The 60,948-nt window shown below is 46.2% G+C and overlaps 1 protein-coding gene across 4 annotated transcripts; it reads left to right on the top strand.

Annotated features, from left to right (window-relative positions):
• Positions 1-1,801: 1,801 nt before the first annotated feature.
• IST1 (IST1 factor associated with ESCRT-III) lies at positions 1,802-60,060 on the top strand. 4 transcript variants are annotated; one of them, XM_030192783.1, is made up of 10 exons: positions 1,802-1,902; positions 28,753-28,875; positions 31,894-32,074; positions 32,159-32,246; positions 40,359-40,442; positions 44,592-44,702; positions 44,937-45,137; positions 47,734-47,847; positions 59,094-59,139; positions 59,323-60,060. In XM_030192783.1, exons 2-10 carry the CDS (start codon positions 28,788-28,790, stop codon positions 59,523-59,525), a joined length of 1,116 nt encoding a protein of 371 aa, XP_030048643.1. In that variant the 5' UTR covers positions 1,802-1,902; positions 28,753-28,787; the 3' UTR covers positions 59,526-60,060. The 4 variants fall into 4 exon arrangements, with proteins under 4 accessions (XP_030048643.1, XP_030048642.1, XP_030048645.1 ...); XM_030192782.1 differs by lacking the exon at positions 1,802-1,902 and adding an exon at positions 24,459-24,500; XM_030192785.1 differs by lacking the exon at positions 1,802-1,902 and adding an exon at positions 24,459-24,500 and having other exon boundaries at positions 59,326-60,060.
• Positions 60,061-60,948: the final 888 nt, after the last annotated feature.

The following is a 60,948-nucleotide window of genomic DNA, read 5'->3' on the forward strand; positions in this document are numbered from 1 at the left end:
GTTACCGTAATCCGGCGAAAAACCACCTGTATTGGCGAGGAACTACCTGTATGTGCCGTGTGGGGGCTCGCTCGGCCCTTTTACCACGCCCCCTATGACGTCAAGTTACCGTCCTCCGGCGAGGAACCAGTCACATTTACCTTTTAAGGTGGACGAGATTGTGCGCAAATGGGAGGGTCAGGGAGAATAATGATTAATGTCCTGAGTTAAACACAGAGAAAACAAAAAAAAACATTAGGAGGTTACATGTAAAATGTTCATATGAAAAATAACGTTTTAAAATCCTGAGGATCCCGCTGTATCCGGTTTTTACACCGTCCCGCATTGGGTCGTTAGCGCATGCCGAGTCCAGGAAGTTGTAACGGGGCAGCGCATCCCCTCACTTCCGGCTTCTAGTCTCCGCTTTTCTCACTTTGCTTCCGGGTTCCAGCCCCCCCCCCCCCCCCCCGGCTCCTTTCCCTTACTTCCGGGTTTCAGCCCTGCGCCTCACAGTCGCCCCGCTCCATCACTTCCGGGTTCAGCCCCCCACTCCTTTTCCTTACTTCCGGGTTTCAGCCTCACAGTCACCCCGCTCCATCACTTCCGGGTTCAGCCCCCCACTCCTTTTCCTTACTTCCGGGTTTCAGCCTCACAGTCGCCCCGCTCCATCACTTCCGGGTTCAGACCCGCACTCCTTTTCCTTACTTCCGGGTTTCAGCCTCACAGTCACCCCGCTCCATCACTTCCGGGTTCAGCCCCCCACTCCTTTTCCTTACTTCCGGGTTTCAGCCTCACAGTCACCCCGCTCCATCACTTCCGGGTTCAGCCCCCCCACTCCTTTTCCTTACTTCCGGGTTTCAGCCTCACAGTCGCCCCGCTCCATCACTTCCGGGTTCAGACCCGCACTCCTTTTCCTTACTTCCGGGTTTCAGCCTCACAGTCACCCCGCTCCATCACTTCCGGGTTCAGCCCCCCCACTCCTTTTCCTTACTTCCGGGTTTCAGCCTCACAGTCGCCCCGCTCCATCACTTCCGGGTTCAGCCCCCCCACTCCTTTTCCTTACTTCCGGGTTTCAGCCTCACAGTCGCCCCGCTCCATCACTTCCGGGTTCAGCCCCCCCACTCCTTTTCCTTACTTCCGGGTTTCAGCCTCACAGTCGCCCCGCTCCATCACTTCCGGGTTCAGCCCCCCACTCCTTTTCCTTACTTCCGGGTTTCAGCCTCACAGTCACCCCGCTCCATCACTTCCGGGTTCAGCCCCCCCACTCCTTTTCCTTACTTCCGGGTTTCAGCCTCACAGTCACCCCGCTCCATCACTTCCGGGTTCAGCCCCCCACTCCTTTTCCTTACTTCCGGGTTTCAGCCTCACAGTCACCCCGCTCCATCACTTCCGGGTTCAGCCCCCCCACTCCTTTTCCTTACTTCCGGGTTTCAGCCTCACAGTCACCCCGCTCCATCACTTCCGGGTTCAGACCCGCACTCCTTTTCCTTACTTCCGGGTTTCAGCCTCACAGTCACCCCGCTCCATCACTTCCGGGTTCAGACCCGCACTCCTTTTCCTTACTTCCGGGTTTCAGCCTCACAGTCGCCCCGCTCCATCACTTCTGGGTTCAGACCCGCACTCCTTTTCCTTACTTCCGGGTTTCAGCCTCACAGTCACCCCGCTCCATCACTTCCGGGTTCAGCCCCCCACTCCTTTTCCTTACTTCCGGGTTTCAGCCTCACAGTCGCCCCGCTCCATCACTTCCGGGTTCAGCCCCCCACTCCTTTCACCCTGGGCTGATCACAGCTCTGGTTGGTTGTTTTCTGGTTGTAAATAGAGGCTGCTGACGTCGTTTGGTCCTGTGTTTTGCTCTTGGCTCTTCCGCTTTCTGTCACCTGATCGCATTGGCCCAGTTTCGCTGAGAAGTGGACGCCGCTCTGGGTAAGTCAATTCCTATTATAAGGCTCCTTTCTTAATTCTCACTGTTGGTGGCATTAGCTATCTTTAGCCCTCAAAGTTAGAAATTCCTTCTATGCTGATAAAGTGTGGCTGCCTTTAGCAACCTGTCTCTCTTTAAACAAGAGTTCTCCATAGTACTCGAGTGTAAAGTGCAGGTTTTGCTTTGAATGAATTCACAAATTGCTTCCTCCTGCCTCCCTCTGTTACCTGGCCACTGATATTCTTCGGTGTGATTACCTGATTACTTCTTATCAATAGAAATCAAACAAAATAAAACATGGAAAAGAAAATAAGATGATACCTTTTTTATTGGACATAACTTAATACATTTCTTTTTTTGTTTGTTTTTTGAAAATATTTTTATTACATGAGGAGTCAGTCACCATACAGCTTATATCTCCGTCCAAACCGTTCTATACAAATATATATAATGAAACTTTGTATACATCAACATGTAATAACTCTTTATCCATCTGATCTCCACATCATTTATTTCTTATCCCTTTCCACCCTGCTTCCCCCCTCCCCTCTCCTCCCCCCTCCCTTGTGTGTTTCCCAAACGACACATATTTTCTACTGCCCAGGCTTAGAGCAATGTTGTGAGAACAGAGTCTGAGTTCTTCCCCACAGATCTCGGTATTGACGAAGTCCGAGAGCATTAGCAGATTTATATGTCATGCTTACCCAGCTACCCATCTCTATCATATATGACTTCCATAGTTCCAGGTCCGGGGGGTTTTCATCAACCCACATCCTTAATATGCACTTCTTCAGAATTATCATTGCTAGTAATAAAAATTTGGACTGGGCCGCCCCCAGTCCTTGCTTTTGGAGTGACTCCCCACACCCCATCAGGGTGACAGAGTACTGCCATTCCACTGTGCACTGCAATATCTCTTCCAGCAGCTGCAGCGCCTCTGTCCAGAACTCATGCAGTGAGGGACACTCCATAAAGGAATGTAAGAATGTGCCCACATTTCTCTTACATTTGTTGCATTTGTCCTCTTCCCACATCCCCAGTAATTTTCCTCTTGCCTTGGTAATATGTACCCTGTATAGTATCCTGTACTGAATGTCTTGTAATGATGCATTCGGTGTTATCTTCCCCAGGTTCCGAAATACTGCCCCCAAACGTTCTACTGTGACCTCTTCTACTGTGTCTCTGCTCCATTCCTCTGCTAAGTGTGACATATGAGGCGCTTTTTTATGGTCTCTGATCACCTGATGCCACCTTGACAGCCCATTACTGAGTGGGCTAGTCTGCATAAACAAGAGGTCTAATTTAGTGAAGCGAGCTATTGACCGAGTCCTACGTTCTTCACTTAACACATAGTCTCGTGCTTGCAGATAGGCGAAAAATTGTGAGCCAGTTAACTGCAATTCATGTTTTACCGTATCAAAAGTTGGAAAGGTGTCATCTCCCTCCTTCCGGAACTGTCCTATAAATCTACATCCCTTTTCCCGCCAGCTCCCAAATATCGACACGCCCTGTCCTGCTGGAAAAGCCATGTTTCCCACTAATGGCATGAATGGGCTAACCCCCTTGCCCGCCTCTCCGTGTCCTCTCCACCACCTCCATGCCCTTTGTAATGCAGCCACGTAGGGGTTCCCCACTATTTTCCTAGCTCCCCGCACAGCCCAGGATTCTAGTATTGTGAGCGCATAATGCCACATTGTATCTCCTCAAATCCGGTAGTCGCAACCCTCCCTGTGCTTTACCTTGTGCCAGTTTAGCGAATGCTATCCTTGGGCGTTTTGAATGCCAGATGAAGGCGCTCACTATGCTTTTATATTGTTTCTCCTCTTCTCTGTTCACCCATAATGGCAACATTTGCATGGGGTACAATAACTTAGGCAGTAGCACCATCTTTGTGAGTGCAATCCTACCCATAAAATTTACTGGGAATTCCTTCCATTTTTTGCACAGTTGTTTTACCTCTTCTATGCGGTCAGTTAAATTCCTTTTATATACCCAGGCCTTGTCCGCGCTGAGGTATACCCCAAGATATTTAATACCTGTTTGTGCCCGCCGTAGTGGGAAGTTCCGCGATTCAAAACATTGACACTTATCATTAACCGCCAATGCCTCTGACTTTTCAAAGTTTATTCTAAGACCTGAGAAGGTCCCGAACTCACGAATAATCTGCATTACTAACGGTAAAGCTTCAGTTGCATCATCTATCATTAGAAGCATATCATCTATGAACAGATTTATTTTATGTTCTTCTCCCCCCACTCTTATTCCTTTCAAACTTGCTTCCTGTCTTATTTTAGCTGCCAGTGGTTCTAAAGTTAGTATAAATAATAAAGGCGACAGAGGGCACCCCTGTCGAGTCCCCCTTCCCAAAGCGATTCCTCCCGATAAAGAATCATTTATTAATATTTGAGCCGTCGGGGAGCTATATAGCGCCTTAATCCACTTCATGAAGTCCCCCTGGATGCCGAAACGCCCCAAGATCCAAAACATATATTTCCAGATCACCTTATCAAAGGCTTTCTCGGCATCCAGACTGGCCAACATGGCATCTCCTCTCCTTCCCTTCCCCTCCATCAAAACTCTGCATACTTTTAAGATGTTAGCCGACGCATACCTTCCCTTAACAAATCCAACCTGGTCCGAGTGCACCAAACAGGGCACCACACTCCCCAGACGCCCTGCAAGGACTGCCGCCAGTATCTTCACATCCTGGTTCAGCAATGAAATTGGCCTGTAAGAACTCACCAGTTCTCCATCTCTTCCTGGCTTGGGGATTACCACTATATGTGCATGGTTTAACACCGATCCCATGTTGCCCGTTTCCCTAATATCCTCGCACATTGCAATGAACGGTTCCACTATCATATCTTTAAGAATTTTGTAATATTCCCCTCCCAGGCCATCCGGGCCCGGTGCTTTTGCTAGGGTTAATCGTTTAATAATATTTTGTACCTCCTTCCCCTGAATTGGGGCATTTAGCATCTGCTGCTGCTCTTCCGACATCTTGGCCAACCCCACCCCCTCAAGGAAATCTCTGCATTTATCCTCTGGGAAGGATCCCTCTTCGTACAAAGACGTGAAAAACTGTTCAAATTCCCCTTGAATTTCTGCTGCTGTGTCACATATTTTTCCCTGCCCGTTTTTTATTTTACTTATGTATTTCCTTGATGACCTCTGATTTACAAGAGACGCCAGCATTTTACCTGTTCTATTACCCCATTGATGTAATTTATATTTGTACAGTTTGACGTTATACATCGCACCTTCATCCAGCATAGCCTGTATGTTTTTCCTGCACTCCATATATGTTTGTCTATTATCTTCAGTTGTGCAACCTATTAACGCCCTTCGCGCTTCCCGTAATTGCATAGTGAGCTCCTTCATTTTTTCCCCCCTATTTTTATTCGTGGTCGCAACATATGAAATGATCTTCCCTCTTAACACTGCCTTGGCAGCTTCCCAGAAGATTCTTGGGCTCACCTCCTTTGTGTCATTATCTCCTATAAATTCCAGCCAGCTCCTTCTCAGATATGTGCAGAAATCTCTGCTTTTATATAATGCTGGATTCATCCTCCACCTAACTCGTCCATCCCTCTTTCCCCAGGATATCTCCACCCACACCAGAGCGTGGTCCGATACCGCTGGCTCTTCAATTCCCGAACGAGTCGCTGCGACGCTAATTATGTGTGATACCAATAGGTAGTCCAGGCGAGAATGTGCCCCATGGGGGTGGGAAAAAAAGGTGTAATCGTGATCTTCTAAGTGTTGCTGCCTCCATATGTCCACTAATGCTAAATCTTTCAATAGCAAGTTAACTCCCTTATCCTCATGATCTTTACCCGCCCTCCTCGCTGGCTTACAATCTATTGATGGATCGCTTGTTATATTGAAGTCCCCTCCAACTATAAGCTGATAGTTATCTAAGGCCATCAGCTTGGCTATTAATGTACTAAAAAATTTCTGATTATAAATATTGGGAGCATAAACACTGCATAGCCCCACCCTTTTCCCCTGCAGTTCACCTGTCACTATTAGGAAGCGACCTTCAGGGTCTTGATACATGTTATGCAAATCAAAAATCATATTTTTCCTTATCAATATTGCCACTCCTCTTTGTCTTCCGTTATAAGCTGCATAGAATACCTCCCCTACCCAATCTTTCTTTAGTTTAAGATGCTCTAATTTGTTTAGATGGGTTTCCTGCAGCATAGCCACATCCGCTTTTTGGCGCTTTAGGGCCTGTAGAATCTTTGTTCTCTTTACTGGGGAGTGCACTCCATCCACATTCAGTGACACAATCTTAAGACTAGCCATTAAGGGCGGCGCTTTTCTTTTCAACTCGTGCTCTAGTCTCCAACACAATCTGCGGGCCTCCCAGCTGAGCCCCCAGATTTAAGCTACCTTGTACTTGACTCTGTTGGTTCTCACACTTCTCTTTCATTTTATTCCCTCGCCTGCTCATCTTCCACTTAGATATTCTTTGAGAAACTTCTACTCCCTCCCTCCCTCCTCTCCCCTCCCTCCTCTGCTTCCCTCCCCCCCCATTTTCCCCCTGCTATTCTTACCCCTTAAACACACGTACCCCTTATGCGTACCAATGCACAACATATTCACTCCCCTTCACATCACCAACTCTCCCGAGTTCCGTCCTCATTACCCTTGTCCCCCCCCCTCCCCCCGGGATATCTCACACTTCATGCAGTACCGATATTTCTTAATCATTCCATTATATTCCTGTAACCAGATACTTGTGCCCTCTAGTGAAGAAGAAACATGGATATTAACAAGAACTTGTGCATACGTAAAGAGTCAACTTGCACACTACATAACTTAACTGAGCCTCTCATGGCACTAACTTTTCTTTCATATCTGTGGTTGCGCTTACATACTGTTCTAGTCCATTGCATGTTCGTTGTCTTCTGTGAGCGCCTTGCATCTTTGCCAGCTCCGCAGCCCTTACATTCCAGTGAGAAAAAAAAAAAGGTTTTCCCAACACATTTTAACTGTTCCTTCTCATTGTAAGGTGGTCACAAATTTTTCCAGCTCTGCTGCTTCGCTGAAGAACAAAGTTTTGTTTTCGTGCAACACCCGCACCTTTGCCGGGTATAGTAAGGCGAATCGGACTCCCTTGTCATACAGTCTTTTGCAATGCCGGCCCATAGCTTTCCGCTGGTCCGCGACTGTAGCCGAGTAGTCCTGAAAAAGCAAGATTTTCTCCCCTTCATATGTAAGACCCGATTTATTCCTGTATGCTTGTAGCAGTGCTTCCTTGTCCATATAATTCAGCAATTTTGCAAGCACTTGCCTTGGCCTGCTCTCGTTCTCTCTTATCGGTCCAACTCTATGTACTCTTTCCACTTGCAAGGGAATTTTATTGGCGTCCAGGCCCAGCTCTTTAGGCAGCCATTGTTCCACCATCTTCCTGAGTTCCATTGCTTTCACTGACTCTGGTATGCCCACAAGCCGTAAATTATTTCTTCTGCTGCGATTTTCCAGATCGTCAGCTTTCTGAGTCAGCTGCTCACATCTTCTTTCCAGCGCCTCTACTCGTTCGTTCGTGTTCGCCGCTGTGTCTTCACAAGTCGAGACCCTGTCCTCCACGTGCTGTAGTCTAGCGCTCTGGCGCTCCAGCGCCTCGCGGATTTGATCAACCGACGTTTGCAATTTGGTCAACTTGTCTTCTAGCATTGTGGATATTTGTTGCACCATGTCTCTCACCATTTCAGCAGGTAATGGGCCCACCGTTTCTACCTGCGGAGTCGCCGCCATCTTGCTTTGTGCCGCGTTAGGAATTTGCTTTCCCCGCGGGGTCTTGGCGGGCATAACCTCCTGTACTCTCAGCGCAACGCTTCCGCGACTCGCTTTCGTTGTGCCTCTCACTTTCCACCGTCTGTAGCTGCGGATTTTAAGTTAATCCCGGGGGGAGAACGGTGTTAAATAGCTGATTCTTAAGCGGTCAAGTCGGAGCCCGTTTCAGAGGCCTCCGCTCAGCTCCACGTCATCACGTGACCCCCCTTAATACATTTCTTGATTAGCTTTCGAAGGTTGCCCTTCTTCCTCAGATCGGAAATAAGCAAATGTGCTAGCTGACAGTGTATATAAGTGAAAACATTCAAGCATTACTATGACAGTCTGACAGGGTGGGAGGATGGGGGTGGGTCGGAGGTATGCATGGGGACATCAAAGCATATCATTGATATTTTAACAGGATGGGTGTGGATAGGTGAGGGGTGGGGTGATCAACAGAGACATACAGCTTTATGGTTTATAATGGGCTGGGAACCCCGGATCCTTGTTAAGTCCTTTCTGTTGGGTGTTAAAATATTCAATCATTCTGACTTCAAAGGTCTTACGTTCTTGTATGGTTTTAAAGTTACCTTTCAGGATTCTCACTGTGAAATCACTGGTACAGTGTCCTGGTTCTGTGAAGTGCTGTCCCACCGGGGTGGGGGCCCTACTGGCTGTATTGCTCATATGATGTCTATGTAAATTGAATCTTGTCTTAAGCAGCTGGCTTGTTTCTCCAATATAGCATCCTTCGTTACATTTATTACACTGAATGATATATACCACATTGGAAGATGAGCAAGTGAAAGATCCCTTTATGTTGAATATCTTTCCATTGTGGATGACTTTGGGGTCCTGTGAAATATTTTGGCATAGTTTGCAACTGGATAAATTACAGGGAAGTGTGCTCTTCTGTTCCTTTTCAGTCTGTGAAGGAAGTTTACTTCTGATTAGCTTGTGTTTTAAATTGGGTGGCTGTCGGAAGGCCAGTACTGGTGGGGATGGAAATATCTCTTTCAGTAATTCATCCTCCTGGAGTATAGGTTGTAGATCTCTTATGATTTTCCTCAGTTTTTCCAGCTCTGGATTGTATGTCACTACAAGCGGGATTCTGTCTGTGGATTTTTTCTTTTTGTACTGTAGCAGATTCTCCCTGGGTGTTTTGAGGGAGGAGGCAATATTCTTGGAGATTATTTTGGGGTTGTAGCCCTTCTGTTTGAAGGATTCAGTCAGGCTTTTAAGGTGTCTGTCTCTGTCCCCTGGGTCAGAGCAGATACGGTGGTATCTTGTGGCTTGGCTGTAAATGATGGATCTTTTTGTATGTGAAGGATGGAAGCTGGAGTTGTGGAGGTAGCTGCATCTGTCTGTGAGTTTCTTGTATATAGATGTTTGTATACAGCCATCACTGATTGAGACCGTGGTGTCCAAAAAATTGACTTTTTCTGAGGAGTACTTCTTGTAATTTGTATTTCCTACCCCTGTTATTAAAATTTAATAAAACATTTCTAAAAATGAAAAAAAAGGAACATTATAAGGCACTGGGCTTTGCTGACTTTCAGGTTAATTCACCAAAAAGCAAACTTTATTAACTTCTTAGATTAGAAGGGTTGAAAACTCTTTTACATTAGTAATAGGTTTGATTTTTATAATAAAGTATAACCAAGCATTGATGAAATCAGAATGTCCAGTGACAAATAATTGTACAATCGTGTGTATACCTTTATGTAAAAGTAAACATAGATATTTTGATTTAAAAAACAAAACACCATATAACTTAACAGGTAACCTACTAACAAGAGCTACTAGTAAAAATCTGCCCAAGATGAGATATTTGAGGGTATTGCATTGCTTTCAAGATTCTGTTTCAAATAATAATCAATAGAAATAAAACATGGAAAAGAAAATAAGATATCTTTTTTATTGGACATATCTTATTTTCTTTTCCATGTTTTATTTTGTTTTATTTCTATTGATTACCTTTAAAACTGGACTAACACGGCTACCACATCTCTCTACTGAAATAACAGAGCTATAGTAAGAAGTCATCAAAGCAAAAGTAAACTATTGATGTAACAGAATGGGAGGTAAAGTTCATGTTTTAAAATTTTAATGTCAGTTTTCAGTATAATTTTTACTCTTACAAATTATGAAAGATAATTTTGAATAAAAGGCTTCCATACTTCTTGAAACTTTTTGGTGTTCTCTTTCAAGGAATATATCAGGTTTTTTTCCATTTTAACTGTATCCCACACTTGTTGTAACCATTCATTCTGAGTCACAGTCCATCCCTGTTTCCAGTGTTTTGCTGTTACACTTCTTGTTGACAAATAAAGGGCCTGAATTGATAAACTGTTTTCAGTGGAAACACAATGGATTGGGCCCCATCCTAATATTGTCATCGGAAATTTTGTGTTTATGGTTTTTAATATTGCTGTGTGAACTGAGTAACAAAAGTTTATAATGACTACACAGTCCCACAACATGTGATTAAAAGTTCCTTCACACTGAAAACCTTTCCAACATAAACAGGATGATTCAGGTAGTTGTTTATAGTTGCATTAAGATTTTTAGTTGAGTAATTATTCTACTCAAATCAATATATTGTTAATAAAACTTGTAATACCTTGCGGAAATTAAGAAGGAGCTTATAGGCTACTGGTACAGTCTTTAGTTTTGTCTTATTTGGACTACTGCAATGTTCTATATGTGGGATTAAATGTGGGTCTTCTTAGAGGACTTCAAATATATAGAACACAGCAGCACGCCTAATTTATCGATCATTTTAGGTATGTGTCAGCTTTTCTACTCTTGAGAAAGCTTCACTGGCTTCCAGTAAGGTCTCGTATATTGATTAAGCTGTGTTCTATGACTTTTTAAATAATTTATATATAGGAAAGTTAGTCCATCTTTCAGTCAGAAACTGGATGCAGATTATCTTTGCTGTTATAATGCCCTTGTCCAAGGGGGTATGAAATACAAAACCCTGTTTAATGGAACATTCTTTTGTCAGTTACCACACTGGTGGAATTCATTTCCCCTGAATATTCAACAAATTTCTCAGTATTCAGCTTTTAAGAAAGCTATTAAAACCCATTTTTATTACCTACCTGAAAAATCGTTTTTGATTGCTCTCTGTTTGGATGTTTTAAATTGATGTGCATTCAGGAGTTTGTCCTGCCTCTGCTGACTTTGTTCACTGCATAGAGCTCTCGCAAAATGTAATGGTAATATGAAACATTTGAAAGAATATAGCCATACTGTCATGTCCCCTACCTCAACGCAAGCGTTGACACGCTGTAAGGAGTATGAAGGAAGGAAAAGGGTGGAGAGGAACCCCAGCTTCCTACAGGGGAAAAGAGAGCTGGAGGGTAGGAGGGAAGACCCTAGGGGGGCTCCTGTTTTGCCTAAGAGGGTCATACCAATAAGAAACTACAACTCCCAGAAAGCCCCAGGAGAACCCCGGGTAAGGAGAAATAGGGTGCAGAACCAAGAAGCTCCAGAAGAGGGCGGCCAGAAAAGGGAAAAAGCTGAGTCACCACCCTGGTGGAGGAGGTGGCTGAACCGGTGGGGAGGAAAGGAAAAGCAGCCAAGCCCGGTTAATGAGGAAAAGAGAGATCAGCTGGAAAAGGGGTGGGGAGAGGAGAAAATGGACTGGGCTCCAGAGAGACAGGAGGAGGAGGAACAGGAGGCCATGGAGCAAGAGGAGCCAGAGAATGTCTCAGAAGAACCGATGGAACTCTTGGCGCTGAGGCAGCCAGAGCAGGAGGTATAGTGGGAATGCCCGGGTCAAGCGGGAGGAGGTCAGGAGAGTAAGGCTGACCAAGAGGGTGGGACCTGAGGCTTTGAGCCCGCGCAAAGCCTGACTTAATTGAACTGTGCTAAGAGAAGCCTGGCTGTACTTGGACTGTGTTTAAAACAGCCTGACTTAATTGAACTGTGCTGAGAGAAGCCTGGCTGTACTGGGACTGTGTTTAAAACAGCCTGACTTAATTGAACTGTGCTGAGAGAAGTCTGGCTGTACTGGGACTGTGTTTAAAACAGCCTGACTTAATTGAACTGTGCTGAGAGAAGCCTGGCTGTACTTGGACTGTGTTGAAAACAGCCTGACTTAATTGAACTGTGCTGAGAGAAGCCTGGCTGTACTGGGACTGTGTTTAAAACAGCCTGACTTTATTGAACTGTGCTAAGAGAAGCCTGGCGGTACTTGGACTGAGTTTAGCACAGCCTGGCTATATTGAACTGTGCTAAGAGAAGCCTGGCGGTACTTGGACTGAGTTTAGCACAGCCTGGCTATATTGAACTGAGTGGAGAAAAGCCTGGCTGTATTTTGGACTGTGTCTAGCACAGCCTGGCTATATTGAACTGAGTTGAGAAAAGCCTGGCGGTAATTGGGACTGTGTTTTGAACAGGCGGGCTATATTGAACGGAGTGGAGGAAAGCCTGGCTGTATTGTGGACTGTGGTTAGCACAGCCTGGCTATATTGAACGGAGTTGAGAAAAGCCTGGCTGTAATTGGGACTGTGTTTTAAACAGCCTGGCTATATTGAACTGAGTGGAGGAAAGCCTGGCTGTATTTTGGACTGTGTTTAGCACAGCCTGGCTATATTGAACTGAGTTGAGAAAAGGTCTGCTGAATAAAGAAAAGTAAAGGAGGAAACGAAAGCTCTGGGCCGGTGGTGTGGTAAGGCCTTCCCGGACTGGGCCAGACGGAGACCTTTTACAAGTGGTGGCAGTGGTGGGATCATCTGCAGGACCTGTCGCTGGAGGAGGCCGCGACCGGCCTAGACGAAAAGCCCCCGAGAGGGCCAACGCTGAGAAAGGCGCAGACCCGTCTTGGGTTCCGGTAAGCGGGCCCAACTTGGGGGAGGGGTAGAGGGAGCAGAGAAAGAGTCCAACATAAGTGGGGTAATCGCACTTGGATGTGGTTCTCTGTTGTTTTTTTTCCCAGGTGACAATTCCCGTGCCAGGATGGACCCCAAGGAGATCTTCGGGTGGATGACTCTGCAGTTCCAAAAACAGCAGGAGCTGACAGCAAAGATAGTCGAGGACGCATTGATGGCGGCCAGGGATCAGCAGCAACCAGTACTAAACATGCTACAAGACTTTTTCCAGAGAGGGGCTAGTGCTCCACGAGAGGGGGACACAGGAGCGAATGGACTGGGGCCCGGAGGAAGCGGTGCGGTAGGACAAGCCTCCATGCATGCACTTAACTGGGGAAAGTTGTCCGAGCAGGATAATGTGGACGATTTTTTGACTGCATTTGAGAGGGTGGCTGGGGCGGCTGGGTGGCCACAAGAGCAGTGGGCCATGAGATTGGTGCCGTCTTTGTCAGGGGAGGCGCTGGCAGCCTTTAGGGATTTGTCTCCTGGTGAGGCTGCCAACTATGGAAGGTTGAAAGAGGCTATTAAGGACAGATATGGACTCAGTACACAAGCTTACAGGCGTAAGTTTAGAGCCACTAAATGGGAAAAGGGGACCCCCCCTAAAGCGGTAGCAAATAAACTAATGGATTTAGTGAAAAAATGGGTGGAGCCCGAGCAACACACCCTGCACGAGGTACTACAAGAACTGGTAGTGGAGCAATTCCTCCAGGGTCTGCCAGCCGAGATTAGGGCAGAATTAATAAAGAGGGGATGTAAGACGGTAGAGGGAGTGACCTCGGGGTTGGAGTGTTACCTAGAAGCCCAGCAGTGGGGTGGACCAGAGCGGGAGGGAGGCAAGGCTCGGGTGTTAGAAAAAGGGGAGCAAAAAGTTTCCCTAGTTAAGCCGGAGACCCCCGCAGGGAGTAAAAAGACAGGGCTAGACACCGGCCAGAGTAGAAAGGCTACTCCTTTTGGGAGCAAGGTGTGCTTTAAGTGTGGTAAGGCTGGACACTTCAAAAAAGATTGCCAGTGGCGGGAGGGGTGGATCTCTCAGGTGGCCCAAGTGTTTAGGCCCCGATACCTAACTCAGGTTAAGGTGGAGGGAATGCCCATCACAGCCATGTTAGACTCTGGGGCGGACCAATCCATGATCTCTAGGAGGTTGTGGCAACAAATACGAAAGAGGAGGACCCCGGGTAGGGATACCTATGATGGAGGGGTGTCCATACAATGTATTCATGGGGCCAAGACACGTTATGCGCTCCAACGGGTCAACTTACAGGGGCCTACCGGGGAGATAGAGCTGGCCATGGCCATTCTACCCCGATTGCCCCAGGACATGATTTTGGGGAGGGATTGGCCACCGTTTATAGAGTGTATGGGCGAGAAAAAAGTGTTGGTCACTACCAGAGCTCAGTCTCTCCGCGAGGCGGACGGGGAAGAGGAAGGCATAGGGGCAGTTTTTCCTTTTCAGGGGGAGGTCTTGGGCGAGCCGGGCCGAAAAAAAGAGAGAAAAGCAGTGAAAAAAAAAGAACAGAAAGATCGAAGGGAGGCTTTTCAGCGGGTACAGAGGGAGAGTTACCTGCCGGTGGCTCCGGAAGAATTAAGAGAACAGTTTCCCCAATTTCATAGGGAGCAGGCCACTGACCCTACTTTAGAGTATGCCTGGGAAAGGGCGCGCCAGGGAGAAGGTCAGGTAGCTCCGGGGTTCATGATAGAAGGGAACATATTATATCGAAGGGTGCCAAGCTGGGAAAACTCGGGAGGAGGGAGACAGCTAGTGGTCCCCCGGGCTTTTCGTCCTTTGGTGGTAAGGCTGGCCCATGATCATCCGCTGGGCGGACATAAGGGCTCCCAGGCTACCCTGACTCAAGTATTGGCGAGGTTTTATTGGCCAGGTGTTTATGGGGAGGTGGAGAAGTACTGCAAGTCCTGCACCAACTGTCAAAAGGTATCAGACAGATTCCCTCCTAAAGCACCGTTAAAGCCTCTTCCGAGGGTAGAGCAACCGGGGAGGAGGATAGCCATGGATATTGTGGGGCCTGTAACTAGGTCACAGAGAGGGTTCCTCTATGTCTTAGTAGTTATGGACATGGCCACCAGGTATCCATGGGCCCTGCCATTAAGGAACATTTCAGCGAAGGGTATTGCCAGGGAACTCATAAAAAATTTTTGTGAGGTAGGTTTTCCCCAAGAAGTCTTGACCGACAGGGGGTCCAATTTTATGTCACATACCTTAAGGCAAGTATGGGAGGCGTTTGGGATAAAACATATACGCACGGCAGCTTACCATCCGCAAACCAATGGGATGGTGGAACGCTTTAACAGGACCTTAAAGGGTATGCTGAAAAAAGCCTTAGGAGAGGATAGGACCGGGTGGGACCAGCTTTTACCATTTGTGCTATATGCATACCGGGAGAAGGTGCAAGACTCTTTAGGAGTTTCACCTTATGAGTTAATGTTTGGTAGGAGACCCAGGGGTATGTTAGATATCGTACAGGAGCATTGGGTGCCGCCCAAAACCACCGATCAGTCTGTGGTTGAATATTTACAGGATCTGAGGGGCCGATTGGATAGGATACAGGAATATGCCCGGGACCGGCTGGAACAGAGCCAAGAACAACAAAAGGGGTATTACGATAGAGGGACTCGGGAAAGGGAGTTTGCATCCGGGGATAGGGTCCTTATCCTGATATCGGAAGATCCACATAGGTTCGCCTCTAGGTGGAAAGGACCCTGGGTGGTGAGGAGGAGACTCGGCCCCCTCACGTATGAGGTGGCAAATGAGAGGGGTAGGGTTCAGACTTTTCACGTTAATCTTATGAAACCTTGGGTAGCTAGGGTAGGGTTTCAATCTCGGGGGGAAGAGAAGGAAGGAGAGGAGTTAGGGCCTCAAATACGGGAGATTTTCAAACCCGGTGAGCCCGGAGTTAACCCCCGGCTACCCCAGGGGCAGCAAAAGGAGATAAGAAGGCTTTTAGAGCGCTTTAAAGATGTTTTGACGGCATGCCCGGGGAATACCCACCTAGTAGAGCATGATATTGTAACGGAACGGGGTAAAATAGTACGGCAAAGGCCCTATAGACTCTCCCCAATGAAAAGGAGGGAAGTCATTAAACAAGTGCAGGAGATGTTAGATTTTGGGGTAATTGAGGAGTCCCATAGTCCCTGGTCAAGCCCCGTGGTATTAGTCCCAAAACCTGAAGGGGAGTGGAGATTTTGTATTGATTTCCGCCAACTTAATACTATCTCTCGGACGGATGCCTATCCTATGCCTTATATTGAGGAGCTGGTGGACCGGTTGGGGTCAGCACAGTATCTTACGACTCTAGATTTAACAAAAGGATACTGGCAGATTCCCCTGTCTCCGGGAGCTCAAGCCAAGACAGCTTTTAGTACCCCCATAGGCTTGTACCAATTCAAAAGGCTCCCCTTTGGCCTTAATTCGGCGGCGGCGAGCTGCCAAAGATTGCTTGACCGGGTCCTCAGACCACATCAGACATATGCTGCGGCATATATGGATGATGTGGTAATACACAGTGAGGACTGGAACACCCATTTGAAACACGTCGGGGCGGTGATGCAATCTTTTAGGGAGGCCGGACTTACCTTGAACCCTAAGAAATGTTACTTTGCCCAGTATAGGGTGAAGTATTTAGGGTATAACGTAGGCCGGGGGGAGGTGCGACCCTTACTGAATAAAGTTAAAAGCATCCAAGAATTTCCCAGGCCCAACAGGAAAAAACAATTGCGTAGTTTTCTGGGTATGGTGGTGTATTACAGGAGGTTCATCCCTCACTTTTCCGAAATGGCCACTCCATTAACGGACATGTTGAAGGGTAAGAGTCCGGATCATCTGAGGTGGGGGGAGGAGGAGTTAAGGGCCTTAGAGCAGATGCAGAAGGCCTTGTGCCAGGAACCAGTGTTGAAAGCAGTAGATTTCGAAAAACCCTTTATTCTGCAAACCGATGCTTCGGGGAGGGGGCTAGGGGCAGTGCTGTCTCAGGAACATGAAGGGGCAGAACATCCGGTACTGTATCTAAGCCGTAAACTCCTACCTCATGAGAACCATTACTCCACCATAGAGAAGGAATGTTTAGCAATAAGATGGGCGGTACAAGAATGTACGGTCTATCTCAAAGGGAGGCCTTTTAAGCTCGTAACGGACCATGCTCCATTGAAGTGGCTGAATTTAATGAAAAATAATAACGGAAGGCTAATGCGCTGGTACTTGGCATTGCAACCCTTCCAGTACACAGTGGAGCATCGTCCGGGGAGATGTTTGGGAAATGTAGATGCCCTATCCCGGGTAGGGGAGGATAAGGAGGAAAAGGGAAAAGAGTTGGGGAGTGAAATCTTAAGGGGGGGGGTATGTAAGGAGTATGAAGGAAGGAAAAGGGTGGAGAGGAACCCCAGTTTCCTACAGGGGAAAAGAGAGCTGGAGGGTAGGAGGGAAGACCCTAGGGGGGCTCCTGTTTTGCCTAAGAGGGTCATACCAATAAGAAACTACAACTCCCAGAAAGCCCCAGGAGAACCCCGGGTAAGGAGAAATAGGGTGCAGAACCAAGAAGCTCCAGAAGAGGGCGGCCAGAAAAGGGAAAAAGCTGAGTCACCACCCTGGTGGAGGAGGTGGCTGAACCGGTGGGGGGGGAAAGGAAAAGCAGCCAAGCCCGGTTAATGAGGAAAAGAGAGATCAGCTGGAAAAGGGGTGGGGAGAGGAGAAAATGGACTGGGCTCCAGAGAGAGAGGAGGAGGAGGAACAGGAGGCCATGGAGCAAGAGGAGCCAGAGAATGTCTCAGAAGAACCGATGGAACTCTTGGCGCTGAGGCAGCCAGAGCAGGAGGTATAGTGGGAATGCCCGGGTCAAGCGGGAGGAGGTCAGGAGAGTAAGGCTGACCAAGAGGGTGGGACCTGAGGCTTTGAGCCCGCGCAAAGCCTGACTTAATTGAACTGTGCTAAGAGAAGCCTGGCTGTACTTGGACTGTGTTTAAAACAGCCTGACTTAATTGAACTGTGCTGTGAGAAGCCTGGCTGTACTGGGACTGTGTTTAAAACAGCCTGACTTAATTGAACTGTGCTGAGAGAAGCCTGGCTGTACTGGGACTGTGTTTAAAACAGCCTGACTTAATTGAACTGTGCTGAGAGAAGCCTGGCTGTACTGGGACTGTGTTTAAAACAGCCTGACTTTATTGAACTGTGCTAAGAGAAGCCTGGCGGTACTTGGACTGAGTTTAGCACAGCCTGGCTATATTGAACTGTGCTAAGAGAAGCCTGGCGGTACTTGGACTGAGTTTAGCACAGCCTGGCTATATTGAACTGAGTGGAGAAAAGCCTGGCTGTATTTTGGACTGTGTCTAGCACAGCCTGGCTATATTGAACTGAGTTGAGAAAAGCCTGGCGGTAATTGGGACTGTGTTTTGAACAGGCGGGCTATATTGAACGGAGTGGAGGAAAGCCTGGCTGTATTGTGGACTGTGGTTAGCACAGCCTGGCTATATTGAACGGAGTTGAGAAAAGCCTGGCTTTAATTGGGACTGTGTTTTAAACAGCCTGGCTATATTGAACTGAGTGGAGGAAAGCCTGGCTGTATTTTGGACTGTGTTTAGCACAGCCTGGCTATATTGAACTGAGTTGAGAAAAGGCCTGCTGAATAAAGAAAAGTAAAGGAGGAAACGAAAGCTCTGGGCCGGTGGTGTGGTAAGGCCTTCCCGGACTGGGCCAGACGGAGACCTTTTACAACGCACACTTGACTGGCACAGCCCTGAGCCATGTGTGTGCAGTTCTTCTCTGACTGCAGCCTCCTTGATTGCTTTGCTGCCACCCACCTGGGTCTGCTCTTCCTCTGCCTGGCTTCCCTTGCTTCTCTCCTATTGGTCTTCCAGTCCCTCCTTCCCCTGCTCTTGTCCTATGGCTGTGCCCCTTCTCCCTGCTAATGTCAGATGCCAGCACTTTATCAGCTGAGCTCTCCCTAGACTCCTTGCTTCGGCTTCTACTTTGGTAGGTGTTACTTGCTCAGTAGTGTGCACACTTCTCCTCTACTTTGTTCTTTGTTGCTGACTTAGCCTGTACCTGGATTACTCTCGTGTCTGCTGCCTGCCTACTGACTCTGCCTGTAACTGGATTACTCTCATGTCTGCTGCCTGCCTACTGACACTGCCTGTACCTGGATCACTGTCTTGCCTGCTGCCTGTCTGGCCGCCACGCTCATCACCCCGCTTCCTGCTCCATCTCGTAAGCCCTGCAGGCCACCCGCACCTAGGGGCTCAACCTCTGGGGAACAGCGGTCAGCGCAGGTGAAACCCGGAGTTGTCCGGCCGCCAAGCAGAACCTGGTCCGAGTACCAGGCTCGGCAGCGCTCTACTTGGTACAAGAGCTCACAGGTCTGACACATACATTTTCCCAGAAGGAATCATCCATATTTTTGTTTGTGCTCTGTTTCCATGTAGACGTATAGTTATGCTCTATGCCTGGATTGGCCACTGTTGGAAACAGGATGCTGAGCTTGATGGACCTTTGGTCTTTCCCAGTATGGCAATACTTATGTACTATATGTACTTATGTATTGTTTGAGTTCAGATTTTTGGCAAAGTTTGTTTATAACTTCATTGTTACAGCCAATGGAGAACAGAGCAGGGTCTAGTTCACTCTTCCTGTTGTAATTCAGATACATAGTAACATAGTAGATGACGGCAGAAAAAGACCTGCACGGTCCATCCAGTCTGCCCAACAAGACAAACATATGTGTAAACCTTACCTTGATTTGTACCTGCCTTATTCAGGGCACAGACCATACAAGTCTGCGCAGCAGTACTTCCCGCCTCCCAACCACCAGTCCCGCCTCCCATCACCGGCTCTGGCACAGACCGTATAAGTCTGCCCTCCACTATCCTCGCCTCCCAACCACCAACCCCTCTTCCCCACACCTGCTCCAGGTCTTTTTCTGTTCTTGAAAGATGCTTTTTTGGCTGTAATAGCATCTTTCACCTTATATTTTCACCATATTTGTTGGCTTTTGCTCTCTTTTCACTTTTGCTATCAGTGGTGTAGCTATGAGTGGGCACAGGCCCACCCATTCTGGTGACTATTGAGGGCCCCAGAGCATCTTGGTGGCAGCTGGCTTGCTCCCCTGTCCTCCGCGCCTAGATCTAGCATCAGCTCTTCCCACAGCCCGCCAAATGCCTCTCTCTCTCCAAGCCACCCCTCCTCACTCTACCTGAGAACTGTGGGTGGCAGCAGCAATTCACAACCAATTCCTGCGCTGTCTCCACAGGGTTCCTTCTGATGTATCCCGCCAGAGAGGAAACTGCTGTGTCCTCCTCTCGCGTCATCACTTCCTAAGGGAGCCCTGTAGGACTGGCACAGACAGCAGATGTGAATCACTGCTGCTACCGGCAGGTCTCAGGAAGGAGGAGGTTGAGAGAGGGGGAGTTGCTGGGCTGTGGTCGGGAAGGGGCAGATGCCAGAGGCAGAGAAGGAGAGAGATGCAGGAGAAAGTCGAAAGGGACGACCCAAAATGGCAGATCTGGCTGTGCTACTGAGTTCAGTACCTCTGCTCTAGGCTTCTAAGATGGTATTTAAAAAAACAACAACAACATCCATGCCTGATTTAAACTCCTAACGTTTGCAGCTGCTTCTTTTATCTTGTTTTGTTTTAACCACTTTTGTCATAGTTGCCTTTTCAAAAGTTGAATGCTACCACAGTACAGTTTCTTTGTGTGTTTACTCCAAATATTAACTCGAATTTGATCACATTATCACCCTTGCCTAGTAAACTTGAGAATTGCCCTGCTGGGTCAGATAAAGGGTCCATTTAGCCCAGTGTTCTGTTTCCAACAGTAGCTAATCTAGGTTACGAGTACTTGGCACAGTTCCAAAGTGGCAAGATTAATAGAAGGGCCCTGAAGAAAGATAAGAATAGATAAGGTTTTGAAAATATTTGATAATCCTGAGCATGTGGGAAGGCCAGGGAGGAGGGGGTGGGCAGTGAGACTTTCATTTTGTGGATCTTCCTGTTCCGGCCACACCCCCCTCCCCAAATAAAGGAGTCAAACTACAGTTATGCAACCAAACTATTTACTTCTTGTAGAGCACAATTTTCTCTTTCAGATGATATTGTTCACAAGCTGATTCAGGCAGACTCTTTTTTAATAATTGGCTTTGAACTTTGGTACATTTTACCATTTGCACTGTCAGTGCCAACTTTTAAGAGATCCTGCAGGGCGGTTATAGATGCTGGTTAGTTGCAAATCTGGCAGTATTATGTCCAGCACAAGCATAATGCTTGTTCAAAATTTCAAGTCCGTATCTTTGCATGGAAGTTGTTGCGGTCTGAATATTGGTCCAAATATGTTCCGATGAGTTGCAACCAATTTTGATGCACACTTTGAGTCAACTTGTTTGACTGGATTTTGCATCCATAATGTTAAAATGTATTTCATCGGAATTAGCATCAAAAACTGTACATGATTTGAATTTTTTAGCCATTCTTATAAATGTGTTTGGATTTTATTAGACCTCAAAAATGGCATTTTGGTAAATGTCGCGCGCTCATGGACTGACAACCTTTCAGAAAAGGGGGTCTAAATCTGCAACTATTGCAGTTAGAGACCTCAAATTTTGGGAAACTTCGTTTAACACCTGACTCGCACAACAGATAAAATTTGAACAAAATTGGAGACATGATGGTTGGAAGGTTTAGACCACTTGGCATGGAATGACCCAACTTGCTTTTCTAACTGGATTACAGATGTTTCTTTGCAGTTGGATTGTATTTTGGGGAGAAGAGTAGCAGGGCGGAACCTTTATGCCATAGTGCTGAGGCCGATCATGGAAACACCAGAAAGGGGCACATTGGTATTATGATGTATCAGGCAGCAATCATTTTACCTTTAGGCAGACTGATTGGGTGCGTGGAAGTGCAAAGAAACTGAGTGGAGTACGGAGTTGATTTGTAGTTTAAAAGAGAGGGAAGAATTGAAGATAACCCCCAAGAATCCTAATGGAATTGCGGAGCAGGATTGGTTGACCATCCAAAGAAGGGGAGGGGCATGAGTTGGGCAGAGCGTGAAGATGAAAAAAAGATGGGTTCGCACTTTGACCTGTTGAGGAAAAACAGATTAGATTTAAGCCAAAGAAAAACTTGAGGGAGACGTATATGACACAGAAGGGCAGAAGAATCAGAGACTTTGCAAGCGATCTGTATGTCATCCACATAACAAACAGGGGTACAACCATGATCTTGAATAACAGTAAGGAGGGGAGCCAAGAAAATATTGAAGAGTGTGAGACACAGAATAGAGCCTTGAGGAGCACCATTTTGAAGGGGAAGAGGAGGTACTACTACTACTACTACTTATCATTTCTATAGCGCTACAAGGCATGCGCAGCGCTGTACACCATACACAAAAAGACAGTCCCTGCTCAAAGAGCTTACAATCTAGATAAGACAGGTAAACAGAACAATAAGGGTAAAGGAATAAGGCGAGAGGTGCAGCAAGATAAAAGGGACGGAATCTGGAATTAGCAGTAGAGGAGAAGGGGACAGATAAGAGAGATTTATCTACAGAACGGAGTATCCGCCAAAAGATAGTTGTTATTAGCGGTTATTAAGATAACTTGAAAACCAAATGAGAACTTTGTCATTGATGCCAATTGATGGGAGATGGTGAAGAAGGAGAGAATGATCAACAAGGTTGAATGCTGAGGATAGGTCAAAGGACATATGGATCACGGGGCAACATTGGTCAAGAGAAATGTGGATGAAGTTGTGAGGGGCAAGAAAGGTCTCTGTACTACAATTATGGCGAAAGCCAGATTGGTACTAATGAACGACATTACATTTCTCAACATGTTGGACAAGTTGGAGAACCTAGTTTTTCAGGAAGCTTAGACATAAATGGGAAATTGGAAACGGGGTGGAAACTTGTAGGACGAGAAGAGTCAAGATGGGGTTTTTTTGAAGAGAGGATGGACAAGTGCATGCTTCCACAAGGAGGGTACAGTGCCTGTAGTGAAAGAACTACTAAGAGGAAGGAGATGAGGAGTAAGTTGATTTGAAAGATGTTTAAATAACCGTGTAGGCCATGGGGCAGCAGAAGAGGAGGAGGGATTGAGGGAGACCAGAACTTATCCATAAGAACTGATGGCTGATTGAAGGAGGACCAGGTAGAAGAGGGGCAGAGGAAAGGGGAATAAAAACAGTAGCGGAAGTAGGGAGAGATGAAAAAAAACAACAGATGAATGTGGTGGAGTGTGAGGCGTATCTGGGGGTCGTGAGAATGGGGAGCAGAGAGGGGGAAGACAAAACAGGAATGGAGTCAGATGAGTCTTTAGTCAGCAGGGAGGGGTGGGGAAGGAATAGGGATAGAATTGGGAGCATCTGCAAGGGAGGTAAGAATAGAGGCAGAGGAGAAAGAGGGAGGGGGCTGGGCAGGTTGAAGTGACCAATAGAGTGAGGAAACTTTCACTTGCCAGGCAGTTGAGAGGGTGTCAAGTGGCAGAATTAGAAGGGTCATGATCAGGGAGAACACTAGACTATGGAGCTACTCTATGAAGAATGCAAAAGACTGACTGGTTTATTGAGGGACTGGGAGATTTGTCATAAAAATCCCATTTAGCTGCCCGAATGACAACACAAATGACTTTGAAAGAGGACATGATTCATGGCAGAGCCAAGTTTGCACCATTTATGTGTCGCTGACTTCAATTGAGGATAGTATAGGTTAGGATTGTGTAGCTGTTCTATCCTTCTGCCCATGGAGAACACCTGTTACAAGTGTTTGACACTGGGCAAGCAAGATCACAAACAGCCACACGTGGAAACTCCAAAGCTGAGAGTTGCATCAGGTGTTATAGAAAAATATACAACTTGATAAGAATGGAGGAGGAGGAGGTTAGTTGACGTTCATAAACGGTAGCTGAATTTATTACAGCATTTGCAAAGGAACGGTTAGATAATAAAGGTTGATCAATACAGTAATGCTTTGCAAAAGTGAGAGGAGAGGTCCATGTAGCTGCTTGGCAAATGCCCATAAGGGAATCAGAATGTAAGTGTGCCGATGTTGTAGACATGGCCCTGAGTTTGAGAAGTAACTCTTGGAGGGTTTGAAATAGAATTTAAACAATAACAATAGGTAATACAGTCATCTACCCAATTAGCTAGTTATCTTAGATAAAGGTAATCCTGGATTGTTTGGATTAATAGAGAGAAACAGCTGTGATGGATAACCTGGTTGTTCAGTTGTTTGTAGATAGATTTTTAAGACTCTACCACAGTCCCAAGGGTGTAGGTCAATTTGATGATGATTGGAGTGCGGAGAAGAAAAAAAAACGTAGGTAAAGTTATTGGTTGATTAAAGTGAAAAATAGAGACAACTTTAGGGGGAAATTTAGAATGTGTCAGTAACGCTACTCTGGTAGGATTTGTAGATACGGAGGATAATGAACAAGTGCTTTTTTTTTTTTTTTTTTGCTGATTTGTTTTGCCAAAGTAATTGCACTTAGGAACAGAGTCCTCAGGAGAGAAGTTTGAAAAGGTGAGGTTTTTGAAAGGAATCTTCTAATATAATAAAACGCACCGTGAACGTTCTAATGAGGACAACGTTCTGAAGTCACTAAAACACTCCCCCCTGAAGGGTTCGTGGCGTTCGTGGTGTGAAGCCACCCCAGCCGTCTCTGCCCCGCCCTCGCGTCAAACGTCATGACGTCGAGGGCGGGGAAAACACACGGATCGCGAGGGCAGAAAAAAAAACAAACTGATCGCACCCACGCACGGTGCGGTTCCGGCAGCGCAGCGTCAGGGAAGGAGGTGGCGCTCCCGACGTCTCTAGCCTTCCCTTCGCTGTGTTCCGCCTTCTTCAATGATGACGTCAGAAGAAGGCGGAACACAGCGAAGGGAAGTCGGAAACGCCGCCTCCTTCCCTGACGCTGCGCTGCCGGAACCGCCACCACGGAGGTAAATAAAAAAAACAAAAGAAAAGGGATGTTGAGGGGGGGAATAGAAGAGGGTGGGCAGCAAAGTTGAACACTGGGAGCAGGAGGGCAGGGGAAAAACGACAGCATGGATGCGAAGAGGGGGGGGGGGAAGAAGAGGGCGGGCCAGGCTGGGACATGGGACAGAGAGGAGCATGGATGCGAGGGGGGGTTATGGAAGGAAGAGAGGGGAATTACAGAAAAAGGAAGAATGGAGGGGGCAGGGGACAGAGGAGCATGGATGGGCATGGATTGGGAGGGCAGGACTCAGGGAGAGGGGAATTGCTGGATAGGGATGAATGGAGGGGACAGATGGCCATGGATGGATATGGATTGCAGAGCAGGCCTCAGGCAGAGAGGGGAAATGCTGGATAGGGAAAAATGGAGGGGCCAGGTGACAGATGAGCATGGATTGGAAGGGCAGGACTCAGGGAGAGGGGAATTGCTGGATAGGGATGAATGGAGGGCACAGATGGGCATGGATGCATATGGATTGCAGAGCAGGCCTCAGGCAGAGAGGGGAATTGCTGGATAGGGAAAAATGGAGGGGCCAGGTGACAAAGGAGCATGGATTGGAAGGGCAGGACTCAGGGAGAGGGGAATTGCTGGATAGGGATGAATGGAGGGGACAGATGGCCATGGATGGATATGGATTGCAGAGCAGGCCTCAGGCAGAGAGGGGAAATGCTGGATAGGGAAAAATGGAGGGGCCAGGTGACAGATGAGCATGGATTGGAAGGGCAGGACTCAGGGAGAGGGGAATTGCTGGATAGGGATGAATGGAGGGCACAGATGGGCATGGATGCATATGGATTGCAGAGCAGGCCTCAGGCAGAGAGGGGAAATGCTGGATAGGGAAAAATGGAGGGGCCAGGTGACAGATGAGCATGGATTGGAAGGGCAGGACTCAGGGAGAGGGGAATTGCTGGATAGGGATGAATGGAGGGCACAGATGGGCATGGATGCATATGGATTGCAGAGCAGGCCTCAGGCAGAGAGGGGAATTGCTGGATAGGGAAAAATGGAGGGGCCAGGTGACAAAGGAGCATGGATTGGAAGGGCAGGACTCAGGGAGAGGGGAATTGCTGGATAGGGATGAATGGAGGGGACAGATGGCCATGGATGGATATGGATTGCAGAGCAGGCCTCAGGCAGAGAGGGGAAATGCTGGATAGGGAAAAATGGAGGGGCCAGGTGACAGATGAGCATGGATGGGCATGGATTGGAAGGGCAGGACTCAGGGAGAGGGGAATTGCTGGATAGGGATGAATGGAGGGCACAGATGGGCATGGATGCATATGGATTGCAGGGCAGGCCTCAGGCAGAGAGGGGAATTGCTGGATAGGGATGAATGGAGGGGCCAGGTGACAGAGGAGCATGGATTGGAAGGGCATGACTCAGGGAAAGGGGAATTGCTGGATAGGGATGAATGGAGGGGACAGATGGCCATGGATGGATATGGATTGCAGAGCAGGCCTCAGGCAGAGAGGGGAAATGCTGGATAGGGAAAAATGGAGGGGCCAGGTGACAAAGGAGCATGGATTGGAAGGGCAGGACTCAGGGAGAGGGGAATTGCTGGATAGGGATGAATGGAGGGCACAGGTGGGCATGGATGGATATGGATTGCAGGGCAGGCCTCAGGCAGAGAGGGGAAATGCTGGATAGGGAAAAATGGAGGGGTCAGGTGATGGATGGGCATGGATTGGAAGGGCAGGACTCAGGGAGAGGGGAATTGCTGGATAGGGATGAATGGAGGGCACAGATGGGCATGGATGCATATGGATTGCAGGGCAGGCCTCAGGCAGAGAGGGGAATTGCTGGATAGGGATGAATGGAGGGGCCAGGTGACAGAGGAGCATGGATTGGAAGGGCAGGACTCAGGGAGAGGGGAATTGCTGGATAGGGATGAATGGAGGGGACAGATGGCCATGGATGGATATGGATTGCAGAGCAGGCCTCAGGCAGAGAGGGGAAATGCTGGATAGGGAAAAATGGAGGGGCCAGGTGACAAAGGAGCATGGATTGGAAGGGCAGGTCTCAGGGAGAGGGGAATTGCTGGATAGGGATGAATGGAGGGCACAGATGGGCATGGATGGATATGGATTGCAGGGCAGGCCTCAGGCAGAGAGGGGAAATGCTGGATAGGGAAAAATGGAGGGGCCAGGTGACAGATGAGCATGGATGGGCATGGATTGGGAGGGCAGGGCTCAGGGAGATAGGGGAATTGCTGGAAAAGGATGAATGGAGGGGGCAGGGGACAGATGGCCATGGATTGGGAGGGCACGGCTCACACTCTCTCTCTCATATACAATGTCTTTCTGACTCTCACTCTCACACACTCTGTCTCACACTGTATCACATTCACTCTCTATGTGCCACACAGTCACTCACATACTCGCTTGGTCTCATACACTCACTCTCACAGAGAATCTGTGTCTCACACACTCTCTCTCGCCCACACACACACACACTCTCTCACACAGTGTCTCACATACACACTTGCACACACTCTCATTCTCACACACACACTCTCTCACAAACACACTCACACCCAGACTCACTCTCTCTCTCACACACTCACACTTTCACTCTGACTCTCAAACAGTCACTCTCACATACACTCTCCCAAACATACACACTCCAAGGAAAACCTTGCTAGCGCCCGTTTCATTTGTGTCAGAAACGGGCCTTTTTTACTAGTTGTTAACAATTGCAATACAAGATTTACTACTACTACTGCTACTACTTATTTCTATAGCGCTACAAGAGGAATGGGGGGTTTGAGAGAAGGTTTTATATTGAGTAGGCCTCTAGAAACAATGGGATGTTAAGTGAGGGATCGAGAAGCAATTTCTTCATGAAAAGATGAGATTGCACTGAGATGAGCTTGGATGGAGTCTGAGAGGTGCAGGAGGTATTGTAATAAAGTGGCAGTCGGACACGTGAAGAGGTCTTGAGATATCAAAGAGCACCCATTTGAAAAATGTTTCCACTGAAAGGCATAAACTTTCCTCATGGATGGATTTCTGGATCCCAGAATGACAGATTCAACTGCTGATAAAGGATTTGAACGGTCACTGCTTAGTTTCTAGGCTCTGAGAGCTAGTGAGTGAATGTTCTGGTGAAATATGGTTCCATGATTCTGAGTCATTAGATATTGTAATAGTCGTAGATGGTAAGGAGGAAGTTGGTTCAATTGAAGTAGAAGGGAGAGCCAAGGTTGGCGAGGCCAATAGGGAGCGATGAAATTACTTGAGCTTTGTCTTGAGATATTTTGAGAAGAGTTTCTGATATTAGAGGAATTGGTGGATATGTGTAAAGAACGTCTGTTGTCCAAGGTATGGCAAATGTGTTCTTGGCCAATCTGAGCCCGCAAAAAGGTGGGAAAATGTGGGATACAAATGCAATAAATAAATAAAAATAAATAAATCTTGGCAGGATGACATGAGCAGAACGTTTTGCACTTGGCATTGAGATCCGTTGCAAAAGATCTATGTTAGGAACATCAAACCTTTGTGTAATACGATGGAAAATATTGGGGCCTAGAGACCATTCGTGAGGTTGGAGATGGCGACTGAGAGTCTGTTAAAATGTTTTGGGTTCCAGGAAGGTAGACAGCTGTTAGAAAGATGTTGTGAGTCTGTATGAATTTCAAAAAGTACAAAGACTTTGAAAGGAATTATCGCAAATTTGGCAAGAGTATAAAATCGATTTACGTTTACCCGTTCTGTAGCACTCAGGATTTTGTAGACCTTTATCATATCCCCCGTCAGCTGTCTGTTTTCCAAGCTGAAGAACCCTGACCTCTTTAGCCTTTCCTCATACGAGAGGCATTCCATCCCCTTTATCATTTTGGTTGCTCTCCTTTGAGCCTTTTCTAATTCTGCTATATTTTTTTTAAATTACAGCAACCAGATTGAACACAGTACTCAAAGTATCGCACACTTATGCAATATTCTAGTAGTTTCCCTTTGTTCAGATGTACAAAAAGCTAAAAGTGTAAGTTCCATGTTCTTGTTCTGTTTTCACAAGATATGCTGTTAACTTTTCAGAAAATGTCCAAATGTTTAGCATTTGCACAGGATACATGTCACACACTGAAAGTTGCAAAATTGCTTAATTCACTCTCTTCTATTTCTCTACTCCTATCTTTAACTAATGGTACTTCTCTCTGGATATTGGGATCCGATTCTCATAAATGTTTTCTCTAAAACTGAGTTATTACCTCATCCTAGTGACAACCCTCTGCTTCTGCTAGGACGTGGAAATCATGCTTGGATCAGGATTTAAAGCAGAACGTCTACGAGTCAATCTACGACTTGTTATCAATCGCCTGAAACTCCTGGAGAAAAAGAAAAGTGAGTAACAGGGGTACTGGGAAGAGACTGCATGGGGACATGCGGTACCAGGGATCAGAAGAGAGCAGTGCATCTGCTCGCAAGGTAGCGTTGGGCTGTGATTAATTATGAGGGTGACAGGATCCTTGGATGGGCTGGTAGACATTTTGTTGGAGTTGGAAGGAAGGTTCCTGGTGGTATTGCACCCGGGTGTCCCTAGTGCGAGGGCAGCCTTCCTCGGGGAAGACTATTTTGGTCATCTGCCATCGATTGGTAAGTTACTGTGGTGTCTCTTGTGAGATCTTGAAAGCTGGGTGCTGTGATGACAGCGGTAACAGATACACAAGTATGCCACGGCACACTAGTGAGGAAGACTGTGGTTGTCCAGCTGCACAGGGTCCCTCTTCCATTTTCCCATGTATGTGTCATGTTTATAAAAGAAGTATAGGAGAATGTTTCTGTGTTTTATTGGATTTCTGTGTCGGGGAAGGGAGAAAGCAGGTCCCATGGTAGATACAGGACTTTTTTCCAATACTCAGCAAGCGAGCTCCACTAGTCATATGATTTTGATCCTCAGCCCGAATGAAAGGAGGGAGGGACAAAATTCCCTGGGCCCGGTCTCATCACCGGCAGGCTTCTTCCTGCCTGCTTCCAGGTCTGTGCTCTCCTGGACCCGGATGATTCAATTTAACGTGATAGTGCGTTACTGCAATCATCCAGGTCCTGAGTCCTGGCACGGACAGGAGCAGCGCAGGAGAGGACAGAGCGAGGGAGCAGACAGGTGTGGGGGTGGCCCAGGTTGGGGGGGGGGGGGGGGGGGGGGGGCGCGTGTGGCAGCCCAGTCCTGTCCCGGGCCCGGCTGTGTTTCTCAGTGGCTCTGAAATGCTGTACTTTAGAGCTTGGATACCATCCTGTAACATGTTAACAAGCCTGAGTGGACACTAGGATTAGCCTTGTGGCGGGTGCTGCCAGCCACAGCTCAGGCCTTGCTTTAACTTGCACAGGTTCCCCTACATTTAGACAAAAACCTGCCTGCAGACTAGGAGAATCTCAGTATCACCACAGTTTATAGAAAAACTCCCAAAAATCAAATAAAAAAAATAGTACTGTGGATTATTGATTAGTCAGAAGCAGGGCTAACAAACTAGAAAGTTTATTAACAGTTGGCAAACGACTAACAAGTAGAATAACAGATTGCTGTTTAGACATGTCTTACTGTACTTAACCAGCACCCTGGGAGCTTCAGGAGAGACTTCCTGGGGGAAGAGGGGTGGTGGTTGGGAGGCGAGAATAGGGGAGGGCAGACTTATACAGTCTGTACCAGAGTCGCTGATGGGAGGCGGGACTGGTGGTTGGGAGGCGGGAAATACTGCTGGGCAGACTTATATGGTCTGTGCCCTGAAAAGGACAGGTACAAATTCAAGGTAAGGTATACACATATGAGTTTATCTTGGGCAGACTAGATGGACCGTGCAGGTCTTTTTCTGCCGTCATCTACTATGTTACTATGTTTTCCTTCGCTGGGGTGTGTAGAGCTGGGCAGGACCCTGTTTCCTCTGTTCTCCCAAGCCAGGGGCTGCCTAAAGGACCAATCTGGGTACAGAGCAGAGATTTTCAACCATTTTTCATCTCTCTGCACACTTATACAGTACTAAAATTGTCAAGGGACACCCCCACATATGGTCCAGCATTTTTACCTTCTCTTCCTTCCACCTCCACAGAAATCGTCCAGCATCTCTTCTTTCTGTCCCCTTGTCTATCTTGACCCCTCCCCCCATGTACCTTTTAAGCTTTTTCTTGTCTCTAGTGGTCAGTGGCAGGGAGCAACGATTCATACAGCCTGTTCACACCAACCCTGGAGCCTTGTATCCTCTCGTCTATGTGGAAGCAGGAAGTTACATCAGAATGAAGGCTCCTGGGTTGGCACGAGCAGGCTGTATGAATCCGCTGCTGCTTGCCACCGACCACCAGAGACAAGAAAACTTACTCCATTCTGGCACAAATGAAACTGGCCCAACTCCTGTGGCATACTGGTAGCTTTTTAACCAATGATATTGCATCATGCTACAGTCTTATGGGATAGGGGGAAATATGCAATCCAAGCTTCACTTAAGTGTTGCAAGGATCAGAACATCACTGAAAGACTATAGATCAGACTGCTTTCTGGCTGTCAGTTCAAGGAGTGGAAGAGAGGAAATTTCACTGGGGAAGCAAAAGGTCTCGGTGCACATAAACCTCTGTTTCACCACAAACACCAAGAATATTTACCGTGTTTCCCCGAAAATAAGACACTGTCTTATATTAATTTTTGCCCCCAAAAATGCGCTAGGTCTTATTTTCAGGGGCTGTCTTATTTTTCGGGGTTGGATCGGGGTTGGCCCGCCCGCCCTCTGTCGCTCCCGGAACTAACCTTAAACGCATCCTTTCACCTTCGCAGCAGCAGGGCAGGCCACTCCTTCCTTCCGTGTCCCGCCCTCGCCTGACGTAACGTCCACGAGGGCGGGGCACAGAAGGAAGGCGAGGTCTGCCCTGCTGCTGCTTGCTGCGAAGGTGAAAGAAGGCGTTCAAGGTTAGTTCCGGGAGTGACGGAGGGTGGGTGGAGGGGGGGCCCGGCGACCTCGGGTGGGGGGCGACCCGGGGGTGGCCTTTTCCGGCTCTCGGCGGCCCTGCTTTCAAACAAAAATTTGCTAGGTCTTACTTTCGGGGGAGGCCTTATATCTACCAATTCAGGAAAACCTCTACTAGGTCTTATTTTCGGGAGATGTCTTACTTTCGGGGAAACAGGGTACTTGTGCAGCCTGGGAAATTCCCAGTTCTGCTCTGGGTTTTGGAATGGTCTGAAAAAGAGGTGTGTTCGAGGTGGTCCTGTGTGATTGAGGAGCTAGATGTATTGGGGAGGTGTGGGGTCCCAGGCTGCCCTTGCAGAAGGAAAGCCAAGTGTTTTGTGAGCAGAGGATGGGAGCTCAGCATTTGAGGGTGTTGGGGGTGAGTAGGTTTTGAAACATGGAGTTGCAAGTTATGCTTTGCTTTTTACCATAGCTGAGTTGGCCCAGAAGGCAAGGAAGGAGATTGCAGATTATTTGTCAACGGGGAAAGATGAACGGGCTCGGATCCGTGTGGAGCACATCATCCGTGAGGATTACCTGGTGGAGGCAATGGAAATCCTGGAGCTGTACTGTGATCTGCTGCTGGCTCGATTTGGCTTGATTCAGTCCATGAAGTAAGATCTTTAGTATCGGGGGAGACTAAGGTGGGGGAAGGGCTTGTTTTCAGAGTGTCTGATTTCTGACTTTGTGCTCTTCAGAGAAATGGATCCTGGGTTGGGCGAAGCAGTATCGACCTTGATTTGGGCAGCACCTCGATTGCAGGCTGAAGTGGCTGAGCTGAGAATAGTGAGTAGTTGATTCCTTCGCAGGGGTTGAGTGACAGAAATGAGTGTTTTGCAGTAAGTTTGCTCATTAACTTTTGTCCCATTCTCCTGCTCTTCTCTCTTCAGCCTCTAATTACTGTAGCATTAGATAACTGGATAGATTGAGGACTAAAAAATACCTTTTGTTCTTTTCATCCTTGGGATCAACTAATATTTCACTTAAAGCGCATGTTTAACTCTCTTGGAATGGTTCACCTGTATTTCTTTAGAGTTGAACCAAATTATTTATCATTTCAGAAAAATTTGAAACCTTTTATTATTTGATAAATATTGACTTATTTACATAATTTTTTAATGAGTTACTGTTTATCCCAAAATAAGAGACCAACACAAAAACTGGGAAGAAAGCGGTTAATAAGCTCTGTGTTGTATTGTAAACAAATGGACTGCAGCCTTTACATTACCCAACAGTGCTCTGTACTTAGTAATCGGTAATTCAATGGTGAGAGAAATTCCTTCCTATCTCCAAGTCTATGATGAGAGGGGACTGGTGAAATGGAGGAAACGCTGCCACTTCTGATCTTTCTGAGAGCTGCAGGTAATACTGGTGTGTGTCTCTCGACAACTACAGCTCTCGGCATACCTAGTGTTATAGGAACATCAACCACTAACTTCTACACCTCAATGCTCCAGGGAGCGGCTGCAGCCAAATGCTACTCGTCTTCAGGATACTACTCTACTCTAGTCTCATCCTCCTCGACCTATCTGCTGCTTTTGATACTGTTGATCACACCTTACTCCTTGATACATTATTCTCTCTTGGATTCCGGGGCCCTGTTCTTTCCTGGTTCTCTTCCTATCTCTCCCGATGTACTCTTAGCGTATACTCTGGTGGTTCCTCCTCCACATCTATCCCGCTAACAGTCGGTGTACCCCAAGGATCTGTCCTAGGACCTCTCCTCTTCTCCATCTATACCTCTTCCCTTGGTGCTCTGATCTCATCCCATGGCTTTCAATACCACCTTTACGCTGATGATACCCAGATCTACCTCTCCGCACCGGATATCTCAGCTGAAATCCAGACCAAAGTATCGGCCTGCCTGTCTGACATCGCTGCCTGGATGTCTCGCCGCCACCTGAAACTAAACATGACCAAAACTGAGCTTCTCCTCTTTCCCCCTAAACCTGCCTCTCCTCTCCCCCCCCCCCCCCCCGTTCTCTATTTCGGTAGATAACACTCTCATCCTCCCTGTCTCGTCTGCGCGCAACCTTGGAGTCATCTTTGACTCCGCTCTCTCCTTCTCTGCTCATATTCAGCAGATTGCCAAAACCTGTCGTTTCTTTCTCTATAATATTAATAAAATTCGCCCTTTCCTCTCCGAGGACGATACCAAAACCCTTACCCACACCCTTATCACCTCTCGCCTAGACTACTGCAATTTGCTTCTTGCTGGTCTCCCGCTCAGCCATCTATCTCCTCTTCAATCTGTCCAAAACTCTGCTGCGCGTCTTATATTCCGCCAGAGTCGCTATACTCACGTTAGCCCTCTCCTCAAGTCGCTTCACTGGCTCCCTATCCGCTTCCGCATACAGTTCAAACTTCTCCTTTTGACCTACAAGTGCATCCACTCCGCAGCTCCTCAGTACCTTTCCGCTCTCATCTCTCCCTACACTCCTCCCCGTGAACTCCGTTCGCTGGGTAAATGTCTCCTGTCGTCCCCCTTCTCCCCCACTGCTAACTCCCGGCTCCGTTCCTTCTATCTCGCTGCTCCCTATGCCTGGAATAGACTCCCTGAGCCAGTACGTCAGGCTCAGTCTCTGGCTGTCTTCAAGTCTAGGCTTAAAGCCCACCTCTTTGCTACTGCTTTCGACTCCTAACCATGACTCTCTTACTCAACACCCTCACTTATCACCCCTACCACTGCAATTTCCCCACCCCTAGCTGTCTGTTCGTCTGTCCAATTTAGATTGTAAGCTCTGTTGAGCAGGGACTGTCTTTTCATGTTAATTTACAGCGCTGTGTAAGTCTAGTAGCGCTATAGAAATGTTTAATAGTAGTAGTACTATGATTTAAAGATTAGGTAACTTTGCATTAGTGAACGTTCAGACTGCATTCTTGCTATTCATTCTTTTTTTAGTTTTTAGTGAAATTGATGGATGTTATAGATGTTCTCTGTAAACCTTGGTATTAGGGTCTTCATGATATAAGTAGCACTGCTGACGCTCATGTTTTACATAGTAACATAGTAGTAACATGACGGCAGAAAAAGACCCGCACGGTCCATCTAGTCTGCCCAACAAGATAAACTCATATGTGCTACTTGTGTATATCTGGCCTTTATTTGTATATGCCATTTTCAGGGCACAGACCGTAGAAGTCTTGCCCAGCACTAGCCCCGCCTCACTATGCAGGTAGTGTTACAGTGGTGGAAATAAGTATTTGATCCCTTGCTGATTTTGTAAGTTTGCCCACTGACAAAGACATGAGCAGCCCATAATTGAAGGGTAGGTTATTGGTAACAGTGAGAGATAGCACATCACAAATTAAATCCGGAAAATCACATTGTGGAAAGTATATGAATTTATTTGCATTCTGCAGAGGGAAATAAGTATTTGATCCCCCACCAACCAGTAAGAGATCTGGCCCCTACAGACCAGGTAGATGCTCCAAATCAACTCGTTACCTGCATGACAGACAGCTGTCGGCAATGGTCACCTGTATGAAAGACACCTGTCCACAGACTCAGTGAATCAGTCAGACTCTAACCTCTACAAAATGGCCAAGAGCAAGGAGCTGTCTAAGGATGTCAGGGACAAGATCATACACCTGCACAAGGCTGGAATGGGCTACAAAACCATCAGTAAGATGCTGGGCGAGAAGGAGACAACTGTTGGTGCCATAGTAAGAAAATGGAAGAAGTACAAAATGACTGTCAATCGACAAAGATCTGGGGCTCCACGCAAAATCTCACCTCGTGGGGTATCCTTGATCATGAGGAAGGTTAGAAATCAGCCTACAACTACAAGGGGGGAACTTGTCAATGATCTCAAGGCAGCTGGGACCACTGTCACCACGAAAACCATTGGTAACACATTACGACATAACGGATTGCAATCCTGCAGTGCCCGCAAGGTCCCCCTGCTCCGGAAGGCACATGTGACGGCCCGTCTGAAGTTTGCCAGTGAACACCTGGATGATGCCGAGAGTGATTGGGAGAAGGTGCTGTGGTCAGATGAGACAAAAATTGAGCTCTTTGGCATGAACTCAACTCGCCGTGTTTGGAGGAAGAGAAATGCTGCCTATGACCCAAAGAACACCGTCCCCACTGTCAAGCATGGAGGTGGAAATGTTATGTTTTGGGGGTGTTTCTTTGCTAAGGGCACAGGACTACTTCACCGCATCAATGGGAGAATGGATGGGGCCATGTACCGTACAATTCTGAGTGACAACCTCCTTCCCTCCGCCAGGGCCTTAAAAATGGGTCGTGGCTGGGTCTTCCAGCACGACAATGACCCAAAACATACAGCCAAGGCAACAAAGGAGTGGCTCAGGAAGAAGCACATTAGTTAAATAGTAGTAGTAGGGTCATGGAGTGGCCTAGCCAGTCACCAGACCTTAATCCCATTGAAAACTTATGGAGGGAGCTGAAGCTGCGAGTTGCCAAGCGACAGCCCAGAACTCTTAATGATTTAGAGATGATCTGCAAAGAGGAGTGGACCAAAATTCCTCCTGACATGTGTGCAAACCTCATCATCAACTACAGAAGACGTCTGACCGCTGTGCTTGCCAACAAGGGTTTTGCCACCAAGTATTAGGTCTTGTTTGCCAGAGGGATTAAATACTTATTTCCCTCTGCAGAATGCAAATAAATTCATATACTTTCCACAATGTGATTTTCCGGATTTAATTTGTGATGTGCTATCTCTCACTGTTACCAATAACCTACCCTTCAATTATGGGCTGCTCATGTCTTTGTCAGTGGGCAAACTTACAAAATCAGCAAGGGATCAAATACTTATTTCCACCACTGTAGGTCAGAGCCAGGGCAGTTCAGAACTTGTCTGGTTATAGCACATTCAGGGCCAGATGCTATATACAGGTGCCGCGAGAGAACTTACCAAGTCGCAAACATCGACTGATGCACAAAGGGAATCAGATGCACAGATTCCCCTTAGCGCATTGGTCGTTGTTTGCGACTGAGAGATGTCAAATGCATTTGACATCTGACACTAGACCACCAAGGAGATTTTTGAGATGTGCGGGGGTGTTCAAGAGGGGGTCCACAGGAGTCCAGTGCACTCTCTCTCTCGAGTGTGTTCCCCACCCCCTGCACAACTCTTAAAAAAAAAAGCAAAAAACACTGGTGGTGGTCTAGTTACCCCCACCCCTTCCCTCCTAGAAAAGTTCCTGGGGAGGGGTCTGGTGGACCCCTCCCGTCCCCTAGTGGCATGGTTGGTGGTCCGACTCTCACCCGACCTGACCAGCGTGGATCCCCTGGTGGCCATTAATAGCCCAGGTTTTTTTCTTTATGGTACATAAGTAATGCCACACTGGGAAAAGATCAAGGGTCCATCGAGCCCAGCATCCTGTCCACGACAGCGGCCAATCCAGGCCAAGGGCACCTGGCGAGCTTCCCAAACGTACAAACATTCTATACATGTTATTCCCGGAATTGTGGATTTTTCCCAAGTCCATTTAGTAGTGGTTTATGGACTTGTCCTTTAGGAAACTGTCTAACCCCTTTTTAAACTCTGCCAAGCTAACCGCCTTCACCACATTCTCCGGCAACGAATTCCAGAGTTTAATTACGTGTTGGGTGAAGAAAAATTTTCTCCGATTTGTTTTAAATTTACTACACTGTAGTTTCATCGCATGCCCCCTAGTCCTAGTATTTTTGGAAAGCGTGAACAGACGCTTCACCTCCACCTGTTCCACTCCACTCATTATTTTATATACCTCTATCATGTCTCCCCTCAGCCGTCTCTTCTCCAAGCTGAAAAGCCCTAGCCTCCTTAGTCTTTCTTCATAGGGAAGTCGTCCCATCCCCGCTGCACCTTTTCCAATTCCACTATATCTTTCTTGAGATGCGGCGACCAGGATGCACCAGGCAGAGGCTGTGCTCCGCCATTTTGAAAGCGGTTGCAGAGGCGTGGGCCACTTACCTCCTACATCAAGGTAAGAGGAGGGGTGTTGGGGGGGGGCGTAGAGTCCCGCTAGACCATCGGGGCTATCAGTGGCCATCAAGACTGAATCTGCTGATTTGGTGTATTCTAGTATGAGATTGTTCTCATATTTGTAGGTTCAGAAAAAGTGCCATTCTGATTGCTAAAGGATGTGAGACATTGTTGAGCAGGTTTATATGAGATCGCAGTGTAAATCTCCAAGGTAGTCTCAGGAAATGCCTTTATGGATGTGCTTAGAGGTGGAAGCAACGAGTACTGGAATTCAAAGGAAAGGCTGGGGAAATCAATGGGGTCTCTAGTACTTCATTAAGAAGAGAATTGGGCAGGCTAAGCCAGTTAGGTTTTCAGTACATTCACAGTGACTAAGCTTGAGATGTATTTGCATGAAACTGGAGATGCAGTGAGTTGATATTTAAAACAACTGGATACCTAAGAAACTTGTGTTCAGCTAACATTTGGCATCTGACTTTTAGGTTGAAAATAGACACCTACATTTTAAGAGTTGCTCCTAGAACTAGAAGAAAAAATCCTAAGTTTTTAGATCATCTGAATATCTGCCACAGTGTATGCAAACGTTATCTGGATATCCTGAAAATCTGACTGGTTATTGTGTCCCAAGGGCAGTTTACGATCCCTCTAGCGTTCATTAGTGTCTGTGCATTGCACAAGTAAATCTCAAATGAACCCCGCCTGCTTCCCAACAGCTTCAACAGTCTTTTGTTCTCTTGTCTCTTAGCAGAATGACCTGTGTGGGGATTTGATATTTGAGGATAAGCTGCTGAAAATAAACCTTTTCCCATGTGTCCATGTGGGGCTTATTGAAGGTCTTATAACCTATAACTTTTATTCCTTGTCTGTGCCTTGTTGAATGCTTTCAACGTGCAGCCGGCATTGGCTTTAACTGTTTTTGGCATTGCTCACTTTCGGCTTACTCTGTTCTGATGTGCCAAAATTTATTTCTGTTTAATGTTCTTGACTCCACTGTTCAGTCTGGCTACAACTGTAAAGGTTTTCAGGGGCAGAAAATGTAGAGCAAGGACAGTGCTGGCCAAACTTCTACGGTTTATGTCTTGAAAATAGCTGAAGAGTAGTAAATCACCGGGACCTGATGGTATTCATCCCAGAGTATTAATAGAACTAAAAAATGAACTTGCGGAGCTACTGTTAGAAATATGCAATCTGTCCCTAAAATCGAGTGTAGTACCGGAAGACTGGAGGGTAGCCAATGTTACTCCGATTTTTAAGAAGGGTTCCAGAGGAGATCCGGGAAATTATAGACCGGTGAGTCTGACGTCGGTGCCGGGCAAGATGGTGGAGGCTATTATTAAGAATAAAATTGCAGAGCATATACAAAAACATGGACTGATGAGACAAAGTCAGCACGGATTTAGTGAAGGGAAGTCTTGCCTCACCAATCTAATGCATTTTTTTTGAGGGGGTAAGCAAACATGTGGACAATGGGGAGCCGGTTGATATTGTATATCTGGATTTTCAGAAGGCGTTTGACAAAGTGCCGCACGAAAGACTCCTGAAGAAATTGCAGAGTCATGGAATCGGAGGTAGGGTATTATTATGGATTAAGAACTGGTTGAAAGATGGGAAGCAGAGAGTAGGATTGCGTGGCCAGTATTCTCAGTGGAGGAGGGTAGTTAGTGGGGTCCCGCAGGGGTCTGTGCTGGGTCCGTTGCTTTTTAATGTATTTATAAATGACCTAGAGATGGGAATAACTAGTGAGGTAATTAAATTCGCCGATGACACAAAATTATTCAGGGTCGTCAAGTCGCAGGAGGAATGTGAACGATTACAGGAGGACATTGCGAGACTGGGAGATTGGGCGTGCAAGTGGCAGATGAAGTTCAATGTTGACAAGTGCAAAGTGATGCATGTGGGTAAGAGGAACCCGAATTATAGCTACGTCTTGCAAGGTTCCGCGTTAGGAGTTACGGATCAAGAAAGGGATCTGGGTGTCGTCGTCGATGATACGCTGAAACCTTCTGCTCAGTGTGCTGCTGCGGCTAGGAAAGCGAATAGAATGTTGGGTGTTATTAGGAAGGGTATGGAGTCCAGGTGTGCGGATGTTATAATGCCGTTGTATCGCTCCATGGTGCGACCGCACCTGGAGTATTGTGTTCAGTACTGGTCTCCGTATCTCAAAAAAGATATAGTAGAATTGGAAAAGGTACAGCGAAGGGCGACGAAAATGATAGTGGGGATGGGACGACTTTCCTATGAAGAGAGGCTGAGAAGGCTAGGGCTTTTTAGCTTGGAGAAGAGACGGCTGAGGGGAGATATGATAGAAGTGTATAAAATAATGAGTGGAATGGATCGGGTGGATGTGAAGCGACTGTTCACGCTATCCAAAAATACTAGGACTAGAGGGCATGAGTTGAAGCTACAGTGTGGTAAATTTAAAACGAATCGGAGAAAATTTTTCTTCACCCAACGTGTAATTAGACTCTGGAATTCGTTGCCGGAGAACGTGGTACGGGCGGTTAGCTTGACGGAGTTTAAAAAGGGGTTAGATAGATTCCTAAAGGACAAGTCCATAGACCGCTATTAAATGGACTTGGAAAAATTCCGCATTTTTAGGTATAACTTGTCTGGAATGTTTTTACGTTTGGGGAGCGTGCCAGGTGCCCTTGACCTGGATTGGCCACTGTCGGTGACAGGATGCTGGGCTAGATGGACCTTTGGTCTTTCCCAGTATGGCACTACTTATGTACTTATGTAAGGGCAATTCAAGATCAGGAATACATATGAAGTATCATATACCGAATGTAATGAGTTTATCTTGTTGGGCAGACTGGATGGACCTACCAGGTCTTTATCTGCCGTCATCTACTATGTTACTGTGTGTAGCCAGGGCAATATGATACATTTATAAGGGCCCCTGGGAAAATTTCTGTAACTATTGGTTTGCTTATTTATTTATTTATTTGGTCCTCTTTAGGTTGCTGATCAGCTGTGTGCTAAGTACAGCAAAGAGTATGGCAAACTGTGCAGGACAAATCAGATTGGAACTGTCAATGACCGGGTAAGAGCTCATTCTCACGGACTGTTTAGTATCCCAGAAAAGGACAAATTGTAGTAGCAGAGGGCACATCGGTGTGGCTGAAAGCCTACTTTCCAGTTCTGTAATATGTCTTCGGGTTGCAGATACAGAAGCAAGAGACTTTAATACAGCCATTACAAGGAAGAGAGGTGCCCTCCAGTTGCAGTCTAGGCCATTCCATTTGAGGGCCCTCCATTCATCTATTTCAGGACTTTGTGTGAATTATTGTCCCTCTTTTATTGGGTATCGTCTGGTCTAGATTTGGATTAGAGAGTTGCACGGGGACAGAAATCTAACCTCCATCGTCGCACCCTGCCGCACAGTCTCCTTGACCCTTCTCCCCTTAGAATCCAAATTCTATAAGCAGTGAAAATGCTGGGTAAAAATATCACAAATGCATTTTCTTCCGTACTCTGCTTTATTGAAATTGTATATGTTTTTTTTTTTAATTTTGTATTTAGCAAACATCCATGAGCAGCATGTCCCTCTCTCCACTCCCTTTTATTCCATATGCTCTATTCCCCGTTTTCCCTCCCCCCCCCCCCGTGTATGTTTCTCTTACCAATCTTTTTTTCCAGCCCCCTCCCTCCTTGCACCTACATTTCATCCACTTTTTTGAGCCCCCTCCACCCACTACTCCATCCACCTCACCTGATCTACCCTCTCCTCCAGGACTGAGTCAGGGTTCTCACCACGAATGTACTTCAGTGCACCCTGGTGGACTAGTGACCTCTTCGGGGCAGGAAAGATCCCCACTCTTTCCTTCCCGCTGCTTCTGCTTCTTTAAAATGGCTGCTGAAACGTCAACAGTGGCCTTGCAAGGCTTCCATGGAAAAACGCTAGTTCGCCTATAGCGCAGCTGAGTCAACAGGGTCCTTAGAGTCTTAGGATCCCATTTACTAATATAATATTATATTTCTTAGAGTTTATTAACCGCCATTAGGAAGAGATTTACCCAAGGCAGTGCACAGCAAATCTAGCTTGTCACAAACAACTCGCTTAGTATCAACAAGATAACAGTAATAAAATGACCAACTGTCTGCATAATACACAGAGCAATGAGGTAAACTCAGAACAAGGCAAAATAAATCTCAGTTATAGTATTATAGTTTCAGTAATGTACGTATTAAAACAGTATTGTTGATCATTTATAGAACAAATATGATAAATGTCAGCAAAATAGACAATAGGCAGCCTAATAGAGCATTCATTTAACATAGATACGATACTCATGATGTTGGCACAGTACAATGAAATGTCTTCCCCCCCTTTTTTTTTTTTTACAAAGCCACACAGCAATGCCATGGGCTGTGTTGGCATTACAATGCTGCTTTGTAAGGGGGGGGGGCCGTTAGGCAGCAGAGGGACAAGTGCATTTGAGATATATGCAGTGATACCAGGGTTTTTTTTCCTCAATCCGGTTTCACTTTTTATTGCATATATATTACAATGAACGGTTGCTGATCTTTAAAGAAAACGTAACGGTACACAAAGGGAACTTGAATAAATGCCCAGTAGTTTTTAAATTATTAGGAGAGATATGATATCACTATAAACTTTTGCATGTGATTATCTTGCTTGCAAAAGTTTATATTTATATGACTATCATCAACATTGCAAAGATAGTTGAGAGTCATATAAATACCTCAGTGGCAGAAATGCACAGGAGGCGAGTCTCTTTCAATTGAAAGAAAGTTCTGGATTATGGGGTTACAGGATGAAGATAAAAAGGAACAGACTCAGCAGTAACCTATGGAAATCCTTTCAGTGAAGAAGTGTGGTAAATTCACAGAACAGCCGCTTAGATCCCTCTGTTCCTGTCCCACCACCTACACTAAGGGTGAGGCAGGGATAAGGTGCTATGGATGGGCAGACTGGATACTCCAGATGGTTTTTGCCTTTATTTTTCTACATTTCTGTTCCTTAAATTTTTCCATGAATGTACAAAGCATGCAATCATTTCTGGCCAAGATCCAGTACACTGGAACAAATTGCCTCAATTTCTTTGACATTGCTAGAAGACTTTCAAACAAAACCCTTCCTATTTACTGACGCCTACAGCTCTGCCATATTGGTCCCGAGATGGAACCTGAATGATTTTACCCCCTACTTATCTATTACCTCATCTTTCCTATTAAATTTGTAGTAATTCCCCCCCCTCTTTTTTTTTTCACGCTTTCTTTTCTTTTTAGTCTGTAAGCCGCCCAGAAATCTTAGTATAATGGGTGGGATAGTAAACCCCTAATAAACTTGAAACTTGTTCCACTGAGGATGATATTCCTTGAGAAGGCTCGCTGGCTGGTGTATGCACAATTTGATCTAGGATTAGCACTGCTAGCCCTCCACCTGGCTTCCCTGGTCTTGGCTGATGTTGGGTGGTGAATTTTGTTGGGCATACTTGAGTTAATGGCACTGCCCTGCTTTTGTCTAGCCAGGTTTTGAATATTTCCCAGATGTCTAGGTGGTGCTCAATGACATTTGTGAATCATATGAAATTTCTTATTGGCCAGTTGGCGATCACCATGTCTAGGTTTCCAAATAGTGGTGGGGTAGTTAGGTGGTGGTAGGCGTGTTGCCTTTAGTTCATTCATCCCAGTAGTATAAGCAAGAGGCTAAGACCTTGGGTTTAGCAGACAAAAGCAACTATGCACTTATGTCAGGGGACATTGCGTTTATCCTCAGCATTTTACCGGCCTATGATACATTCAAAGGACGATTGAGCTCTCCAGCTTTGCATTGTATCAGGAAAACTCAGTTGTCCTCAGTAGTATTTATCACCAAAGGTTTCTTTATGCAAACAGACTTCGCCAGGGCTTTGGTAACTCTTAGGATGTACTAACTGAAAGAAACACTTTATGTGATTTAATACACCAAGATGACACAAGCTCTGCTTTTCTAAGAGGGGCTTCTTCACTAGGGATGTGCATTAAGTAAAATGCTTTGAGTTCATTACGGCTACTTCATTTAGTGCATCTAAATTAATGTGATGCATATTAGCATATGAATTAGTACATGTTAAATCAGTTGGCATGTTTCAGATAGTTCTTCCCCCCCCAACCCCCCCCCCCCCCCCAAATAAAATAAAATAAAAATTCAAAATTGGGGAAACATGCACAGCAAAACCAGACACAAACATCCAAAGAAAGGGGCCTCACTACCCCCTTCATCCCTCCTCCCCCCCCCCCATTCCTCCCACTATGTCCCCAGTGACCATACAGACCTCAGATTTACTTGACTGTCACTGGATGCTCTTCAGTGGTCTCCTCATTGCAAGGTCTGGGGCAGCGTAGAAAGGTTGGTTGAGAGGAATGGGTGTTTAGCAGCACTCTTTTGCTTTTGTGTCTGGGTTACTCTCCCACTCCCCCCCCCCAAGGCGTACCTTAAAAGAAGCAGGAGTAAAGCCCACATGCTCTTGCCTCGTCCCATCTTCAAAAATGCGCCGTGTGGTCAATCTGCCAAATAAGGGGAAAAGTCACTTATACGGCAGACATGAACCCAAGATGCACCACGCAAGGTCAAGGTAGTGATGCAAGAGGAACAAATGGGCATCACTCTTCTTTTAAGGTACGCATTGAGGGTGGGTGGGATGCTTATCCTAGACACCAGGGAATGGTCCAGGGAGGAGGCACTAGACACCAGGGCTTTGGGGGGGGGGGGGGAGGGGTGGGTTTGGCTTGTCAGGTTGAGTTAAGTTGGAGGAGGGGGCTGCTGGACTTCTAGGGATCTTGCCAGTGGCTTTTTCTTTAATGTTCCTGTTTCTGACAGTGCGTGAGGCAGTCACGCCTCACACTTCGACAGGGATGGGACATATTGCAGCGAGCTGCAGAATACTGCCACTATTTTAACATGGCAGTAATTTGCATGCATATTGATTACTGCATGGTCATGATATTTTTTTTATGGTAACTTGGCGTTGAACCGCTGTCAGTGACTCTAATGTGCAGCTTTCTGCATTGGCCCCTCTGTGCTTAACTCAGTAACTTATGTTAGTAAATGAGACCTTTTAGGTTGCCCAGTTGTAAGGAACTTCAGCGCTTGAAGGATTTGAACCCTGGCTTCCCTGGTTCTGTACTTTCTCACCTAACAGGTTGTACCAGAGAGGTAGATCTGCTTATGCTTTCTCTTTTCCAGTTGATGCATAAATTGAGTGTTGAGGCTCCTCCGAAGATCCTAGTGGAGAGATACTTGATTGAGATCGCAAAGAACTACAATGTACCCTATGAGCCCGATTCTGTTGTCATGGTGAGTGAAGCAGGGGAGGAGGGAGGGAGACTTTTGTGTCTGAGCTGATGCAGCATGAGAGGCTTGTAGAGCTATGAGTTATCCCATGGTCAGCATGTCAGCACTGTTTCTTCTGCTGGGAGGAAGTGATTGTAGCTGTTTTGAGCTGTCTCCGTTACTTACAGGCAACATCTACAGGCTCCTCTCAGTCAGTATTGCAAGGATGTAGTCAATGTCTTTGTTTTTTTCTTACAGGCTGAAGCACCTGTTGGTGTGGAGGCTGATCTCATTGATGTCGGATTCACCAACGATGTGACGAGGGGTGGTCCAGGCAGAGGAGGTGGCGGTGGTGGTGGTGGTGGTGGTGGTGGGTTCATACCCTCCTTTGGTCCGGTTGGAACAGTGCCAATGCCTTCCCCAAATATACCTTTCTCGTATCCACCTCCAAAGGCTCCAGTAAGTATTAACGTTGACCTCGTGGGCAAATTGCTTGAATGACGGAATTTAAGTCTCATCTTTGAGAATCACCAATAGCTCTGGTTTTATGCAATTAATATTTATGGATATTTGCATACATTTTGGTTTTATAGGCTGATTCATGTATGTTATCCTGAAACCTAGAAGAGTTGTGCTTCCTCTCGCGAGGTCACTTCAACTCTCAGCGGCCATTTTGAATCGGCGCCGGGATCACGAACAGGAAGGATGCATGCAGGGCAGCGCTCTGGGCAGGAAAGAGGGTGCTCTTTCCTGCCCTGAATGCGGAAGAGGTCACTAGACCACCAGGGCAGTAGTAAGTAAGGGGAGGGGAGGCTAGCAATCTGCCCGTTTGTCCAGAAATCCGGACAAACGGGCAGATTGGCAAAACCCGCCCAGTTGCCCGGACATGTCCTTCAAAAGAGGACATGTCCGGGTAAATCCGGACATATGGTAACCCTAGGTGCGCCTGACCTCAAAGTGGATGGGCCCAGGCCCACCCATGGCAATGCCACTGCAGAAGAGAGACAGACCCTGGTGCTGGGCCCCCCTTGGAAGCCAGACCTGGACAATCTTGCTCCCTTTGCCCCCCCCCCCCCCCCCTTCTCAGCGGCCCTTGTTCAGGACTGATCTGTTGGGACTAAAGGAAAGAAAACAGGTAAGACCTAAATCTCCTTAACAGTTAGTACTTTTTAGCTCCACCAGGGAGGGTTACAGGTGAGGAAACTGTTTTTCTTTATAAAGTGTAAATTCTAAAAGAAAGCTTTTTGCCACTGTGAATAGCTACTTCACTAGTAGGTCAAATAAGCCTCGGAAAGGAGTTTGTTCAAGGCCCCAACCCTTCAGTCTCTCACCTTGGATAAGAGACTAGGAGATGGGTGATTTGTATCTCACTTTGGGGCTCATTTTCAAAGCACTTAGCCTCCCAAAGTTCCATAGAAACCTATGGAACTTAGCCTCCCAAAGTGCTTTGAAATATGCCTCCACTTTGTATCTTATTATTTTCAACTAATATGCCTCAACGTAGTGGACTACTGGGGAAATAGAGAAGAGGCTGAAAATGCTGAGTTGCTTATGGTAATTGGGAAAAATGTTTCCTATTTCTTACCCTTTACCAGTGCATTTCTTCCTCTGGGCCAACCAGTGGGCCAGTAGTAATGCTCTGTCTCTTTAGTATTTGCCAGTCCTAGACAGCACAAGTAGAAAGCTGGGCTCAGGAAATGAAGTCTGACCTCCTGACCTCTGGCATTGCAACAGTGTTCACATGCTTAAGGAACAGACGTCTCAGCCTTCAAGCAACAGTGACACCTAATGGCGAAACTGAAAGCACATGCACATGGTTCTGGAAAGAGTTAGTCTGTGGCTGAAGGATTATCATTGGATTAGACAGACATGGGGGGGAGGGTGGTTAAAAATAAACATACTGTATATACTTGTGTCAGCTGCACATGTAAGTCACACCCTAAGTTCTCTGCCCCCGTCTGATGATTATATAGATCAGATGGCCAGTATTCTCTCCCCCCCCCCCCCCCAATCCAGTGTCTCATCTCCTGGATTCTTCCCTGGTCCCATGGGTAGCAGCTGCCAGTAAATTCTTCTGCCCTCCCCAACACAGTCACTTGTATACCTCTTCCTTGCGCTCTAAAGCTATTTCTGTCCCGCCTTCTGCCCAACTGGAAATGCTCCCATGATGTGTGACAGATTTGGACTTGCCAGCCAGGCCTGTACAGGAAGGTCCTGTGCTAGTGTAGAGAAGAAGACATGAAGGAAAGGGGCTGGATGGGAGAGGGAGAATCTGCTGACTGGGAGAGAGCCTAGGAGATAACAGTTTAATCCCATAACGAAGGGGAAGGGGAGATGCTTGAACTGGTGTGGGTGAAGAAATGCTAAAAGGAAAGTCCATAAGCCATTATTAAGATGGATTTGTGAAAATCCATTGCTTATTTCTGGGATAAGCAGCATAAAATATATTGTACTGTTTTGCGATCTTCCCAGGTACTTTTGACCTGGATTGGTCACTGTTGGAAACAGGATGCTGGGCTTGATGGACTTTCAGTCTGTCCCAGTATGGCAGTACTTGTGGTCTTATGGCAGACTCGCATATCGTCCAACTTCTGACTGAAATCATAAATGTTGCAATCTATATGTGAATATATCCAGTATATAGTGAATGAAGGCTCATGGTGTTGTTTCTAATTGAGCTGGAAACGAAAAGGAATAGGAGGAAGCTGGCAACCTCCAAAATCTCCACCTTTACTTGCCTATATTCAGATACCATAAAACATGACAGGATATCAAAAGCATTTTGAGCCATGAAGAAAGGTGATGCTGGACAGACTTTTCAATTGATGACTTTGACCTTAAATAAGCTAAAAAAAATAAATAAAAATTAAAAATAAATTAACAAACTTCATATGACATCAGTATTTGTATTTTGAGGCTTTGATGAAACTGGTTGATTTCACCTGTTGAGTGTCCTCCCTCCGCAGAGAACTACACTAAGGTGTTTTATATAGATTCAGTCTGGTTGGGGACTGTGTTTTGTTGCTCTGATTTTTGTCTCACTTCCATTTATTAGGAGAATTTTAATGGAGCAGAAATTGGTACCTACCAAGCCTTTACCAACTTCCATCCACCTCAGATGGGAGGGATGCCACCGCAAATACCTACAACCCCCCCTGCATATGAAACCGTAAGTTTTTCATTTTCTTTTAGGGTTTCCAGTTTTCTGCAGTGAAGGGTTAGATTCTGTCAGCTCTTAACAGTCCTTAGTCGTTTATTGGCATATTTTGTATACTGCACACATGTATGGAAAATATTTGCCTTAGTTCCCAGGGCTTGCTCAGCAGCAGTGTGGCACACTGATACTGAAAAGTCAGATAGTGGGTCTGGCGGAAGACTCAGCTGTTGCAGGGTCAAGGTGCATGTGTGCTGTGTTCCATAGGAGCCAGGGCTAGCTGGAATTGTAAAACACCAGCACAATAGTGAATGAGGCTCGTGACTCATGGAAGCATAGCACAATAGAGGCCTGTTCTGATTGAGCCAGAAGCTTTAAAGGAGCAGTAACGTAAACAAAGCAAATTCTGAACTTTGTGGGCTTCTGAATCATTTTACCATTTTCCATTTTCTTCTTTTCCATTTTCTTCTTTTCATTCTGTACTTGCTTCTTCAGTAAAGCTGGAAGCTTTTGCCCTCATAACTTATATGGGTCTTTCCATGCCAAGTGGTCTAAACCTTCCCACCATCATGTCTCCAATTTTGTTCAAATTTTATCTGTTGCGCGAGTCAGGTGTTAACGAAGTTTCCCAAAATTTGAGGTCTCTAACTGCAATAGTTGCAGATCTAGACCCCCTTTTCTGAAAGGTTGTCAGTCCATGAGCGTGCGACATTTACCAAAATGCCGTTTTTGGGGTCTAATAAAATCCAAACACATTTATAAGAATGGCTAAAAAATTCAAATCCTGTACAGTTTTTGATGCTAATTCCGATGAAATACATTTTAACATTATGGATGCAAAATCCAGTCAAACAAGTTGACTCAAAGTGTGCATCAAAATTGGTCGCGACTCATCGGAACATATTTGGACCAATATTCAGCCCGCAACAACTTCCATGCAAACAAAGATACGGACTTGAAATTTTGAACAAGCATTATGCTTTTGTGCTGGACATAATACTGCCAGATTTGCAACTAACCAGCATCTATAACCGCCCTGCAGGATCTCTTCAAAGTTGGCACTGTCAGCTCAAATGGTAAAATGTACCAAAGTTCAAAGCCAATTATTAAAAAAGAGTCTGCCTGAATCAGCTTGTGAACAGTTCCCCAGGGATCTGTCCTTGGACCCCTTCTTTTTTCAATCTACACCTCTTCCCTGGGCTCATTGATCTCATGGTTTCCAGTATCATCTTTATGCTGATGACACCCAGTTGTATCTCTCCACACCAGACATCACTGCGGAGACCCAGGCCAAAGTATCGGCCTGCTTATCCGACATTGCTGCCTGGATGTCCAACCGCCAACTGAAACTAAACATGGCCAAGACCGAGCTTATCGTCTTTCCAACAAAACCCACTTCTCCTCTTCCTCCACTCTCTATCTCAGTCGATAAACACCCTCATCCTCCCCGACTCATCTGCCCGCAACCTCGGAGTCATCTTCGACTCCTCCCTCTCCTTCTCTGCGCATATCCAGCAGATAGCCAAGACCTGTCGCTTCTTTCTCTTTAACATCAGCAAAATTCGCCCTTTCCTCTCTGAGCACACCACCCAAACTCTCATCCACTCTCTCATTACCTCTCGCCTTGACTACTGCAACTCTGCAACCTACTCCTCACTGGCCTCCCACTTAACCATCTATCCCCCCTTCAATCTGTTCAGAACTCTGCTGCACGTCTTATATTCCGCCTGGACCGATATGCTCATATCACCCCTCTCCTCAGGTTACTTCACTGGCTCCCGATCAGATACCGCGTACAGTTCAAGCTTCTCCTTCTTATCTACAAATGCACTCAGTGTGCAGCCCCTCATTACCTCTCTACCCTCATCTCCCCTTACGTTCCGTCCCGAAACCTCCGCTCACAGGACAAATCCCTCCTCTCAGTACCCTTCTCCACCACCGCCAACTCCAGGCTCTGCTCATTCTGCCTCGCCTCACCCTATGCTTGGAATAAACTTCCTGAGCCCTTACGCCAAGCCCCCTCCCTACCCATCTTCAAATCCTTGCTCAAAGCCCACCTCTTCAATGTTGCTTTCAGCACCTAACCTTTATACCTTTCAGGAAATCTAGACTGCCCCTATTTGACTGACTGTACATTTGTCCTTTAGATTGTAAGCTCCTTTGAGCAGGGACTGTCCTTCTATGTTAAACTGTACATTGCTGCGTAACCCTAGTAGCGCTTTAGAAATGTTAAGTAGCAGTAGTAAAATTGTGCTCTACAACACTGATATGTGTTTGTTTTGCAAGGCCACCATTAAGTAGCCATATACTCAGGTCAAAGTATGTTATATTTAGTACGCTTGATGCGCTAATTTTTCTTCATTTCTTGAAATTGTCTTAATAGTCGCTTAAAAGTATTGATATAATTATTTATTAATTCGTATTTTATTCGTTGATTGTCCAATCGTTTATTGTGCGCTGTTATGGTGGATTGGAAACATTTGTGAAACGTCAGTTGAACAGAAAGATGCTTTCGTAAGCTTTATGCATCCTCCTGGTCCCGCTACTTCATTTTATTGGCCGGTAAGACACGATACTTGCTGGATTTATTTATTTACTAGGAAAAAAGCCCCGTTTCTGATGCAAATGAAACGGGGAGGGGGGCTAGCAATGTTTTCTTCTGTGTGCATGTGGGAGTGTGTGTGTCCCTGCCCTCTGGCCTCTCTCCCCTCCCCCCTCTGAGTCCTTCACTGTTACAGAGCCAGCGATTTGATTTCCTGCTCTGCTGTTTTCCTTCACTGTTACAGAGCCAGCGATTTGATTTCCTGCTCTGCTGTTTTCCTTCACTGACTGTGTTACAGAGAGGGCGGGGCAGACACTCATAGGGAAACCGGATATCTCGCCCCCTTCACACTTCCGGCTGGAGGCTTCATAGAACGTTGGTGTTGCTTTTTATATAGAGAGATGGTTCATTTCTACCCCACATTTTCCCACAAATGCAGGCACAATGTGGCTTACATGAATTATAAAAAGAAGAAAAGTACAATACATGAAAGCTATAGAAGAATAAGGATGTAACGTTAGCAGCAAGAATAACGACTAAACAGCAGAGTTACTGATGGAGTATGTTTTTTCGAAGAGGAACGTTTTCAGCAACTTCTTGAAAAGATGGTGGTCAGCTTGCGATTTTAAGTACAAAGGTAGAGCATTCCAAATCTTCGGACTGGAGTAGTGGAAAGACGAGGCGAAAAGAAGCTTGTATTTGACACCCCTGCAAGTTGGATAATGTAGCTGAAGATAGGAGCGAGCTGTGTTTGTGGCATTTCTTGGCGGTAGATCTGTTAAAGGAATCATATATTCTGGTGCTAATCCGTAAATTATTTTATGTGTTAATGTGCAGATCTTGAAAGCGATTCGTTCTTGTACTGGTAGCCAGTGTAGATTGAGGTGCAGAGGCTGCGCAGGAACCAAGCGTGATTTTCCCAAGATGAGTCTCGCAGCAGTGTTCTGGGCAGTCTGGAACTTTCTCAGTAAGTGCTTCTGACAGCCTGCATATATCCCACTACAGTAATCTAGGTGAGACAGGACAAGCCAGTGGACGAGAGTACGGAAGAGCTCTCTGGTGAGACAGAACCGTATACGCCGCAGCCTCCACATTGCATAGAACATCCTCTTGGTGACCGCTCGCACATGCAGGTCTAGTTGCAGATGAGGGTCCAGCTCAACACCTAGAAGTCTTAGGCTCTTTGAGATATGAAGAGTCTGGTCTTTGATGACAAGGTTGCTTGCAGAGAATTTGCTGTGGAGGGACGAGAGGACAAGACATTGAGTTTTTTTCTTTGTTTAGCTTGAACTGAAACACCTTAGCCCACAAATCCATGGTGGAGAAACACGCTTTGATCAAATCTGTGATTTCAGCTAATGAGTAGTAGAAGGGGATGTAGATGGTTATATCATCTGCGTAGATAAATGGATTTAAGCCTAGGTTAGCTAGTGCGGCTGCCAGGGGAAACAGCATGATATTGAATAGGGTTGGTGAAAGAGGCGAGCCTTGGGGAACCCCACAAGAGGCTTTCCAAGGAGCGGAAAAAGCCGGTGTGCCTTTGACCTGGTATGTTCTTGAGGTCAGAAAACCCTTGAACCAATGTAACACGCTCCCTCCGATGCCTAAGATATCTAGTAGATGTAGTAAGATGTTGTGGTCCACCATATCAAATGCGCTAGACACATCGAACTGCAGCAGTAATATTCTTTTTCCAAACCGATATCTCCCTTTTGAAATTTGGCAGGGCGGTAACCAGAACTGTTTCAGTGCTATACTGAGCACGGAATCCTGACTGCGAGTAATGCAGAATGTCAAAGTTCTCCAGTTATTCCAGCTCCTTCAGTGACATCATCTGGTCGGCAATATAGTTTCCCTGAAACCGTTCTCTTGCAGATCAATGATGCTTTCAGAATGATGAAGTAACTGAAGAAGGCAGGCTTGGAAACCTGCAGTGAAGTAACTGAAGAAGGCAGGCTTGGGAACCATCAGGTTTGGGATCCTACAGTGAAGATACCCACCCGTGGCTGTTACTGCATGGCTATCGGGCGAGGCCCCTTTGGCAATGGGGATGCTGGTTTCAATGTGATAACCAGTAATGGCTCAGCCATCATGGACCAACGCAATACATTGCGCACACAAAATATAACATATTTTGACCTGAGTAAATGGCTACTTAATGGTGGCATTGCAAAACAAAAACATATCAGTGTTGTAGAGCACAATTTTTTCTTTCAGATGATACTGTTCGCAAGCTGATTCAGGCAGACTCTTTTTTTAATAATTGGCTTTGAACTTTGGTACATTTTACCATTTGCGCTGACAGTGCCAACTTTGAAGAGATCCTGCAGGGCGGTTATAGATGCTGGTTAGTTGCAAATCTGGCAGTATTATGTCCAGCACAAAAGCATAATGCTTGCTCAAAATTTCAAGTCTGTATCTTTGTTTGCATGGAAGTTGTTGCGGTCTGAATATTGGTCCAAATATGTTCCGATGAGTCGCGACCAATTTTGATGCACAGTTTGAGTCCACTTGTTTGACTGGATTTTGCATCCATAATGTTAAAATGTATTTCATCGGAATTAGCATCAAAAACTGTACAGGATTTGAATTTTTTAGCCATTCTTATAAATGTGTTTGGATTTTATTAGTCCACGAAAATGGCATTTTGGTAAATGTCGCGCGCTCATGGACTGACAACCTTTCAGAAAAGGGGGGTCTAGATCTGCAACTATTGCAGTTAGAGACCTCAAATTTTGGGAAACTTCATTTAACACCTGACTCGCGCAACAGATAAAATTTGAACAAAATTGGAGAACATGATGGTGGGAATTTATTTTTAATTTTAGACCACTTGGCATGAAATGACCCATATTTGATTTCTTGTGTCTCACATTTCTTCTCCTCTCACCTCTGATTATAGTTCTCTCTCTTAATAATGGTATCTTTCCTCTTATCTTGCCTGCTTCCCTTACTCCTTGCCTTACTCCTTTTCAGCCTGCTTGACCAGTCCAGACATATGTGCTATGTACCCCTTCTAACAGATGGAGACGGTCAAAACTCTTAAGAGTTTAATTTTTAAAAGACGTTTATACATAAGTACATACGTATTGCCATACTGGGACAGACCAAAGGGAAATGGGACTTGATATACCGCCTTTCTGAGGTTTTTGCAACTACATTCAAAGCGGTTTACATATATTCAGGTATTTATTTTGTACCAGGGGCAATGGAGGGTTAAGTGACTGCCCAGAGTCACAAGGAGCTGCAGTGGGAATTGAACTCAGTTCCCCAGGATCAGAGTCCTCTGCACTAGCCACTAGGCTACTCCTCCACTGCACTCCTCCAAGGTCCATCAAGCCCAGCATCCTGTTTCCAACAGTTGCCAATCCAGGTCACAAGTACCTGGCAAGATCCCAAATAAGTACAAAACATGTTATGCTGCTTATCCCAGAAATAAGCAATGGAGGTTCCCCAAGTACAATTTAATAATGATCTATGGACTTTTCCTTTAGGAAGCTGTCCAAAGCTGTTGGATGCAGAGCCACATGAACAAGGAAATAGGCACTTTTCCTCTTAGGCCTCCACAGCTGGAGTCATGATTGTTGCACTTGTCCAGGTCTTAACGCGTCTGAGTAAGTGGAACCGACGTTTCAGCCATTGTGCTGTGGCTTTCTGCAGTGTATGAAGAAAGCTACAGCACAATGGCTGAAACGTTGGTTTCACTTACTCAGACGCGTTAAGACCTGGTCAATTGCAACAATAGTGCATTAAAAAAAATCCATCAATATTATACAAAGAATAGGCAGCAATTTTACATATAGCTTGTATGTCTGTTTCAGATTAAGAAAAAAGGTATGACTGGTGCATCCAAACTGTATGTACACGACTGATAGTCTACCAGTAACTTACAGAAGTGCTGATCTTTTCCAGTTATAGCGGTATATTTAATGTATAGTGCCACTGTGTATATGAATAATTTTTTATGTCTAGATTAGTTTTTGAAATTATTCCCTTAACATCCTGTTCAGATCTGGGCTGTTAGTGTTTCCCAACCTTTTCAAGCCTCAGGCAGACCAACCTCTGAAGCAGGCTGTGTGGACATGAAGAAAGTTTCACCAGTCCTGCTTCCAGATTAAAATAAAGGATAGAGTGGGTGGACACACACACACGACCCCTTCACAATGAACCAGCTTCCTCTATACACAAGTGTAGGTGAAGGGAAGCATTAATGCTGTGAGGGCATCTGGCTCAGTGCAATGCTTTTCCCATCTTATTCAGCCTGGGGACAGGACAGAAGCTGAAAAGACTCGGTGAGAGAGATGGGAAGAGCATGCACTACACCCATATCCTAATACATCAAAGTCGCTGGTAGTTCTTAAGATTCACCTCCCTTCACCACCATTTCCAGTAGAAGTCAAGAGCAAATCTTATACTCCAGTCTCAAGAGTTTGTTTCCAAGTTTATTAATATCTCAATACACTGCTTTAGAGAGAAACCATGAGAGCGGTTTACATTGTAGGTTTATGGAAAGCAGTAGGAAAGAAATAGATAAAGAATACCAAAAGTAATAGCTTTAAAGGAAGTTTAAAGGAGATTGAGCGGTACTTAGTAACATAGTAGATGATGGCAGAGAAAGACCTGCATGCTCCATCCAGCCTGCCCAACAAGATAAACTCATATGTGCTACTTGATTTGTATCTGACATTTTCAGGGCACAGACCGTAGAAGTCTGCCCAGCACTAGCCCCGCCTCCCACCCCAATGGAGCCAGTAAAACAAGTTCTAGCATCCAGGAAACCAGCTACTCGTAAATCATATTGTTTCTCTGTGCCCAATTCCATAACGAAGACCCTTTCTCTGGCTCCCCAACATTCATTCTTTCCTACTTGCTTCATTTCTAGACCTCATCTGTTCGCCGTGACAATTCTAGGACCCCTGACATAGGCACTGGTTGAAACACAGCCGTCACAGGTCAACAATAAAACTAATAACCAGAGTGTGACCATCTCCGCTTTTTGCTGTTTTTGTTCTTCTGTTTCTCTTCTTGATGATTTTAATATGCCAGATGTTGATTGAGGTATCCCTTTTGTGGGGTCATCTAGAAGTAGACAGATGAACTGTTGCAGCAGTTGGAAATGTAACTTGACTTAGTGCTTATGAATGAAGAGTATTTTTTTTCCTAATGTTATAGTGGGTGATCATCTGGCATTCAGTGATGCACTGGATGGTGTGGTTCAGTATTAAGACAGATATGGAGAGAGAGTTCAGTCAAAGGTAAAGGTTCTAGATTTCTAAAAATTAACTTTGTTGAGATAGGGGACTACCTGAAGGAGTGGTTAGCTCAGCGATTCCCAAATTGTGTGCAGCAGCCCCATGGTGTGCTGCAGCAATCTCTCAGGTGCCACAGCAAATTCTGACCTCCCTGCCGCCGCCCACAATCCAGCATCGCTCCCTACTTTCCCCTCCCACAGGTCCCGAATTGGCCGCTTCCTCCTTCTTCCCCCGCTGCTGCAGTGTATGCAGCCTACATTTTCAGGCTGTCCGCGATTCACATAGGCACTGCGGGGACTTCCCTCTGCTGCGTCCGGCCCTCACAACAGGAAGTTACATCAGAGAAAGCTGGATGCGGCAGAGGGAAGGCTCCGGAGTGCCTGTGTGAATCGGAGACAACCCAAAAATATAGCGAAGGAAGAAGAAGGAAGCGGTTGCAATCCTGGACCTGCGGGAAGGAAGGTAGCAAGTGATGCTGGATTTGGGGAAGTCAGAAGTGTACTGGATTTATGGGAGGAGGGATGGCTGCAGAGATGTGTTGGACTATGGAAGGACAGGGGCTGCAGGTAGGAGTGGCGGAGTGGCCTAGTGGTTAGGGTGATGGACTTTGGTCCTGGGGAACTGGGTTCAGTTCCCACTGCAGGCACAGGCAGCTCCTTGTGACTCTGGGCCAGTCACTTAACCCTCCATTGCCCCAGATACAAATAAGTACCTGTATATAATATGTAAGCCGCATTGAGCCTGATATGAGTGGGAAAGTGCGGGGTACAAATGTAACAAAAAAAAAATGATGTGCTGGACTTTGTGGAAAGAGGGGGGCTGCAGGGAATGGAGAGGTAGACTGAACTTTCAGGGAGGAGGGGGGCTGCAGGGAATGGAGAGGTAGACTGAACTTTCAGGGAGGAGGGGGCTGCAGGGAATGGAGAGGTGTGCTGGACTTTCTGGGAGGAGGGGGGCTGCAGGGAAGGGAGATGTGTGCTGGACTTTCTGGGAGGAGGGGGGCTGCAGGGAATGGAGAGGTGTGCTGGACTTTCTGGGAGGAGGGGGGCTGCAGGGAATGGAGAGGTGTGCTGGACTTTCTGGGAGGAGGGGGGCTGCAGGGAATGGAGAGGTGTGCTGGACTTTCTGGGAGGAGGGGGGCTGCAGGGAATGGAGAGGTGTGCTGGACTTTCTGGGAGGAGGGGGGCTGCAGGGAATGGAGAGGTGTGCTGGACTTTCTGGGAGGAGGGGGCTGCAGGGAATGGCGAGGTGGACTGAACTTTCTGGGAGGAGGGGGGCTGCAGGGAATGGCGAGGTGGACTGAACTTTCTGGGAGGAGGGGGGCTGCAGGGAAGGGAGATGTGTGCTGGACTTTCTGGGAGGAGGGGGCTGCAGGGAATGGAGAGGTGTGCTGGACTTTCAGGGAGGAGGGGGCTTCAGGGAAAGGGAGACCTATATGGCTGGAGGGGGGCGGTGCCATGAAAATTGCTTGCACACTAAGGGTTCCGTGAACTGAAAAAGTTTGGGAACCACTGGTTTAGCTGGATGGGAACATCTGAAAGAAGTAGGAAAGCAGAGGGCAAATCTAAAAGGAGCTATTTTAAGGGCAACAAACCTTTTTGTAAGGAAAGTAAATTAAGAAGGCCATAAAAGAAAAGGTTATCCTTCATGTGACAAGGTGACGGCCCTGGCCAGAAGGATGTTAGGCTGCATAGAGAGAGGTATAACCAAAGGAGGTGTTGATGCCCCTCTACAAGTTATTGGAATTCAAACATGCGTGGGATAAACATAAAGGAATCCTGTTCCGAGGGAATGGATCCTCAGAAGCTTAGCTGAGATTAGGTGGCAGAGCCAGTGGTGGGAGGCGGGGCTGATGGTTGGGAGGAAGCTTAGCTGAGATTAGGTGGCAGAGCCGGTGGTTGGGAGGCGAGGATATTGCTGGGCAGACTTATACGATCTGTGCCCTGAAAATGACAGATACAAATCAAGGTAAGGTATACACAAAAAGTAGCACATATGAGTTTATCTTGTTGGGCAGACTGGATGGACCATGCAGGTCTTTTTCTGCCGTCATCTACTATGTTACTAAGTTAGGCCCCATTTGTACACAAGTAATGCCACACTGGGAAAAGACCAAGGGTCCACCGAGCCCAGCATCCCGTCCACGACAGCGGCCAATCCAGGCCAAGGGGCACCTGGCAAGCTTCCCAAACGTACAGACATTCTATACATGTTATTCCTGGAATTGTGGATTTTTCCCAAGTCCATTTAGTTGTATTTACGGGCACCTGGCCTACCACGGTCTGTTACGCAACCTCACTATCCAGAAACCCTATCTTCCCTGTTTGTGAGGTATCTTTGCAAGATACCTTTTCCCGAACCATGCGCTGTTGTGCGACTGTCGGCCTTTCCCCCATTTCTAGTTTAAAAGCTGCTCTATCTCCTTTTTAAATGCCGACGCCAGCAGTATCCCAAGATTCCTGGCGTGATTTTAGCTGGAGTTCATTCTTCCCGAAAGGTATTTTGAAGTCAGGTATTTGTCCATTTGTGTTAGATAACCAAATTTATTTATTTATTTGCTGCACTTGTATCCCACATTTTCCCACCTATTTGCAGGCTCAATGTGGCTTACAAAATGTTCTAGCAACATGTACACATTATAGGATAAGAATTTCAGAATATAGATAATAATCTCTGTTTTGCTTGGGTGCAGGCAGAGTTTGTTGTTTTTTTGCCGATCTCTTCCCTTCCTCCCTCTCACCCAGCCACTGTCCAACATCTTTCTCTGTTTTCCCTCCGCCCCCTGAGTCCAACATCTCTCTCCATTGCTTACCTCCTTCCCTCATCTTACCGTCCAGTATCTTTCCCACCCCTCCTCTCCTCCTCTGGTTCCAGTATCTTCCTTCCCTCCTGCCCAGTCACCACTGTCCAATATCTCTTTTCATGTTCCTCCTCTCCAGCCTTGAGTCCAGTGCTCCCCCTAGTTAGGTTAGAAGGGAGCAGGATACAGTAGAACACGGCAGCATATGGCCTGTGAATCGTTGCCACTGTTGGTGAGCTGGACAGAGAAACAATTTAAGGTAGACTGGGGCGGCGGTGGGGAGTTGTTTTGATGTAGGGAGAGCACCAATCCAGGGCCTGAGGAAGGGGTTGAGGGAGAGGGTCAGTCCACCACTGCCATGGCTTCAGGGCCAAACAAACCCTGGTGGTCTCCATCTGAGTAGCCGTGCTATAGAGGTATGACATAATCTACCCTCGAGCTGCTATAGGAGCCTAATTGAAGAGCACTTTTCCAAAACTCAGTCAGTTCTGATCTATGCGATTAATTTTGCTCATCAAGGCGAGATTAATTTACTGTTGCTTTAACTTAAGTTTTGACACTGGAGTATGCTACAGGAAATTAATCTCGATGGCACCTCTCTGCTGCTCTTGGAGACCCCAGTTACTGGCACTAGCTCTGAAGGAGAAGTGTAACTTATGTCTTTCAGATTGATGACCTCAAACCCAATAAAGGTTCATCTGCACAGGGGCCTGGTGAGTAGACAGAACTATAACTTGCATCTTTCCAAAGCTGAAAGGGGTGAAGTGTATTTTCCACTAGCTCTTGGGCTTGTTGGTTCATTCAGAGGCTTTGCTACACTTTTGGGAGAGGTAAAGTGGGGTGAGTGATATAGTTAATATAGTTACATGTATAAAATCAATATTTTTGTGTTTAAGTAGGCCCTGAGGACATTCCTGGAGCTTCTTCAAAACCAGTAGCTGGAATTTCAACTCATTATGACAATTTTGTGCTCCCTGACCTGCCCTCTGTGCCTGATACTTTGCCTGCTACCTCTGTGGGTGCAAATTCCTCAGCATCTGAAGACATTGACTTTGATGATCTGTCCCGTAGATTTGAGGAGTTGAAAAAGAAAACATAAGACTCACCTGCTGCCTGGAATTTAACACCAATCTGTACATGTATAAATCTAATCTTTGCAACACATTAATGAACACTTTTCTGTACTTATCAAAGGGGTTTGAAGCTAAATAAATTCTGCTGCTATACTGCACTGGTATTGTTAGTTGATAACATATGTGGTATTGTTACCTTTCCTTATGTTCTCTTTCCTATAATACAATGGCGTTCTTTTAATTATTATTGTTTGGAATTGTAAACTGCTTTGTTATATTAATAGGAAAGGTAAGATAGTAAGTAAAATAAAGGGTAAGGCAGGAGTCATTGTACTCTTACTGGGCGAGAGCTCTGTCCAGAAACTCATTTTGGTTCCCTGGGTATGGCTCACACCCTTTGCACACTTTTTGCTGACTGTGATGGTGTGGGGAAGGCCCTCTTCTGTTTTTCCTGCCTGTCACTACCCAACTACAACTGTTTTTTATATTTATGTGTATACTTTAACTTTTATATTGCTTTGTAATTTATATCTTGGTTCACAATAAATTTAGGAATAGCCATACTGGGTCAGACTGATGGTCCTTCTACTCCAGTATCCTGCTTCCAACAGTGGCCAATCCGGGTCACAAGCCCCTGATCACAGGGCAAGCAGTGGCTTCCCTATGTCTGTCTCAATAGCAAACTATAGACTTTTCCTCCAGGAACTTGTCCAAACCTTTTTTTTTTTTAACCCAGATACGCTAACCGCTGTTACCACATCCTCCGACAATGAGTTCCAGAGCTTAACTATATCCGTTGAGTGAAAAAATATCTCCTTATGTTCATTTTAAAAGTATTTCCATGTAATTTCTTTACTGTGGATTTCAAGCCAGCTGAACAGCTTCTGCAACATTAACTCCACAACTTAATTTACCCAATAGAAATGAATGAAAGAAAAATGCAGCAGAACAGTAACGAAATAGATTTTCAAAAAAGCAGAATTTATCTTCTTTCATACTATCATCCCTCCAGCTCACCTTATTGTTCTATATACTGGATGGGCTGAAGATAGGACCCGAAGTGGTGAACTGGATTAGGAACTGGTTGACGGACAGAAGCCAGAGGGTGGTGGTGAATGGAATTCGCTCAGAGGAGGGAAAGGTGAGTAGTGGAGTGCCTCAGGGATCGGTGCTGGGGCCGATTCTGTTCAATATATTTGTGAGTGACATTGCCAAAGGGTTAGAAGGTAAAGTTTGCCTATTTGCGGATGATACTAAGATTTGCAACAGAGTGGACACCCGGGAGGGAGTGGAAAACATGAAAAAGGATCTGAGGAAGCTAGAAGAATGGTCTCAGGTTTGGCAATTAAAATTCAATGCGAAGAAATTCAAAGTGATGCACTTAGGGAATAGAAATCCTCGGGAGACGTATGTGTTAGGCGGGGAGAATCTGATAGGTACAGACGGGGA

The sequence above is a fragment of the Microcaecilia unicolor genome, chromosome 2, assembly GCF_901765095.1.
Source record: "Microcaecilia unicolor chromosome 2, aMicUni1.1, whole genome shotgun sequence".
Classification (NCBI taxonomy): domain Eukaryota; kingdom Metazoa; phylum Chordata; class Amphibia; order Gymnophiona; family Siphonopidae; genus Microcaecilia; species Microcaecilia unicolor.

Coding starts and splice junctions, on each gene's coding strand:
- IST1 (XM_030192783.1), top strand. CDS start 28,788: ATGCTTGGATCAGGATTTAAAGCAGAACGTCTACGAGTCAATCTACGA. Junction 32,075..32,158: donor GGCTTGATTCAGTCCATGAA/GTAAGATCTTTA, acceptor TGTGCTCTTCAG/AGAAATGGATCCTGGGTTGG. Junction 45,138..47,733: donor ATCCACCTCCAAAGGCTCCA/GTAAGTATTAAC, acceptor TCCATTTATTAG/GAGAATTTTAATGGAGCAGA.